At 42.9% G+C, this 60,948-nt stretch overlaps 2 protein-coding genes across 3 annotated transcripts; one reads left to right on the top strand and one right to left on the bottom strand.

Moving 5' to 3' along the window:
• Positions 1–11,085: 11,085 nt before the first annotated feature.
• Positions 11,086–21,879, bottom strand: AP5M1 (adaptor related protein complex 5 subunit mu 1). Of its 2 annotated transcripts, XM_071559350.1 has the most exons (8): positions 21,785–21,879; positions 17,194–17,839; positions 15,297–15,524; positions 14,732–14,871; positions 12,857–12,942; positions 12,641–12,756; positions 12,295–12,391; positions 11,086–11,260 (listed from the first exon to the last, which is right to left on the bottom strand). In XM_071559350.1, exons 1-8 carry the CDS (start codon positions 21,850–21,852, stop codon positions 11,178–11,180), a joined length of 1,464 nt encoding a protein of 487 aa, XP_071415451.1. In that variant the 5' UTR covers positions 21,853–21,879; the 3' UTR covers positions 11,086–11,177. The 2 variants fall into 2 exon arrangements, with proteins under 2 accessions (XP_071415451.1, XP_071415452.1); XM_071559351.1 differs by lacking the exon at positions 11,086–11,260 and having other exon boundaries at positions 12,303–12,391; positions 12,641–12,775.
• Positions 21,880–21,946: 67 nt separating this feature from the next.
• Positions 21,947–49,092, top strand: EXOC5 (exocyst complex component 5). Its single transcript, XM_071557273.1, has 18 exons — positions 21,947–22,135; positions 26,640–26,731; positions 29,107–29,254; positions 29,635–29,829; positions 34,880–34,944; positions 35,383–35,411; positions 35,551–35,660; positions 36,142–36,186; positions 36,286–36,426; positions 37,475–37,557; positions 38,011–38,220; positions 39,368–39,515; positions 41,557–41,665; positions 42,340–42,460; positions 42,858–42,944; positions 45,229–45,337; positions 46,458–46,673; positions 46,802–49,092. Exons 1-18 carry the CDS (start codon positions 22,109–22,111, stop codon positions 46,988–46,990), a joined length of 2,124 nt encoding a protein of 707 aa, XP_071413374.1. The 5' UTR covers positions 21,947–22,108; the 3' UTR covers positions 46,991–49,092.
• Positions 49,093–60,948: the final 11,856 nt, after the last annotated feature.

The following is a 60,948-nucleotide window of genomic DNA, read 5'->3' as shown; positions in this document are numbered from 1 at the left end:
CATGAACACGGACTCCACAACCACCACAAGGCAAGAACAGCCCCTTCATATTTTTCATTTCCCTTAAAACCTGAGGGATGCAGTCAAGGCATTTTTTATACATCATATAAATACAACTGAATCTTTCTAAATAATTTACTGTAGTCATTAGGCAAATCAAGTCATCAATTATCTCTCACTGATGAGGCAGTACAGAGACCAACATGGGCTTTGTGGGTCTTTGCTTGTACTCCTGTATTTATTATGCTACAAGATTAGGCAGACAACAACTCGGGCTTATTTTCAAATATAAATTTCTCCCCCTGTCTGGCTTTCATGTAGTCAATATAGTCAAGACAGAAAGTATTTTAAAGCCCTCCTGTTTTATTTTTACCAACTCCTAAGTACACGTAACATCACACTCACTAGAAAGACCCTGAAGCCTCCCAGACTATCACGTTACTCCAGATTTTGGCATTTCTTAAAAGGGATTTCTTTCTGAAAGCCACTACACTGTAATGGCTCTTGAGAAGCTGTTACAGTTTCGAGTGCAAATCCTTCTTAGTTTGTGTATTATTGACCTGATCAAGTGTGATGGGGCCTTCGATGAGCCTTTGGGGGGATTTGGCGGCTGTTCATTGGGAATTAAAATTTCCCTGCCTGTGGCACGGTGGGGTTGGAACTGGATGGAATTTAAGGACCCTTCCAACCCAAACTATTCTCTGATTCTCTAAAATGGGAGGAAAGAAGGAGGGGATGCAGTTGGATCGAGGGGACCCCAGTGCAGGCTCCAGTCCCTTCACATGGAACTACTCACCCTGCAGAGCATCTTCTTGAAAATTCAAATTATTTAAATGAGGGAATAAAACTCCCAATAACAACGAATCTGAAGGATGGTTTACAGTTTGCCTGTGGAACTCAGAAATGCCCAAACACAGGTCTGATTCTGCAAGGATTTAAATACACATTTATGCTTTGGAGAGGTTGATTTGAACAGATTCTATGGGCGAGGAATTTATCCAAGTGCCTGATATCTCAGCATGGGTAAAGTCCTCAAAGTGGAATAAAATAATAAAATAATATAATAAAAGTGCTATAAAATAATAAAATAATTTTCCTCCCTTCTCTCAGCCGTATTTACATATAAACAACCCTACTAAAATCAGTGAGTTCAGAGTGCAAATCCAGGCAGCCACTTCACCCAGGAGAAGAATCCTGCCAATGATATTGTTCCGCCTCTCCCCTGGCTGCAAGAAAATACAGCTTTATTGCCAATCCCCTAAGCAGCTTCTCAGGGGCTGCCCCAGCTAAGCCCTGGATCAGGACTGTGCTCCTGTCTGGGTCACCGCAGCCTCCCTGCACTTTGTGCCCCTCTAAAATGATGTCACAATTCAGCAGAAAGAAAACACGTCAGCAAAGAGAAAATTAGAATTATTTCAGCCCCGCAGCAGCTGCCTGAATATTTTTGTCTTAGGGAGGTTTTTTCTGTCATCTGTAGTGACGTGTTTTGCTTCATGGGTAGGTTTGGGCATAAAAATATCACACTGTGTCTGCTGGAGGTGGAAATACATATCCAGGAGTATAAACCTGCCCCAAGTGACCTCAAAGAGCCCCAGGTACAGCAGCAGGTGGGACCTGGTGCTCCTAAGACAAAGGTCAAATTAAAAATGGGTTAATAAACCCATTAATTAAATGGGTGTATTTTTGGTTTAAATTAAATTAAAAATGAATAAACAGCCCTCCAGTTTAAAGGGACTATTTTTTTTTTAAGGATTACATCTTAAATTCCAATAAATCAGATTTAGGGGTTACTGAAAGCGAAATCGATCCAACCCTTTTCTGACTTCATTTAAATAGCTGTGTTATCAGATGGAAAAAAATTATTATGTCTACAATATTATATGTATTTAGAGAATGTATAATATCTATAATATTAATATATATAAAATATAAAAATACATAATATATAAATATATATAAATAGAAAAATAATATATAAATATATATAAATAGAAAAATATATAAAATATATAACTATATTACATATAAATATACATAAATATTTAAAATATATAAAATATATAAATATATATAATATATAAATATATAAAAATATATGAATATATGAATATGTAAATATATAAAATATAAAAATATATATAAAATATATAAAAATATATAAATACGTAATATATAAAAATATATACATATAAAAATATATAAAAATATCTAAATATGTAATATATTAAAATAAATAAAATATATAAAGGTATACATATATATAAAATATATAAAAATATAGAGATTATAAAAATATATATGACTATATAAATAGATGACTATATAATATATAAAATATATACGATATGTAGATATATAATATATAAAACATATATAAATATTAGAAATATATAAAATATATAAATATATAATATATTAAAATATTTAAACTATATAAATATATATAAAATATAAATACATATATGAATATATATATAAAATATATAAATATATATATAGAAATATATATATAAAAATATATAGAAAAATATATATTTGTTGTCACTGGAAAAGGTAGAAAATGGATTTTTTAGCAAAAAGCAAGGTGAATCTCAAGGAATAATATTGAACAGCTTAACCCTGGAAAATGCAGCCCCTTATCTGCTCTTTCAAGAGCAGAGATCTTTTACACACACCACGTGCTAATTTGAAATAAAGAGGCAGCTTTGGGAGGGCGAGGGCAAACGTGGCTGGAAGGAGAGTCTGGGGAAAGGCCACAGCACAAATCCAGGGAGTGGGAATATCTCGGCTTCGGAGGCGCCGTTCCCTCAGCACCAAACACCATTTGGTATTCAATTGACTTTCTAACTCGGGAGACGGCACTTTCCATCTTCAAATAGCGCCACTAGATTGCATTCTTGGCCCTTCCCTTTGAACGGGTGGGGAGAATAAACGCACACCCTGGTCGTGTTCTAGTGATCTCCCTAATCTCGGTTGCACTTTGTCAGGACGAGGTAACTGGTAGTTAAGTGAAATACCTTAGATCAAAGGGGGATTAATCGCCAACTGAATCCTCGCTGAATAAACCTGTCATTCAAGAAAATTATTTCCACTGAACTTAGCAGAGGATTGAAGGTATTTGCATAACAGGGACCCAGCGTACTTCAGCCAGGTTAAAAGGTTCAGAATTCAGGCAGTGTTTAGCTTTTTGCCTCCTTTTCCTTTCAGCAGGCCTGTACAATGGTTTTTAATCTGATAATGCAGCTAACTATCTAAATGATGTCAGGACAGGAAAGTATTGCAAAGTTTGGCCGAGGGATGGATCAATTTCACTTTCAGTAACTCCTAAATCTGATTTGTTGGAATTTAAGATGTAATCCTTATTAAAAAAAAAAAAAAAAGAAAAAAAAGGTCCCTGGAAACTGGAGGGCTGTTTATTAACATCCCCTTTTTTTTATTTGAGCTTTGTCTTAGGAAAACCAGGTCTTGCCTGCTGTGCATACCCAGGGATCTTTGGGCTCAACTAGGACAGGTTTATATCATCATCCCACAGTGATGCCCATGGATCGCTGTGCCCACAGATCTGGACAAACACACACAGATTCGCAGGCTCTTTTTTCCCCTTTTTAAGCCCATCTTTCCGAGGTCACGCTGAATTCAAATGTGAGATGGAGATAATTAAATAACGGGACCCAACGGGCTTCAATCGTTTTCCAGGATCAGCCCTTGGAAGGATTTCTGTGCCAGACCCTCGCCCAGGGTTTGTCGTGTGGTTGTGGCAGTGATTTTAAGGCACACAAATTATCCCTGTTTTATGGCTGTGACTTTTCATGGAGAATTCACTCTTCCAAGAGTGAAGGAGGGCTCTTCCAGGCAGTGGCTTTTTAATCTCTGCTATAAAAACTGTGAAGAAGAGCTAAAAATATATCAATTTCCAGAGAGTGCTTTATGCCATTTCCCTCCCCAGCCTTCCCGGGGCTCATTTGCAAGCGCTCCCACCTCTCCTACCTTTTGGGCATGTGGAATGATGTCAAGCTACATGGAGGACGTCAGGTTTCATAATCAGATTTGGACAATAAATGGAATTTGGGCTCTCCTGCATCCAGACACCATTCATTCTTTGGGTGGGTGCAGTTCATATTCGTCGCCAACTCAAAGCGTCTTTCGAGTTAAAAAAATCGCAAAGAATGGTTATCAAAGAAAATGAATAAAATCCATATTGAGATAATTTTTTAGAAAATGATTGAAGTTTTAACCCAAGAAAGGACTCTTAGAGTTTCTTATAGCTTAGAATAAGAACGTGTCAATCACGATTAAGCTTCTGGAATTGGAATCCCTTTGAAATGCAGCTGTTTCTTCTTTAATTGTGGCAGCGGACTCAAAAGAAAAGAAAGGTCCAGCCTTAAAGATGAGTAAGGAATACAAAATAGCTCAGGATTAGTTGTGGAGTTCAAAGGTCGCTAATTACACTAAGGAGTTCCCAGACACAGGGAAAACATTAAACAGGTCACCTACCAAACGGGAAACAGACTTTGACTTCAAAAAAATAAAGCAAAAAGGAGGGGAAAAAAAAGATCTTGAAGAGAGAGGTTTCTAGAGAAAATCAAAAGCAACCAGCTGATCTCATTGGGAAGAAAATGGGTTGAGTTTAGTTCTTTGCTGTTACGTGTCGCCACAGAGGGCATCAGGCTTTCAAAAACTCATCTAGAGCTCAGCCAGGTTTGAAGGAGGCTTTGGGAAAGCAAGAAAGAGAAAAGGAGGCAGGTCTGTGCCTTAAAATACCTGAATTCCAGTTGAATTGTGGGTTGGGAGTCCTTGGGAAAAAGCATCCATGAGGGCTGAGACCTGCCCATAGAATTTGGCTTGATTTGTTGAGGAAGAGGCATCTTGGTGAACAGGTGCACCTTTCATGGGAAGCCTTTTGGGAGAGCCCTACAGCCCCTCTGTGGGCAGTGAGGTGAGGTTTGGGGCACAGTGGGCCATCCCACTCCCCTGGGAGAAGCACAGCTCCTGTTTTCCAGCTCCTCTCTGGCCCCATTAACTTGGGATGGACTGGTGGGGATGCTGTTCTTCCAGACATCCCACACATGCAGCAGTTCCTTATGGATCAGCACTCAAGTTCCAAGGATGTTGGTTTCCTCTCAAAGCCTCCTGAGAATACACTACTGGTTGTTCTCTCTCCTGGAGGGCTGCTGTAGTCTGTGAACTTCTTTGGATCTGGGTGTGGGTGGAGAGAGGCAGAGGTTTATTGCCAACCTGCTCCCAAGAGAGAGAATTCCCAATTTTTCTCTCAGATCCTGCTCCCCTGCATGAATTACCTCAGCAAAAAATCAGCAGATTGGTGCATCTTAAGGCAATGTGGGATTTGTGGAAATAAGGAAGAAAAATTTCAGAAAATCAAGGAGATGCAGCTGTCCAAGTGGTCTGTGCTGGGGCCATGCAGGGTCCTGCTTGTGCCCAAGGAATTTTCAGCATTGGGAGGCACTGAGAGTTAAAACTCTGTTCTCTGTTCCCTGCACCTGAATAACTCTGGGGTTTGTGTAGCCAGGGTTTGGTAGCAGGGGGAGCTACAGGGGTGCCTTCTCCAGAAGGTGCCAGAAGCTTTCCCTGTGTCCCATGGAGCCAATCCCAGCTGGCTCCAAGATGGACCTGCCACTGGCCAAGGCTGAGCCCAACAGCAGCAGTGGCAGCACCTCTGGGATAATGTATTTAAGAAGGGGAGGAATAAAACATGGGAAGCTCAGTGGGAGAGAGGAGTGAGAATGTGTGAGAGGAGCAGCTCTGCAGACCCCCAGGTCACTGCAGGAGGGGCAGGAGGTGCTCCAGGAGCTGAAGCTGAGGTTCCTCTGCAGCCCATGGTGCAGCCCATGGTGGGACAGCTGTGCCTCTGCAGCGCAGGGAGGTCCATGGAGGAGCAGAGATCCACCTGCAGCCACCAGAGGACTCCATGCCAGAGGGAATGTATTCACCCAAAGGATGCTGTGACCCCATGTGTTGGCTCCTGGTAAGACCTGCGACCCCACAAAGAGGAGCCCAGGCTGGAGCAGGTTTTCCAGCAGGACTCGTGACTCCTTGGGGGACCCACTCCAGAGCACTCTGCTCCTGAAGGACTGACCCTCGGGGACGGACCCACACTGTGAGAACTGCAACTCATGAGAAGGACCCATGTGGGAGAAGTTTGGGGAGGACTTCTGTGGGAAGGATCCCATGCTGGAGCAGGGGAAGACAGTGAGGAGAAGGGAGGACGTGTTGAACTGACTGCAGTCCCCATTCCTTGTCCCCCTGTGCCACTGTGGGCAGGATGTAGAGAAATTGGGACTGAAGGAAGAGTGGGGCAAAGATCTTTCAAGATTTGGTTTTATTTTCATATCCTACCCTGATTTGATTAATTAATTAAATTCATTTCTTCAGGTTGAGCCTGAGTGATCTCCCTGTCCTTATCCCTCTTGTCCTAATTTTGTCTCCCTGTCCTGCTGAGGAGATCAGGGAAGAATGGCTTTGGTGGGCACCTGGTGTCCAGCCAGGGCCGACTCACCACAGGTGACATGAAGGGAATGGAGTTCAGGAACAACCCCCAGGAGCCTCTGGATTCCTGCTGACAGTCATACAGGCCCATGGCAGCAATTCCAAGGAAGCTTACACTTCCCAGTCTGGAATCTACAAAACTCTCATCTAATGACTCCTTTAGGACCGAGTGGTGCAGGTTTTCCTGTCCTGGTGCTCTCAGGATGGACCCAGCTTTGTCTGGGCTTGGTTTCTCCACTCTAAAAGGTGCTGGAAAACACACCTGTATTTTGTCCATCCTCTAACAGATGAGAGAATGAGGTGGTGGTGGAAGAGCCAGCAAGAGCAGTAGGGACAGAGACTTACAAACTTTCATGGCTTATATCTCAGCAGGGCTTGTACAAATAGGACAAAGTGTGGCAAATTCCTAGGACAGTGTGAATAAACAGAGGACAACTCCAGCTGAATGTTTAATGCCTTGTTGTTCCAATGTTTACTGTTACCAAGTGGTCAGAGCAGTTAATGCTGGTAAAAACGGGGAAAATCCAGCAGAGGGAAGGGCTGAATGATGTAAAAAAAGTGGCTGCTTCCAAATTAGCTGAAGGAATGGGGTTTATGACAAAGTACTTGAGAACTGGCATATACCAACCATCTTGGGACTGTCACCAAATGCCTTGGGGGAGGAAGGGGCTTTCAGAACACTGAAAAAGCACCAAATTACTGGTTAGTGACCAGTAGCAGCTGGCACAGACTTGACAACATGGAGATGTGTTAGGTGGACTAATTCCCTCCTGTGGTGAGAGGAACAGGCCTGGGAATTTGGAGGGGAAATTTGTCTCACACATGAATGCTGGTGATGGTTTGACTCTGCCTCCCAACCTGACAAGCAAGCTCAGGAGATAAACTGAGGTGACAGCGGTGGGATGGTGGTCCCAGGGGCCTGGGAAGCTGCTCCCCAGCAGTAGTTCCCAGTCAAGGAAAGGTGGGTTTCCTGGTCCTGTCTTTTTTCTAGTACAATTAGGAATGGTAGGAGTGCACATAAGACACCTGAGGAGAATCTTCTCACTGTGGCACCTTGGTATGACCCTTTGGACTCAACACTTAGAGGGAGAGGCAGGTTATACCAGGAGCAGTGAGAGCATAGGGGTGGAGAACAAGGGAGATTTGGAGATTTTGGTGAGCTCAGGATTTCTCAGCAGCTTCAGACTTTGGCCATTTTCCTACAAATGGGGTATTTGGGTTGGGGAGGATCACACCAGTGCCAGGTGCTTCAGGAGTGACTGCACTGGTCCTTCTGGCCACAGCAGTGCCCACCTAAGCCACACACCAGGAATTTTGGACACTCCTCGGTCCCCTTCTCATCTTACCATGTATGGATGGCCTGTTCTCAGATCCACACCTTGGCCCCTGCTTCTGCTGGAACATTTATTACCCTCAAAAACCTCATTCAAACCCTGATGGTTTGAACAAGGGCTTCAACACTTCCAGTAATTGCTGCTTCTCAGCCACAGCACCCTCTGGGACTTCAGTGCAAATTCCCCATTTCCTTCCACAAAGTGTTAAGCAAAACAGTTGGACTCCAACACATGTTTGATGAGGGTTCCCCCTCACCACTGGACTTGGAAATCTCAGTCTTTTTTACTATGTTTAGTGAGTTGTACATGGATTTCTGCATTATTTTAATTTCTTAGGGGTCTGTTACATCAATTCTCATTGCCAACTAAATGTTCAGTCTTGTCTAAAAAGCTTGACAGTGTGTATTTGCTTTAAATTAATTTTAATTGCCATTTCTTACATTACTCCTAAATTTTAATGGAATGAAACAAATTCATTTTACTAATGAATTGAGTTCATTACTCATGAATTGAGTATAAATATTAACTTCTTAATATTTATATCCATTATTTGTTTGGGAAAATCTCAGGTTTGACAGCCCAATATTTATTTAAATCCTTCCATTTATTGTTTTCAATTATTTGCTTCTTAGTTTTCTTCTGGCTCTCTGAAATGCAACATGAATTTTGGAGAACTCTTTGGCCAGTTCTTTTTGAAAGCCTTTGTGCAGTTATCTGCATAGATCCCCTGCAGCCTAAACCTGTGAGGAAATTATAAATAGAAGCACTCCAAGCAGCAAACACTCTTGTAGAAGAAACAGCACTCTGTACAAAAAGAGAATTTTTTTCCCTCTTTAACACAGTTTTAAAGACACTGCTGTGTTAAAAACATGGGAGATTTTATTAAAGAGTTAAAGGAAGACCACCAACACTTGAAGACCTTCAGAGCCCACCAGAACTACTGTTAGATACCAGCTCTGCCATGCAGTCCCCAGGCTCATGTGAGCTCTCACTCATATGTTTCTAAGTTTTAAAGTTGGGGCTTTTTCCTCTCTTAAAACAGGAAAAGTGCTCAGACCATGTAGAGTAACAGTGAAATTATCTGGACAACTACCAGGGAACAGAGAGAGGGACACAGACAGGTTATAAATCCTTGAACTTTTCCAGTATTACCTACCCAGTGTCCCCACTTGTACCCAAGTTGTGACACACTCCAGCTGTGAGCCACATAATTCACTAAGCTTACCAAGCTGACTTTACTAGTTTTCTACCCTTCTGATATTTCTGAAGTATCCATGAGAATTGGCCCTTCCCAGAAGGCAAGGGCAGCCATCAGGACAGGAGAAAGGCTTCACCAGCTTCTGCCCCAGCGTGGGTGTCTCACACTTATTGCACAAGAGTGTTGGCTGAAGGTTTGGGCCTTTAACCTGGTTTGCTTTGCTGTCTGACCAATCCATGGTGCTTCCCAAAGAACAGGGTGTGCTGCACACTCACACCTGCCAGAGAGACCTCAGCCACTCTTCCAAAAAAAGGCAGACACAGCTGCTTTGCCCCTGTGTCTTCCACAGAGCTGTCCCTGAGCAAGGGCAGAGCACTGCAGGAAGGGGGTGCAGGATCACACGGAGCAAACCCTGAGAGCAAATCAAAACAGGTGATGACATGCATGAAGTTGTAAAAAACTGCTCCAGGCTAGGAGAGAAACATCACCCACTCCTTCTCTCCCTCCAACCCTGCGTTGATGGGTGTGTGCAAAGTAACCCAAAGCCACAGCCCTTCTTTCCTGAGCACTACAACAATCCCAACCATGAGTTAGACATGGGCAAGAGGGAAACAAAAAGGAACAGGATTTAGAAGAACCTCTTGCTCTTAAGTGCAAAGAGTCTCCTAACACACTAGGAATTTTGGCAGCCCCATTGAGTAAGGAAAGCCATTCCTCCACAGTGCTGTTGTGCAGAGCTCCCACCTTTCCCACGGGTAGGTGGTAACCCAACTCTGGTGGCCTGGTGGACAGCACATGATCTAAACCCTTTCAGCACAGACCTCTCTCCACTCACACTGTGGTGCTCAAACACATGGACAACTGTTACAGGTATTTGGGGCAAAATCACTAATTCACCTTTCACCTGCTGAGTAAAACAGACCCCTCACCTGTGTGGAACAGATCCCAGCTCTGTTTCCCAAGTCCTGTTTCCTAAGCTGGCACTGCAGTTTCAGCTGAACGGTGTTTCACATGAATTAATCCACCCTTTAGAAAATTCAACCAAGCAATTAGATTACTATCTCAATCTAAGTATTTTTAAATTATAGCTTAAAACTTTTCTCCTTACATAATCACTAATCTGATTTATCTCGCAGTGTACAGTGAGGCAGGAGGTAGGGCAGGAGCAGCCAGTGCAGGTCTTATTACTCAGCATTCCCTGCTTTTGTGCTGCTCTCCAGGCTCTGTCAGCTCTTCATCAGCCTTTCAGAAACTGCTCATTTCCTGATAACTCTCTTAAAGTCCATTTCCTGTGTTCCTGCAGATATTATTCTCAAAATCTGATGTCTGTCTCTGTAAACTGAGTCCTTTCCCACCTATTTTTCCATAGAAAACAGCTCAGGGCTGTTTTCTGGAGCCTTCAGCAAGCACAGCTGATTTTGCCTGCTCAGAACTAGTCTTGTGATTTGAAAAATCAGGTTCACATCTCTGTTTTCAGAGCAAGCAGTTCCCAGGCACGTGTGAAAGGGAACTCACTTCTGCTGACAGAGGCAACAAAGACTCTTGGGTCATCTCCATTTTTAGAAGTGCTGCTCAAGCCATACTACCCTTCTTAAAATGCTTGTAAATTATTGCTAATTTATTTACAATTTTTATTGTTATAAAAATTATATATGTATTCTGTAGGCATCTTGTGAGAACAGCAGAACTCCTGCCTTTAACTGTCCTCTTAGTCTGGAGTCTGATCAGATTCTTGTGACTTCAGGACAGAAATAAGACCCTGAAATCCTTCCCATCCTGTGAAGTCTCTGGTTTACAAACTAAGTGAAGTAATTGGGAGTCCTCCCAGAAGACATGCCCAGAGTCTGTAACTGTATCACCAGGTACTTATATTTTGTCCCAGTTACTGTTAGAAGGGAAAGTAAAAACAGCCACAGCAAGTACCTTTCAAATTGTCTTCTCCAGGCTGTTACTAAGGACTAAACAATATAAAAACAACTTATGTTTTTAAGAGAAGTGACCTCTTGAGCTTTTACTCAACAGAAAATTTTAAGGACACATACAAAGCCCTAGTGCTGGCAAATATTTATTTTCACTGTATCATGACATTAATCTCATTAACCACATGCTTTGTTTAAATATAAAAATGATTCACAAGCAAATTAGTCAAGTGAAGGTCTGTACACTGTGGGTGCTGGTGCTTTGGAATTCCAGAGGTAATAATCAGAAGAAATCAGTTCCCGGGCTAAAGGGGAAAAAAAGGCAAGAAAAATAAGCATTACAAGGTGCTTTACAATCAGACATTCCTTCATCCAAGTTAAGTGACTACTAATCCATCCTTACTAGTTTACAGAAAAGGTATAATGGCCTCTTTAAACTGTAAGACTCTTATTATTATTTGAAAATCGTTTCTGATAATGAGACATTTAAAGTCTCAGCTTCAATTACCTTTACTAATGTATCAGTCATGAGCTTAAAATTCAAACAGAGGTTAAGTCAAAAGCAGGTGAATGGCTTGGATTTTGTTCAATGAATATAAATTGCACACTCAATACAAAACATACAGTAAGAAAATGCTTTTACTGTGTTACTATTTAGGGCTGAATGTGCCCTGTCACAAAATTAACAGTGTAGACCTTGGTTTCCAAAAGGCACTTACAGATTTCTGCTGACATGACTGACACAAGTTGCAACAGACAGACAGCTACAAATAAAAATGCTTCCATTGCTCAGGTTTAATAAGTGCCTTCTATGTCCAAATTAGTGTATTTTTGGAGCAGGCTTGGAAGTGCTCATGTGTTAACTCAACAGTAATGCAGGTTTGGTTTCTGCTTTACATGTTCAACATACTGATGGCACTGCCAGCAGCAGCCTCACCTTGCATGCAGGAGCTGAGTTCTGTACCTGGGTACTGCCAATCCCATCATCATGTCTCTGACAAAGGTGTCCTAAACAAGGGGCCAAACTACAGAGGAACATTCTCTGACTCCCTAGAAAAAGTTCTGCCACTGTGCAGAGCAGGATAACCATCACAGGGCGAAGGGAGACAGCCCAAGAGAGAGACTGACTTTGTCACTGAGTATAGATCTGTAAATCAGCTCTCCTCTGAAAGGACAGGCCAGTCCCTCCTCCAGGGGTGCTTTAAACATCACTAAAAAACCCAACCACAGAGCAGAAAACAAAAGTCCAACATTAGTTACATAATTTTAGTCATTGTCACACACTTCATAACTTCAATACGTAGTTTCAGTTAAATAAATGACATTTTCAGCAACTCACAGGCAGTAATTTTGGGTTTCCCTGGTACAGAGATCTGAATAGAATGCTGGTCTACGTAACATCCAGTAAGTGTAAAGTCTGGGATCCTAAAATGCAGCTACAGAAAGAGAGGGAAAATATGATCAGATGCATATTGTCACCCTTGCTGTGCAAATACTGGCAATCTGTGTTACACACTTCTGGTGGGCAAGCAAACTCCAAAGGGACAGGAGGTCAAGTCCTCCAAGCAGGAGAACAAAACTCAGTGCTGAGAATAAAGATTTTAAATCAATGTGTCTTCATAGCCAGTTCAAAGCAATTAAAAAAGGGACTGCTAAGGCCTCTCTTCCCAGAGCCTGTGACTTACTTTGACATAGGCTGTGTTCCCAGTGCACACATAATCAGTGGGGTGCTCTTTGCCTGCAGTGCCAAAAGACACGGTTCCAGTCAGAGAAACTTCCAAAGACTTGGGAAACTTCTGTCCTAAAGCCAGAAACAGGATCTATTAGAAATGCTACAGCTGTGCCCACACTCTGGAGGAGTGAGAGGGGAGGAAGGAGAGTGCACTGCGTGTGTTTCTTACCAATGACCCAAACCAGAAGACTCTTCTCTCGGGACAAATCCAGTTGTCCATAACTAACTTTGTACTCTAACTGAGCAATTGGGCCCCTACATATGACAGAGGAGAAAGAAAACCATTGGAATTCCTATCATTTGGTATTTTTGATGCCTGATTTGTTAAAGGAAGCAAGAAAAGCTGAGAGCCATTATTTATGTGCACACAGACCAACCACACCCATGTGAGCATGCTGCTAATTTATGAGGAGCAATCACAGAGCAGGAGGGAATCACCATGGTCTCAACCCAGCAATCACAGTTCACTGAGAGTGTTTCACTGACAATATGATCAGCATCAGCAACTTTGCATCATTTCATCTTTCAGTTTTCATGATAATTATGTGACAAGTGTACCCTCTCCTGGATTAAGAGCTGGCTGGAGGGTCGGGCCCAGAGAGTGCTGGTGAACGGAGCTGCATCCAGCTGGTGGCCAGTCACAAGTGGTGTTCCCCAGGGGTCTGTATTGGGTCCAGTCCTGTTTAACATCTTTACTGATGATTTAGATGAGGGGATTGAGTCCATCATCAGCAAATTTGCTGATGACACCAAGCTGGGAGGGAGTGTCGACCTGCTGGAAGGCAGGAGGGCTCTGCAGAGGGATCTGGATGGACTTGAGAGATGGGCTGATTCCAATGGGATGAAGTTCAACAAGGCCAAGTGCAGGTCCTGCCCTTTGGCCACCCCAACCCCCTGCAGTGCTCCAGGCTGGGCACAGAGTGGCTGGAGAGCAGCCAGGCAGAAAGGGACCTGGGAGGACTGAGTGACAGGAAGCTCAACAGGAGTCAACAGTGTGCTCAGGTGGCCAAGAAGGCCAATGGGATCCTGTCCTGTATCAAAAATAGCATGGCCAGCAGGACCAGGTCAGTGATCCTTCCCCTGGACTCTGCCTTGGAGAGGCCACACCTTGAGTACTGTGTTCAGTTCTGGGCCCCTCAGTTCAGAAAGGATATTGAGGTGCTGGAGCCAGTCCAGAGAAGAGCAACAAGGCTGGTGAAGGGACTGGAGCACAAGCCCTATGGGGAGAGGCTGAGGGAGCTGGGGGTGTTTAGCCTGGAGAAGAGGAGGCTCAGAGGTGACCTCAGCACTGTCTAGAACTGCCTGAAGGGAAGTTCTGGCCAGGTGGGGGTTGGTCTCTTATCCCAGGCACTCAGCAATAGGACAAGGGGGCACGATGGGCTCAAGCTCTGCCAGGGGAAATTGAAGTTGGATATCAGAAAAAAATTCTTTGCAGAGAGAGTGCTCAGGCATTGGAATGGGCTGCCCAGAGAGGTGGTGGATTCACCATCCCTAGAGATTTTTAAACGCAGATTGGACGTGGCACTGAGTGCCCTGATCTGGTAAAGGGAGTGGAGTTGGCCCAAGGGTTGGACTTGATGATCTTGGAGGTCTTTTCCAACCCAATCGATTCTATGATTCTATGATTCTATGACAGTGCAGCCACGGCAGCTGTCGGGGAGGCTGAAGGGAAAACTATCGTTTTAATTTGAAATACCTCTATTTTTGATAAGCTGATCTGCAGGCAGGATTAGCAGTCTTAAGGAACAGGTAACCCTGGGCTGGAAGTGATCTCGAGGCTTAATCCACCTGGAGGATTGTGGCACGTGAAAAAATACCCCAGGGAAACAGGATGAGCAACAGAAGGATTTGGAATGTTACCAAATATCTTGGTACAATTCTGTGTTCTGGAAATTACAGGAATTCCAAGGGGGCTTCCCAACATTTGCAAGGTCAGTGTCCACTGGTGACAGAGTATAACTTGTTATATTGACTCCTGACAGGTTCATTTCAGGAGGATCTCAAAGAAATGGAAGGAATTTATGCAGGATTTCTTAATTCTTACCTGTTGAAAAAAGGTATACGAGCTTCACAGTACTCAAAAGAATTCTTTATGCTTTCATGGAGCTTTAAATTAACTGTTATTTTTATCTGAGATCCCTCTTCAACGAGTTGGTAACATCCCAAAATTGGTGGAACAGGAACCTGGAAAAAACTGTATTCATTCTCAAGATATATTAACAGCATCATCATGAGATCAGTTATACACTGTTTACATTGCTGAAGTACTTTAAAAAACAACAAACATATTAATTACTGACTGTGCCAAACTCTTCAGTGCACAGATTTGTGGTACCTGCACTTGACACCTCAGCCTGGATGTATTTTCTCTCATTCATTTAAGTGGTCCATTTAAAGGAAAAGCAGAATTACCAGTAACTCCTGAATGTGATTCAGACAACTCAAGTCCTGAAGTGCCTTCCAAGCAGTTAATTATATAAAAAGCATTTAATTATATAAAAAAGATTTTACTGCCTGTATTGGACTCAAACTCATCCCGACATCTTCAACCACACAGATGTTTTTATTCCCACAACTTGGATAAGAAGGAGGGTTGGGAATATCGTTACCTGGGAGGTGTAGTAGCACAAGTTGAAGGAATCTGAAGGAGGAATGAAAGGAAATTTGTAAGGTCCAGTGAACACAGAATCATCCAGGGGCTGGGCACTAAAGGACATCAGCATGGCAGGGTCCACGGAGGTCACACAGTGATGGATCACAACATCCTGGAGTGGAGGCCCATTGGTTGGGAGATTCAAGGTGAGGGTTACTTTGGGGGCAGATCCCTCTATGTCACACTTGAAAGAAATGAAGTCAAGAAGTTATTCTAAAATACCTCCATGAAGCCATAATGAGATGCTCAAAAATACAGTACATTTTTAGCATTTAAGAAAAAACACCCCCAAAATTTTTGCCTGTTGTCAATCCTTTGTGCTGACAGTCAGTACTGAGACATTAATATGACACACTTGGTGACAGGCTAATTAATTCAGTCACTCATAACATCCCCTTAATGGATTCCAGCACGCTATTAATGGCCACTGTGCTGTCACAGCAGCCACGGGCAGCGTGTCCCTTGTCCTGTCCCTGTGTGTGCCACCTCAGCAGGGCACAATGACAACAGGCCTTGCTTCTTATGTAAGGCCATCCAGGGGACCTACAGACTTGTCCCTCTCAGAGCAGGAGGCTGTTCACCCACATAATCCACATAAACCACCATGGCTGGTGGGAAATAACCCAGCCCTTGGAACTGCAACACTGAGGTTGGCTTCCTCTGGAGATGAGCATCCACCCTGTGCAAATAATTAAACTACCAGGATCCACTTTTATTACAAGGTCTTTCTCCTCTTATAACACTTGTAGTTACAAATAAAGAATATTGTGATAATATTGTTTGCTTCCTAAGCATAATTTAGAAGGACATGAAATACATCTATTATAGAAAGCTCAAATGTTAATGTATTTCATAACTATTACTGATCTATTTAGTCAATATCCCCAATTTTTAATATTAAACAATGAGATATTTTAATATTAAACAATGCCCAGAGAAGCTGTGGCTGCCCCATCCCTGGAAGTGTCCAAGCCCAGGCTGGATGGGCCTTGGAGCAACCTGGGATAGTGGAAGGTGGCCCTGAACACAGCAGGGAGTGGGAACTAGATGAGCTTTAAGGTCTCTTCCAATCCAAACCATTTTGTGATTCTACACTAAAACCCATTGCTACATACAAATCATTCAAAATAATTATACAACCAATTTCTTTCACCAGATTCTTTCCCAACTGTTCTTATGTCAGCCAAACAATCAACGTCTGTGCATTCAAAATGTTGCTGTAATAGAATAAAGTAGGATAGAAAATTAAACTTTTGTTTAGTAGGAAAATTAATTAAAAATGTTCATGTAAAGACACTTGTAGAAGACATTTATTTCTAATAATTATTTAACACATTGCTTATCAAACAGCTGGAAATACATTTGGTGTTAGCATTGCCATTTCTTAATCTTTATATGCAAATACTATATGAAATGATTTCTCCCTATTTCCTTTAAAATAGGAAAAATTTTGGAAAATACATTCAATGTAGTTACTGCTGGACTTAAGCCCTGTAAGTAGTTACTGAAAAAACTGCCTGAATTATAGAATCATGGAGTGATTTGGATTGGAAGGCACCTTAAAGACCATCTAGTTCAACTCCCACTGCCATGGGGAAAAATACCCCAGTAAAAATGAAAATAAAAAACACTAATGCATCAAACCAATATGTAGTATTAGTTATACTTTGAAATATTACAGTATTAGAAACTTGCTGATCAGTTTCTAAACTTTACTATTGAGTAAACAGTCACTTCATTTTACTTTCATATGTAAAATGACAGGAGTATTTACTTTCCCAGTGTCCCATGGAAACTACTTCAGGCAGTGTCCCGTGAAAACTATTTTGGTCTCGCACATCAAGTGCTCTCACCTTGCAGTTTACAGCTCCATAAACCTGCCACGTGTCCACCACGTCTCTCTGGTCATACTGCATACACTTGACTTTCTCAGTGATGCAGACATTAACCTGAGGTTTGCCTTTATAGGTGCTGGATCTCCAAGCTGGCTGATCCTTATCCACGGGCGTCTCCTGGATGTCCTCGAAGGAGCTGTTCAAGCTGCGGATGTTGGTGTTTAAGGGGGTGCCCAGGGGACAGGCCTGGATGAGCAGGTAGCGGAGCTGGCCTATCTTTGTGTTCATCTCAGCTTCATTTTTCCGACTGGGAGAGATGTATTCCACAATTCCCAAGAGAAGGGCCAGTCCCTGGGAGAGCCCACTGACGGTGAGGAGGGGAGGCCGTGGCTCCAAGGGCCCCTCAACAAGCGGGAGGCACGCGTAGATCAGCCCACTCTTCTGGAAAGCCAGCACAGGCCAGAGATCCCCAGCCTCGGTGGCCACTGAATGCACTGAGGAACGATTGATCCGAGTGCAGGTGTCCCGGTGCTCCACAAAAACCTGGTCACCCACAAGCCTCAGCTCAAAGAGCAGGGCCTTGAGGAAAGCGCTGTCCGAGGGCACTGGCACGTGGGTGGCCCCGTTGAAGGTCTCAGCGCGCAGCTCGACCGTGGGGTAACGCCTGGGACAAGGAAAGCAGAACCTCTTACTCATCTGTTTATTTAGTTATTCACCCAAAACATCACAGCAACAGAGTTCCTACGAGCAGAACCACCCAACCCCTTTTCTGGCTGCCACGGAACACAAAAATATTGTAAAAATCTTTGGGTTATTGACATGATCAAGGATGGGTTTCTATTCTCTTCCCCAAAACCCTCTGGTTCTAAAAATAACTGTGTGTACACGGCAGCCAGTAGCACTGTGATAGAAACAGTGATGGGATCAGAATGTAAACCAATAAAACTATTTAATGAGTAATTATGATTCATTCTAGCAGCTGGATGTTTGCTGGAAACTTTGAGCAGTCACATTCATTCATTTTTTTTAATAAAATGTGAATCTTTGTGCCCTGCCTGGTGCACAAAGGTACAGGATGCTTAATAAACACTAATGAATTATTTCCACCAGAGCAGCAAAACTTCATTATTTCTAGGAGGTGAGAGCACACTGAAGACAAGTTCTCAGACATTTAAGAAAATGGAGTTTACTTATATACAGGTTTGCCATTGCTACTTTGAGCTTACACAGTTGATCTGCAGCAGTTGCTTGAATTGATCAACAAGATTAACTAAAAATGTCTACACAATTATAAATCCAAAAGGATTTCACTGTACACAAGTCCAAGTTTTCCCGTGTAATGTATAATTTGGGGGGACAGGGTACAAAATAGACTCCATGCTACACATGCAATGTATGTGACAAAGCTTTTATGACTACTTCATTTTTCCAAGTATTTAAGATGTAATCATGCCACAGACACAAGGGACTGCATATTTTAAACCTGTTATGTTGCACCACGTTGCCTTCATTTATCCTCCTCTTCACACCATCTTTTTAAGGTCACACTGACAGGCTGTTTCTTAAATTGCCACAGACCCTGCAATCCAAGCAATGTGGAACTTTGTTATATCTATGACCTCCATCTGTAGCACTTCCCTCCTGCTCCTGAAGACTTCCAAGGATCTCACCCTGTTGCCTCTTTAGTCCCACCTACACTTAACTGAGTAGCAAAGTCTCTGGCTGGAGGCAACGACACTTCCTCAGGCTTATTTTCAGTGCCTGTGCTTTTTTCTTTGATTCCTAATCGGGCATTTAGGGGTTTTGGGTTATTTTTTCAGTAAGGAAAAAGCAAACACAGGCAGGGCGAAGCCAGAGCTACGAAATCTGTAAACAGGATACAGATGACAGTAAAACACCTCCCTGCAGCCTCACAGATATTCTGAAGGGCAAAAAAACAAAGTGGTTTTGCAGCGTGAAAATTTATGAGGCCTCCCAGAGCAAAGTTGCTGATAAGAGGCTACATGTAACCTTGGGGAGCAGCTATTTTTGGTCATTTCCAAAACAAGGGAAGAGGAGATATTGTGGCCCAGTTTTGTCTTACTGAAGTCCCAGTCTCTCTGCTCTCTTTGCTGTGCAACTTCTCCTCCTCCCAGTAAATTTTCCCAGCTGTAGCTGAGCCACTGGATGAATTAGCCCTACAGATCCCCGTTATTCAGGATTCACTTCTAGAGTGATGCAGACTTTAAAAGATGAAAGTTTCCAGGGTCGAACGAGCTTTGGCAATTCAGGAGAGAAACCACACTGGTTGCCTGAATTAAGTTATGATCACCTCAGAAAAAAAAGGGGAATGCTTTGATGTGCCCGATGTGTTCTCCGAGGTTAAAGATCAGGGCTCACGTATCTCCAGCTGAGTGGGTAAGTCCCGAAACCAACAGTTTCCATGTGATCCCACATTCTTTATATTGTCTGTGTGCTTTGTTGAATTTAAGGTCAGTTAGGAGGATAAACTTGGGGCTTCCACAGCCCTATTATTGCCTCTGGGAACTTGAAAGATCTAAGTCTGGAAATCACTTGAAGCATCAAGTATAGTTTGCCCTTTCAAAGGGCAAGGACTCCTTGTCTCTGCCGCTCACTGTGTGACAAGTTACTCCACATATCCCTGTCACCAGCCCCCCCTTGCTCCGTGGCGATTACACTCTCTGCTTTTTTGGGACAAGCCTTTCTCTTTATCTGTGTTTGTAGAGGGGAGGCCTCATCTCTAGTCCTGTAGGTAATACAAGCACCATAATACTAATCCTAAAACAATCAGAGGAATGTCCAATGTAGAGATCTGTCTGCACCTGAAGATGGAAGATGGTCTACTTGCTCTTTTTATTGTTGATTTTTTTTTTTAGTCCTACGTTCTCTCTCTGGTTTTACTGAATTCAGACTAGGACTGTAGCTCTCTTCATCCAGATCTTTTTTTTTTAAACTTTCCCTAGCCTTAGTTATTTTTCCTCTCATTGTTTGGAACTGATTTTTCTGAAGTCAGGGGTAAAAAGGGCAGCAAATTTTGCCAGCCCAACAAAAGCAGCTTGTCTGGCCCAAAGTCTTACTTAAAACTCTGCAAAAGTTCTGAATAAAAACTTGTCCTCTGAAGGACTCCTTAGTGAATTCCTCCAGTAACTCAAAAAACCTGTATTTGTATTAAAAAATCGACATCAAATGAAAAGATAAATTTCTGCCTGAAAATAGTCCACTTTTTGTAAAGCTACAGAACATGATGAGAATATAAGTAAAATATAAGCAAAAATAGATACTTTCTACTTGCTCATTTGGTTAATCTGATAGAACTTTATAATCATTGCCTCATTGTTTTTCTATGTTAGGACAGAGAAGAGCTGGTTAAAATCTTTACAGTAACGAAAAGAAAGAGGAACAGAGCAAGAAAACTGACGTGCAAAATGCAGAAGTTGTTAAAAAAACCCCCAAAACCAAAACCAACCCAGATTTAGTTAAAAAGCACACGATGCAAAGCCAGAAATTCTTGAAACCGGGGTCAGAAATTAACAATATGCAGCGGCGTTGGGATGAGCCAAGGGATCTATTAATTCATCATCACGACGTGTTGGTGTTTTTGCCTCTGCTCGGTGGGCCCGAGGCTGCTCTGAGACCACCGCGGGGCCTCCGAGGCGACCCGGGGGTTTGCTCTGCGTTCCCCCCGCACCGACGGGAGCAGCGGCCGAGCCCCGGGTCCCCAAAGCACCGGGATGCCCCCGAGCACACAGAGCCCCCGAGCAACACCCCGGTGGGTCCCACAAGAACATCCAGACCCCCCCAAGAATATTGAGATTCCCAGAGCACCCGCACTCCCCAAAGCACCCGCTCCCCGCTGAGGGCACCCGATCCCTCTGAGGGGCATCCAGACCGTCCTGATGGAACCCAGACCCCTCTGAGGGCACCCGGACCCCCCTGAGGGCACCGGGACCCCCCTGAGGGCACCGGGACCCCCACCCCCCACCCCCCCGAGGGGCATCCAGACCTTCTGAGGGGCATCCAGACTTCCATGAGGGGACCCGGACCCCCCCTGAGGGGCATTCGGTCCCCCCTGAGGGGCATCGGGATCCCCCTGAGGGCACTCGGACCCCCTGAGGGCATCCAGACCCCCCTGAGGGCACCCGGACCTCACTGAGGGGCATTCAGACTCCCCTGAGGGTACCGGGACACCCTGAGGGCATCCAGACCCCCTTGAGGGCACCCGGAGCCCCTTGAGGGGCACCCGGACCTCCCTGAGGGCACCGGCACTCCTCTGAGGGGTATCCAGACCACCCTGAGGGGCATCCAGACCCTCCAGAGGGCACCCGATCGCTCTGAGGGCACCGGGACGCCTCTGAGGGGCATCCAGACCCCCTTGAGAGCATCCCCATCTCCCCCCAGAGCACTGTGACCTTCCAAAAACACCTGCTCTCCCTAAGAGCACCCGCTCCCCGAGAGGATCGTGTCCCGCAGGGCGTCCAGACTCCCATAAGAACACTCAGACCCCCCTGAGGGCACCCCTTCCTCCCACATCGCCCCTCCAGCGCACCCACACGCCCTCAGGGCGCCCACCCCGCCGTGCCCGCGCCCCCCTCGCCGGTGCCGCCTCTACCTGGAGAAGAGCACGGCTCCACCGGCCTCGGGGTCCTGCTTGAGGAGCCACAGCGCCCGCAGGGCCATGGCGATGGCAGCGAACCCTCCGGAGCCGATGGCGGCCGGGGAGGAGCCGCGCTCGCCGAGCCCGCCCGGCGCAGCCCCATTTCCGGCGGGCGGAGGCGGCGCCGCGGCCGCCGCTGCTGCTGCCGGGCCGGGGCACACAATGGGCGGCAGCGGCGGGGCGGCGGCGCCGGCGGTGGAGGAGGAACGGGAACAGCAGCAGCAGCGCTGAGGGGCCGCCGCCCTCCCTCCCTCCCCGCGTCCCTCTCTCGCCGCTGCCATGGCCACCACGGCCGAGCTGTTCGAGGTGGGTGCGGGCCCCCCGCGGCCGCAGACGGGGGCCGGGCCGGCTCGCTGCGGGGATGCGGCGGCCTCTGCGCGGGGGAACGGGAGGGAACCGGGCGTGGGTGTGTGGGGCTGAGGGAGCGGGGCCAGCCTGGGCACTGCTGGGGGCTGCGGGTCCCGCTTGCCTCCCTCGCTCCCCGGCCGGGCTGCCCGGGTGGGTGACAGGCCATGCCAGGCCCGGTCCTGGCCCCCGGCATGGGCTGTGCCAGCGCCGCTCCTGCCGCAGTGAAATGAGGAAAACGACTTTGCCCTCTCCCTGTTACCCGCTGTGGAAAGGCGAATTGCTCACCCAAGGCCGCGCTGGAGCAGGGCAGGAATGGCAGGAGTGTGTCAGATTCTTCTCTGGGAATCACAGGATGTCCTGAGCGGGAATGGACCTACAAGGAGCATTTCCCTCCTGGAGGGAGTCTGCAGGAAATGTGGAGAGGGACCTTTTGCAAGAGCATGGAGTGGCAGGACGAGGGGGAATGGCTTCAAACTGACAGGCAGCAGGGTTAGATGGGATATTGGGGAAAAAATCCTTCCCTGTGAGGGTGGTGAGGCCCTGGCACAGGTTGGGCAGAGAAGCTGTGGCTGCCCCATCCCTGGGAGTGTTCAAGGCCAGGTTGGATGGAGCTCTGAGCAACCTGGGATAGTGGGAAGTGTCCCTGCTAATGGTGGCAGGGGGCTGGAACAAGATGATCTTTAAGATTCCTTCCAACCCAAACCATTCTGCGATTCTGTGACTCCAACTCCTGGCTTGGACCACAAGTTCCATGTGTTACAAACACAAAGTGTGTCCCCACCTTTGCACAGGGACTTTGTGTCATCTCATCACCAGGTGTCCTGTGTTTGCTCTCCGAGTCTCCCAGGAGCCAGTTGTTCATTTGGTGGGTTATCCCTGGGACACGCTTTGCCCAGCCTGCAGGAAAGGTCTTCCTGTTTCTCTGGAAGATCCTTTTATCTGTGGTTTATGTAAATGCATTGTGTGCACTCGAATTTATGAATCACAGTTATGACACACGAGCGTTGTGACTCACATCACTTGGCTTGCATGGTTTAAAAAAACAGCAGGACTCAAATACTGTGTTCCAAGTAGCTCCACGCCAGGCTTTGTACCCTCTCCAGAACTCTCTAGGAGCCCGTTGATTTCTCAACACGATGACAATGCAATTCTGCTCCTTGTGGGATGTTGAATGTGAGGTAACTGCATATGGAAAGAAAACTGTATGTTTTGGCTGCTTTGGGTCATGCAACAGTTTGTTGCATTTTACAACAGCAATAACGATGAAATTGGAAATTGGGTGAGAATTTTGCCTAGACACTGGGCTTGAAATTATATTTTTCAACATGGAATCCAGTATTTCTCTCTCTCCTGCTTTCACTACTCTTTCACTTCGAAGGCAGGAGAGGTTTTTTTGGCATTCACTAATTTAATGTTGCCGACTAAGTTTGAAGTTGCTGCCTTATAGGTCAGAACATGAAAATGTGCTTTTTATGGGAGTAACCCTTATCTGTGTACTGAGGGTGGAATTTGATTACCATGTTTTCATGACTGTGTGAGTTCTAAAGTCATTTTCAGCCTTGATATGGGACATTGTATAGAACCATCTGTGATGAAAACGGACACAACATGAACTCACTTCTCCCTCACCTAACTTAGAGCATAATTTAACAGTGATTACTTCTGAACTGGTTTTTAATTTGGCTGGGTCCAGTATAGTTTCATTTATGAAGACCGGATCAAACCAGGTTATCATCCATTTGAGGCCTATCTCTTATTAAATCAGGAGTATTGGCTGAATGGAGGGGATCACGTTAATTCATCTGGAGCCAGAGGGAAGTTCAAAGCTGTGAAGAAATTGACTGTTGGGGCTCATCTGATAACAGGCAAAGGACTTGCAAATGACATTTGTAATAGCTGATTTTCAGCAATTTCTGCAGAACAGGATAGGAGACTTAAAATAGGAATTAGGCTGTCAGCTCTGGGTAACCCTGTTATCAAGATAACATTTAAAAAAGCAAATGTATGTGGGAGATACAATATACAAACTAAACTAAAAGTTTTGGATTTGCAGTGGAACCTGGGAAATCATGTCTAACAAAGACACTGTTGAACTGCATTTATTTCTTATAAATCAAGATTATTTTGACCACACCCTTTGTGGAAATTTGGAAGAAAAAGCCCATTTTGTTTCTCTTTTGATGAATAATATCCACTGCAGTTAATGTTTCTTCAATAACACATACCAGGATTTATATGATATAAATATGATATATGATTAAAAAAACAACTGGAGAGCAGGTCTGCTGTGTAAGTGTCCTTGAAAAATATGTATTTTCCTGGTTATGCCCCTTTAAAATATTACACCTGCATATGGAGTGAGCCACAGCATTCCTTGCCATGTGCCTGGCTGGTTTCTGGGATGCAAGGGAGGGAGCTGTGGGAAAGATGGTGATTTTCATCTAAAGGAGAAGTGCTCAAAGAGCCATATTGGGAAGCTGGAGGATTCCCCTGAAGGGAATGTTGCCTCAAATGGCTCATTTCACCTATAATTAACATCACAATTGTGCCCAAACTTATAGATGTAGAGATGGCATAAGGAGAGAATTAACACTTGGTATGAAAACAGGCCATTATGAGTTTTGCTGGAAAGGATTCATGTAAAGGAAACTTAATGTTGTGTGTCAGGAGGAACTTGGTGAAAGAGATGAGTGACTTGGAAGGAAATTGTTTTTATGTGCTGTCAACCGGTTTTGCAGTTTAACCAGCAAAACACAATTAGTTGAGTCAGTCTGTGAAGGAGTTGATGGGTGATCTGTTGAATGGGTGAAATTTCTGCCCTGTCCAGCAGGATTCAGAGTGTTGCAAAGTGTATTGTAAAAACTTTTTAGTGGCTGGGCCTGACTGGATAGGACATAACTTGTTTCTGAGGAAACAGCCCTTGAACTGGCAATATGTGTTTTTCAGCTCTTGGTTTTAGTTATTAAACTGTCTCTATAATGCTGCTTTTCCCTTCTCTATTACTTGTGACAAAGTTGCAGACACATTGATACAATAACCAATGTGATATCTGTGGAGGTCTGTTTATTTTTTCTTATTTTCATTTTTGAAGACAAGGCTTTACCAAGAGCAGGGTCACATGTTTCGTCATCAGAAAATACCGCTATTAACCAGAGCTACTACCAGCTCAGTTTTGAGTTGTTTCACACTTTTGAAACTGTTGCTGTGTGTAATTTAAAAGGCTTCTATGAATCCTGATTGTTGTGAGAATCCTTTGCTTGCTGATTTTATGTGTGCTGGTTTTAGTGCCTGATCAATGCTGCTAAATCACCAATGAAGCTGAAGTGATAAATACATTTTTTTTTAAGGATAGATGTTGGACTGTGTTTAGAGTAATTTAGTATTAACCATGTGATGAAATTGAGCTGGTGGAAGTATTAGGTCAGCTGAAATAGGAAGTCTTGGTTTTATAAATGAGGTCTCTATTAAGTAGAGAAATAATCTTAACTCTTTGGCCTTGAGCAGTATTTTTATGGAAGGCCCAGCAAATACTAGGGAAGAAACTTGCATAACCTTGAGCTTTTAGCATCACTCCTGCCCTGTTTTTTTCTTCTTGAGAAAGCCAAGTCCGTCATCTGTTTGTATGATTTGTTTTTTCCCTTTTTGTCAGCCTTGTTTCTGCAGCTGCAGTTTGATGTTGCACAGTGTCCGGTGGCATCTCGGGTTGTTTTTGCCACAGGGCAGTGCTTTGGTCACTTCTGGGTGTGATGCCATGTTATGACCTGCACCAGAGGGTTAAACAACTGTAACAAAAAAGACTGACTTTGCCACATAATTGCTTTAGACAGATGAATTCCCCTGTGTGTTTGCTGTGCAGCTGATGGCTGGTGATGTAACATCTCAAATGAGCGGAGCTGCTGCAGGGTCAGACACTGCCAGGACAAGCCACAAGCTCAGCTGGAAATAACGTCATAGAATCCTAGAATGGATTGGGTTGGAAAAGACCTCCCAGATCATCAAGTCCAGCCCTTGGTCCAACTCCAGTCCCTTTACCAGATCATGGCACTCAGTGCCACGGCCAATCTCAGTTGAAAAACCTCCAGGGATGGGGAATCCACCCCCTCTCTGGGCAGCCCATTCCAATGCCTGAGCACTCTCTCTGCAAAGAATTTCTTTCTGATCTCCAACTTCAATTTGCCCTGGCAGAGCTTGAGCCCGTGCCCCCTGTAGGTCATTTAGAGGCATCTCTTCCCAGACTTCCACCAAATTTTAACACCTAGACTAGATGCTCAAACTCATCATAGTAAGAACAGTGTTCTTTAAATTAAATATGTAAACCCAAGAGGTGATGGGGTAATTGTCAGCACTGTACTTGCTCTTTGTTGTAGTAAAGCTTCTAAACACTTTCAAAATGATGTGTGAGCAGCTGCTTAAGGAACAACCTGCTGTGGCACTTTGTAAGGAGTTTTTGTTCTGTGGCCAGGAGCCTTTTGTGGCAGATGAATACATTGAACGCCTGGCATGGAGAACACCTGGAGGAGGTTCCAGAGGTGGAGAAGCTTTTGATCCGAAAAGGTAAAACCAAATTGCGTAATGGTTGAAGTGAATGAATCTCTAATTGTACTGTTTTATTCCACATATAACAAAAAGCCTGTGTGTAGAGTTGCTGTGTGTCCAAGAAGGTTTTCACTTGGGAGAACTGCAGAAAGTTGTGACCATGAGCCAATTATTCAGAACTAATTGTTCAGTAACAAGATAGGGAAAGTTGCTTTCTGATTTAGACATTTTGCATGAAGGAGATGTTTGTCCTTGTCAGATGAATGTTCCAAAGGAGTAGAGATGCTGGATTATTTCAAATAGTGCTATTCTTTAGCTTTTGTACCAGCATTGGGCATCTTTCTAGAGATATTTAACCTAAGTGTTTTCATTTTCCACATGGTTACAGCTTAGGAGATGAACAAGTGCAAGAGCTGTTCCTTAGGGACTTCTCATCCACATGATCCTGTTCCAGACTGAGATGGTTTGTAGTAATTTAGGAATAACTTTATAGACGAGCTGCTGTTACTCAAAAGGAAATACCAAACACTTTATCAGCACTGTCAGAGGCCATTCCTTCTGGAGCAATCTGGCTCTTTGGAGGCACTCAAGAAGAGGAAAGATGTTGTTGGGTTTCTAGCAAGATGCTGAACCCCTGGCATTCAGTCTGGGGCCTGTATCCTCTGCAGAGCTTTCCATGTGATTTAAGCAGGAAGAAGCCTGGAAATACACAACATTGTTTCCTGGAGATGTTTCTCCACTTTTGCTCCTGGTATAGACTTTAGGGTGGTTCATGATTTGCACCAATACCAACTCAGTTTAACAGATCTTCTGTATTTCTGCTGGTTTGTCTGTGTTAACTTTAATGATGCACTTCCATGTATTTCAGGACAAGTGGGATAATCCTGCAACAGTAAATACTTTTCTTGTGGCATCTTGTAGTAGTGGGGAGGGAGCCAACATTAATATCAAAAAGAAAAAACCTTTTGCTGTATGTTTTCTGTTCTGTTTTTAGAAGATGCTGCTTTTGTTTAGTTGAAAGAGTGTTGGAATCTTTATTTATATTTTGAGAAACGTGACCAGAGCTGCCTCTTCTGCTTGAGATTCCTTCCCCTCTCACTATATTGGGTACTGTTGCTGAATAAGTGCTAAGTTGGCATAATATCTCTTTTAAAAAACAAACCCCAGGCTGAATCAGTTTGTTAAATTGATTAGAAACTGTCTGCACTTCTCTAGGCTTTTCTTTGAAAGTGTGCTTTGTGTCACCATCGTTTAGATTTTATTTTAAATACATTTCTATAACATTAAATCTGTTCCTTGGGGCTTTCTGAGGAATCTAATGCAACATTCTTACTCTTGGGCTTCTGGCAAGCAGGGAAGGAATCCGTGAGGGTGGAATGAGACATTCTGCTTTTCCCTTGTGGTTGCTGGGAGTCTGTAGCCTGTAGTTGGGAAGCCAGGAGAGGGGCAATGGGCTCATTCTGCCTTCCAGCAGCTCTGCAGGTTGGAGGCCTTCACATCCACAGTGCACCTTCTGAACAGTGTTTGTGCAAATGCAGATTCCTGAGTAATCCAGAAATAGCTCCCCGGAAGGACTTCCCATTTCCTCCTCTCTTCTGCTTTGACATTCAACCTGGACAGCAGAGTTCTCAAATGGTTCAGATGTTTGCATTTATTAGCATGAGTTTTATGGCTGTGGGGGATCTGTGAGCATCAGTGATTGAGGTGTTTGGAAAAGTAGAAGCTGCAAAAAATGACTGAAATGGGACAGAATGGACAAAAACAGGAATGAGAAGGGCAGAGACACTGAGAATGAAAAGAACAGAGGACATTTGAGAATGCATTGACATGTACTGTGGTTGGGGAGAGTAAAATGTGAGTCTGGAAGAAAATCGAAGTGATGGGAAAGGTAGAAAAAAGTCTTAACATGAGTATAGGAAGGCAAGAAGTGAAATCAGTCAAAAGAACATTATGAAACTGTGTATTAATTGCCTATTTAATAGGATGCTGATTTACAACTTTACAGTAACATATACAGTGGAAAATATTTTCCTATTGTGGCCCTTCCATTGCAGAGATTTAGTGGCCTAAGCTCTTTTTGTCCTTATGAGACTAATTTAGGGAAGATGGGGACATAGGGATTTTTGTGCCTGTGGCAGAGCCACGTTCTTGAGTGATTGGTATTTGGATATTCCCCTACATTGTCTTGGATTGCCATACACCTAATTCTTATGTAGGTATGGAGTGCTGCCCTGCTAGGGGGATGGAGTTTAAATCAAAATAGCCTTTTTAAGTTAGATGTGGTTATATCAGCCTTGTAGGCAATCTCTTTTCTTTGAGGTATTTTAAGCTTTCTGCAGAAGGCAATGTCTTTGAAACTAAAGTGTGTTTTCCTGTATTTTATTCTAAATCAGATTATTGGAAGAGTTTGTAAATCATATCCAAGAGCTACAGGTAATGGATGAAAGGATTCAGAGAAAGGTGGAGAAACTAGAACAGCAATGCCAGAAGGAAGCAAAGGAATTTGCCAAGAAAGTGCAAGAGCTGCAGAAAAGCAACCAGGTAAAGTCTAAAGAGGAGAGTCAGTGCAAAGCTTTGTAAGTTTTAAAAGCTTCTTTAGTGTTTCCTGGTACATTGGCCTGGTCTTTGAGAGAAGAATAAAAAGAGTTTGGTGGAAAACAATTTCTCCTGTCAAAGGGGGCTTATGTGCATGTTCCATTAATGAGTGTCTCCAATGCTGAAAGTAGAGTCTTCACAATAGTTTAAAGGAAGACACTGAACTTTAATGGGTTGTGTGTAATTAATTAGTGGCTCTGAGCAGGCTTTTGGTTCTGAGATGCACCACCTGCATTCACTGTGCCTCTTATTTAAGTAAATCTAGTGTTTCCTGGAGTACATTAAAGGGACTCAGGAGCTCAGTGTCTGTGTCTCTGTTGTCCCAGGTTGCCTTCCAACATTTCCAAGAACTAGATGAGCACATCAGCTATGTAGCAACCAAGGTCTGTCACCTTGGCGACCAACTGGAGGGGGTAAACACGCCTCGGCAACGGGCTGTGGAGGCTCAGAAGCTGATGAAATACTTTAATGAGTTTCTGGATGGAGAGCTGAAGTCTGATGTTTTTACAAACTCTGAAAAGGTAAGAGCTGTCAGCGGGATGAAAGCAGTTCAAAGCAATGAGCGGGGCTGCCCTAATTACAAGCTGCTACCATGACTTACCATGGTCAGACTTCAAACCACTGAGTGACTGACTTGTTAAAGTTGCATTGTTCTGAAATGTAAATTAACAAGACTGGGCTGCAGATTGCTGATAAAGCATTTGTATTCAGTGATGCTTAATGTGGCAATGTTGGCATTTTTTCATTTTATGAAATTATCGGAGATTTGAGAAGCGCTGGGAGGGCAACTTTGGAGTGCACACAATATCTGCCTCTTCCCTTTGAACCCCTTGCCTCAGATCCATCCTGTAATGCAGAACGGTTCTGAATGCAACTTCTTTGTGAAACTTTGCTCTGTTGGGTCAGTCCACTGGCCTTGGATACCTTTTTGTCACAGCATGCCTTGGGGCTTTGTGTAGTCCTGTGGTTATGTCTCCACCCTTGGAATTCAGGGGGACTGGGCAGGAAAACTTCAAAGAAATGTTAAAGCATTTTGTTTTTCTTATGCTTCAAGAGTATGTTCATTAAGCAAATAGAAGCTGAATGGTGTGGCAAACAGAAATAAACTGCAGGAAAAGAGTCCAGCTGTAAGCAAAAGGGCACATATTTCATCTCCCTATACAGATTAAGTAGTTGATTTGGTGGAGGTTTTTTTAGTGTTGTTGGTTTGGTGGGGTTTTGTTTGTTTTTCAGGTGTATTCTGAAGAATCTTCTCTCTCCTTAAATCCTGTGCAGTGGTAGGATTGAAGTCAGGAAAAAATTATAATAATGTGGGAACAGCAAAAACTTGGTTTGCACATTCAGCAAAAAAATATGTGCTTGAAATGCAGCTCATGGAAGACCTGAGAACAGGTTAATAGTCACCCCCTCTACAGAGCTGGAGGTATCTCAGGGAAATGCAAAACTAATAATTTCTTATAGTTGTATTCCCAGTGCACAGTGACTTTCAGTTCATGGTCTGTGGATATTTGGTAATTACCAGTTGATAGTTTGCCCTAATTCAAGAGGGAGCACAGGAAAAACTTCCTTGACTTCCAAAGGAAACAGAAAAGTTTCAAAATAATGAAAGTTCTTCTCTGACCAGCCTTTTCCAGATCTCCATACATTTTTCCCTTTTATTTTCTATTTTGTAACAAAACATGCATTTTAAAAAGATTTAATGACAGGATGGTAAATAACAAAGCATAAGTTAGAGTTGTGTTGTCTGCTCAAGAGTCTCATAGAATTCAGTTTTCATTTTATTTGTAAATTGAACTTTCATAATCCACCCTGTTGGAGGATCAGAAAAATCTGGTATATGAAGAGGCTAAACCGGGAAATTTGTAAACAAATGAATCTTTATAACCCCCCAAGAATAACAGGACCCTCAGCAGAACTGGCAGAATACAAACACAGCAAAGACTTGTGCCAATCTGTAGGGGAAGTGTGTGGGAGCACAAACAGGAGTTTCTGGATACAAGTTATCTTGCTGAGACTGGTTTAGTTTCAGTCAGGTGGATTCTGTACCTCTTTGCCTCCTGGTTTAAACAGGAGGAAGTGGTGTTTGTAAAAGAACCTGCCTAGACATGTGCTGTTACACCTTACTGGGTCTTTGAACTAAAAATAGCTCTAAACTATAAGTGGCAGATATTCTTAAATGTAAAACCTTGGCTTTTAGATGGTGTTTTGGAGGGTGTTAAGATATTTTTTGTGCTATGCCAGCCCTCCCAAATGTGGACTTTTCTTTGAGACCTTGAGGGGAGAGGATACCATGAAAGGAGAGGCAGGAAAAGATTTGCAAGGCAGTTACTTCCTAATTGATATTTTTTTCATTAGTGTCAGTTCTTAAAGTCCACTGGATTCCCTTTTTTCCCTCTACACTCAATTTGTTGCTTTCCATATTCCTTTCTCTTGCTCCAATTTCTACCTTGTCACCTCCGTGAAGGTTTTCCCTCCAGTATTTTGCCATCCTGCGCTTTGTGCATCTTCATCCTCGGAATCCTTGTGATTTCTCTTTTCCTGCCACCAAACCAGTCCTTCTCCTGTGCTGAAGAGCCTTCAAGTGAGCAAATCACTCCACTTAACACAATTGAACTATCAAAATGATCTGGCAGCTCACTTGTTCATCGTGGAATAACATTGTACTGCTTAATGTGTTTACTGTTATTCTTATGTCCTTTTCTCTGTCCTGTACTCAACATTATTCCATTATGCCTTTTAAGTAGTGCATAAAGGTCTCCTGTTAAACTTTTCTCTTGCCATTATTTCTCCCTGATTTTTCAGTTGTTTTTTTTCAAATATATTAGAGAATCTATATTTATTTTTATTTTAATAGTGTACAGAAGCCTGATTCAATTAAAAATGAAATATGTTTGTGCTTAAGCAGAAACCCCAGAGAACTGATTTGTCATGGCCACTGTTGTGCATTATTAAAACCCTGAATTCAATAAAATCTAAGTTAGTTAACAGCTAGAGAGGACAAAGAAAATGTGTTTGTGGCACTTTTTTATTTGTGTGGGTTTTTTTGGTTTGATTTGATAGCGTTGGTGAATAAGTGCTGATACATGGCCTGTTCTCCTGACTTCAGTATTGATCACAATTGTTGGTGTTAGGGTTGCTGTAAGCCAATGGAAATACCTGCTCTTTCACTGGATTTATTTGAGGAGTGTAGCTGCTTTTGACTTAAGAGGCTATTGTGAGCTGACAGTTCAAAACATAAGCTGCTCTTAATAATCAGAGTGGATATACTTTGAGTGCCCCTATTTTTGCTGAACAACCAGCCTTGTGTGATGCCTGTGCTCTCTATTCTTACCTGTGTGCCTGCTTCTATTCTTGAAAAGTTTTAATCCAGCCTGCTCTGAGTGCTGGGAGAATAGGATTTCATTCCTTCCTTTCCTCTCACTTCAGTTCCCGGGATCATCACTAACAGGAAGAACAAGATAAACTGCATATTCTCCATGTTCTCCATTGTGTCAGCTTATAAAGGTTTTAATCACAGAATAATTCAGACTGCAAAAGCCCTCTAAGATCATTGAGTCCAACCGTTCCCCCAGCACTGCCAAGCCCACCACTGTCCCATGTCCCCAAGTGCCACCTAGACAAGGCTTTCAAATCCCTCCAGGAATGAGGATTCCACCACTGCCCTGGGAACCTCGTTCCAGTGCTTGACAACCCTTCCTGTGAAGAATTTTTCCCTAATATCCAACCTAAATCTCCCCTGCCACAATTTGAGGCCAGTTCCTCTTGTCCTATTCCTTGTTTCCTGGGAGCAGAGCCCGACCTGCCCCAGCTTCCCCCTCCTGGCAGGGAGTTGTAGAGAGTGAGAAGATCCCCCAGAGCCTCCTTTTCTCCAGGCTGAGCCCCCCCCAGCTCCCTCAGCTGCTCCTTGTGCTCCAGACTCCTCTCCAGCTCCATTGCCCTTCTCTGGACTCACTCCAGCCCCTCAATGTCTGTCTTGTTGTGAGGGACCCAAAACTGATCCCAGGATTTGAGGTGTGGCCTCACCAGTGCCCAGCATGGGGGCACAGTCACTGCCCTGGTCCTGCTGCCACACCATTTCAGATCCAGGTGCCACTGACCTTCTTGGCCCCCTGGGCACACCCTGGCTCATGTTCAGCTGCTGTCAGTCAGTGCCCCCAGTACCTGGAGCATCTTTCACCATCCTCATTAAGGTGCCTTTCAATCCCCAAGACATCCCGGAGCTGTGTCTGGTTTGGTCCTGTCAACACTGCTTAGATCCACTGAACTTCTGTTGGATCCAGCTCTGTTCCTGCACTTTCACATTGGTGTTTCCTGTTGTTTTATCCAGCCCAGTGAAGCTGGAGTCACTAAGCAGTACTTAGATGCACTTCCCATGCTGATCCATGGTGGGAGAATAAATGGGAAAAGGTTTTGCTGCCCAGGACAGAGCACAAATAATGCATGCTGTGTTATCTTTATTTATTAACTTTTGTATTCATGCAGCTATTCTTAGTTTGTGGCTATGTAAATAACTGACTTTCATCTTGGTTTTTGCTTTAGACCTCAGAGTTTATAATTTCTAATACAGCTGCCATTTCTCCTTTGCTTTGATTCCCTTTTTCCCCTTCCTCCCCTCTCCATGTTGAGCAAGGTCATGGCTCTTTTGGATGCAGCTATCCAGCCAATTCCATCAATTGTAAAGAATTTTGTAGTGCTTTCCTTGGCAGGGTTAACAAGCCACATCCCTTCTGAGTTCAACAGATGTCTCTTCTGGCTGGGTCTGAGTCAGTAAGAGTCCCAATCACTGCTGAAGTTTGATGTTGCAGTTCAGCCAGCTCTGTGTTATATGTTTTATTCCCAAATGGAATGGTATAGATTTCCATGAGACTGTTCTATCCATAGTGTGATCTAATCAGCCCTGAGGAATCTTTGTCCTTCAAGCTCTGTTGGCCTAGTGAAGTGAAAGGCTGTTTGTCCAGGGAGCTCACACACCTCCACAGACCTGCCAATCACAGAATCAGAGAATCAATTGGTTGGAAAAGACCACCAAGATCATCAAGTCCAACCCTTGGGCCAACTCCAGTCCCTTTACCAGATCATGGCACTCAGGGCCACGGCCAAGCTCACCTTAAAAACCTCCAGGGATGGGGAATCCACCCCCTCTCTGGGCAGCCCATTCCAATGCCTGAGCACTCTCTCTGAAAAGAATTGTTTTCTGATCTCCAACTTCAGTTTCCCCTGGCAGAGCTTGAGCCCATCATGCCCCCTTGTCCTATTGCTGAGTGCCTGGGAGAAGAGACCAACCCCCACCTGGCCAGAACTTCCCTTCAGGGAAGTTCCCAGTGGGAACATGTAACAAAGAGTCTTCCCCGTGTTTTGGCCTATATAACTTTATGTTAAAGAAAAATACCTTAAGCATCTTAAAAGTACATAGAGGAAGAACTTGAAGGGGTTGATCTCTTCCATGGGTATGTCAACTCAACCAGCTTTAGAAGTAGGAACTGTGTGCATGAAAATTGGGCAGTGGGGGGGAGGAAAGGAATAGCCCATAATCAGACCTTTAATAATTCTGTCATGTTTTCCTCTCAACAGATTAAAGAGGCAGCTGATATTATTCAGAAACTACATTTGATTGCACAGGAACTGCCTTTTGACAGGTAAAAATCTATCTGAACATCTTTTTAAGAAAATAAATCTTCACATAGCTGTAATTTTGTGCTGCTTCCCTTGCCTCCCCTTTGGTGCTGTGCTCAGTGATTTGTGCAGCTGCTGAGCTGGATTGTGTGCTTATTTCTCTCTCCTCTATTCTCAAATTTGTGTTCACGCGCTCGTGTTGTAGGATCATCTTTACATACACATCCTAAACTGCTTAAGAGACTTTTAATGGGATAATTTTGCTTTGCTGACTTAATGCTAGATTTGAATTAGATGCTTGTAGGTTTTTAGGGATATAAAGCGGGTAACTTTTCTGTCGTCTTTGTGTTACATGTTTTCATTTTTAAGTCGAGTGCCTCTAATTCATGCTCTGGGATGCCTATGATTCCCCTTGTGATGTGGATTTGAATTTAATCATGCTATTTTTTTGTTGTTAACAGGTTTTCTGAAGTAAAATCAAAGATAGCAAGTAAGTTATCTCTGCAGTTCAATCCATATTGCTATATTTGCATTGTTAAAGATGATTAGAGCAGTGAGCAATACTGTCAGTATTACAGTTTTTGTCGGTGCCTGATGGATTTTTGTTGTTATCCCCTTTTCCTCTCCAGGTAAGTACCATGATTTAGAGTGCCAGTTAATTCAAGAGTTTACCAGTGCACAGCGGAGAGGAGAAATCTCCAGGATGAGAGAAGTAGCAGCAGTTTTGCTTCATTTTAAGGTAAAAACTGAGGGGTTTAATTTAAATACATGACTTAAACAACCCATAGTACAACAAGTGCCTGTTTTAAGTGAACACCTTGCATGGACACAACCACCATGTGAGATAATGTGTGTCACTTCAATAATAGCCAGATGTTCCCTCTGGAATCAGATGCAGGGGAATAAAGGGGGCAGATGATGGGGATTTGAAGGCAGTATCAGTGCAGAACATTCTAAGATAATCTTTTCTTGCATGTGTGTAAACTGACTTTTGTGTTTGAGAAATAATGTTGAAACTTGTGTTGTATAACCATGTAGAGTGGTCATAAATGAAGTGATGTTGGATCTGTAGCAAAAATGGGTTTGGAAAAGTCTACACTTCCAATAAATCTCTGGTGTTTTGCAATAGCTTTCTCAGGTGTTTAATTTCCTTGATTTCATTCTAAACTGAAGGCATGAACAATCTGGTTTAACACTGAGTTGTTTTGCTCCTTCTACAGGGCTATTCCCACTGTGTTGATGTGTACATAAAACAGTGTCAAGAGGTAATGCAGGTTATTTTACATGTATTTCTTTAAGTGTTGATTTATTTAGTCATACAGGTGGTTGTAAATCTGTTCTGAAATGTGTTTCTGAATCCCTAGGGTGCATTCCTGAGGAATGATGTCTTTGAAGATGCAGCCATTCTGTGCCAGCGAGTGAACAAGCAAGTTGGAGAAATCTTCAGCAATCCAGAAACTGTGCTAGCCAAACTCATTCAAAATATCTTTGAAGTTAAACTTCAGGTATTTCAGAGTTTAACATGTTGAAGTTCATTGGGGAAACTTTTAATAAAAACATATTTTATCTAGTAACAGCATTTAATCATAACTCATTACTCTGTAGCAATTCAGACAGATAATCAAGCCTGCATCAAATAAAGCTGCTTGTGCTCTGGATACAGGAAAATGCTCAAATTCAATATGTAAAATTATTAGGGAATTGGTATATTCATTGGTTAATTCATGAGATGTCACATGTGTATTTGATTTCTTCTCTATGCCCCCTACCAAGAATGTGTCAGGAAAAGAAGTTTCACATTTAATAAGTATCTTTAACTTGTTCATTCTTGGGATTGGGTATCATGTATGAGGTTGGCATTGAATAAATGAAAATAACTTATGTTGTGAATACTGTCTTGCAGCTAATGCAATATTTATATGAAAATCTAGAATAATTGAAACTATTAAATTTTCCATCCTGCAAATACACTCAAGTTCTTAAAGTCAACAACATGACGTTCCTTGCAAAAAGCAGTTTCCCTGTAGGTGTCATTCTTACAGTGTAGAGATTGAGCTTGTGTCTCAGCCCCAGTTTTCTGTGTCAGTTTTGACTTAGTATGTTATGGTAAATAATATTTTTATCCAAATATTCAATGACAAGAGAGCTCTAAGCTTGTATCTGCTTTGTGTATGTATTATGATAAGCAAATATGTAACCATCTCCTTTGCTTACTGTCAACTGCAGAGATGCCCCGAGGCCTCTGGTGCTTTTGATTCTTAAAAGGAGAGGATTTTGTGTTAGTTGGTCAAGCAAATTTCCAAAGCCATCTGTCTTTTGTCTTTGCTTCACACATTACTGCCTTTATTATTAAATACTTTTCTTCTAAAAGATGCATTTAACTCTCTCTGTAGATAATGCAGGATGTGTAAATTACAGATTTAAAAACAAAGGGTGGATGAATTACCTAAAGTAAGACATACACTTTGCAGGAAATTATATATAATGTAGGAAGTGGTGAGTGTGTCCTGTGGTTGTCAATTGATCTTCTAACAGATGTACCAAATTTTACAGGGTTATGTAAAGGACCAGCTGGAAGAGCACAGGAAATCAGATGCAGAACAGTATCTCAAGAATCTCTATGATCTATATACAAGGTATTTATATATCCATGATGAAATTATTGTTGCAGATACTAACTTGGAATAGGTGGATTGGTTATCAAGATGTAGAAAGAGAAGCCAGAAATGTAAACTTCTCATAAAAATGAAGAAAGTTACATGGCCCTTGACTTTTGCAATGATGGCTTTCCCAAAGAAAATTTTAAATTGCCAGTATTATTTTTAATTGGAAATACTTAGTGTGGTGATCTTTGAGAGTCATTTTAAAACTGTGCAGCAGCCAGTCCTCCCCATCTCACTGGCAACTTGACTGCAGTTGTGCTGTGTGTAATTAAACATGAATTAGGGGAGATTCTTGCCTTAAATGCAGATCTGCTCCAAGCCTTGCAGGGTTCTGTTGTGCTGTGTACTTTACAAACATGCAGTTCTGTAATTCATCCAAACTCAACCTTTCCCTCCCCTTCCTTTCTTTGTTTCCTTTGCGTAAAGAACCACTAATCTGTCAAGCAAATTGATGGAGTTTAACCTGGGTACTGATAAGCAGACTTTCTTGTCTAAGCTTATCAAATCCATTTTCATTTCCTACTTGGAGAATTACATTGAGGTGGAAATTGGTTATCTGAAAAGCAGGAGTGCTACGATTCTGCAGCGCTATTATGATTCCAAAAACCACCAAAAGAGGTCCATTGGCACTGGAGGGTAAGTTCCTTCTGGAAAGTTTCATGGTTATAAGATGGAAGGGAGGTGGCAAAAGGGGACAAACATCATATTTTCCATGTCAAATGTACAGTGATGAACCACAAAAGACCCACAACTTTTGATAATTTGCTTTCACTTCATGTTCTGCTAAAAAGTCTGTTACATGTGAAAGGTGATGGATGGTGTTTATACATATGGGAAATGAAAAATACCAGTTAAACCTATGTTTCAACTTAGGATCCAGATCCACAAAAGGACTGAAGCAAAACTAAGGTACCTAAAGCATGTATATGTGTGTATCTAAAAGCATACATTTTTTTTCACCTGCCCAGGTCTTGTGGTCCCCTCCCAAGACCTAGGAAGGGGAAAAGATCATAGCAATGTCAGTGAGAAAGCTCTTAGTGAGCCCAGAAGATTCAATGGACTTAGAGAAAGGTAAAACAAGACTTCATTATCCTCAGGGTAGAGAAACTAATAGAAATCTAATGAGAAGTGGGATAGGAAGAATCAAAACTTGTGTGAGGCAGAGGTGGAAAGGCCACTGCACCTTTCCAAGAGCTCAGTGTGTCAGGAGTGAGAAGTGATATGGAAAAAGCAGCAGCAAAGTAATTAAAAAAAAACCCCTAAATAAGAAAATTTAATTTTCTTGGGGAAAATTAAATTTATTGTAGTGAGTAAGTGTATGGGTTGTTTTATGCATGAAAATGTGTCAGAGCATGCTTGACTGAGTAAAGGGCTGCTGAGATCCCAGGAGGATGAGAGGATTCCTGGGTGTGGATGAGAGGGAAGGCTCTCAGTAGTGTTTTGGAAGCGCAGAGTGACAGTGTATGGAGTCTAAGCTTTGTCCATGGAGCACAAGTGCCACAGGATTCCATTGAAATGACTCTTATCCCACAAAGGGGAGTAGCTGGTCCCATGTGTGAATGTGCCATGGTAGGACACAGTTGGCCTTGGAGTCAGAGGTGGTAGTTCTGCATTTACTGGCAATGTTTTTTGAAGCTTGCAAGGCTTGTCTTAATGCTTGCATATCCTAAACTGTGTCTTGGGTCCTGTTTTGTTAACAACTAAAATATCCTAAATTGTTGCTGAATTTGAGTGTCAAAATTTCCATCCAGTGAAATCTTCTTTGGGCATATCTTTGTTTCAGTATTCAAGACCTCAAAGAGAGACTAAGGCAACGTACAAACCTCCCCTTGGGGCCAAGTATTGACACACATGGGGAAACTTTTCTGTCACAAGAAGTGGTGGTTAACCTTTTGCAAGAAACCAAACAAGCTTTTGAAAGATGTCACAGGGTAAGTTTTCTTCCTGTGATCTTTGTTTTGTGTGTGAAATTAAATCTCTTGAGGTTGAATTTTTGGTTGAGGTGAGATAGGAATAAGAAAGGACGTTGTTAAACAAATTCTGGTTTGTGTTTTTCACTGGAACAGGGTCATAGTGGAGGCTGAGGGTTTGCTTTTACATGTGGATCTGGTTGTATTTTGTGGGTTTCAGTGCTGCCTATTTTTGGAACTTTGGGTGATTAAACATACTGCCTACATTGCTTTTCCTCCTAAATTACACCCACAACCTGAGAAGCCTTTAGTGTGGTTTTCCTTTCGTGCTTCAAAAATGCAGGGAAGAGTTCAACAGTTGTTTCCTGTGTTGAGTGTCATTTCTTCTTACATTAGTGACTGATCACCAATAAAATGCTGAGAGGAACAGTCTTATCGTTGTTTGCCTTGGTAACCCTCTCCTCTTCTGGAAATGCTTTAGTCTAACAACAAAAACCATTTTATCTCTGATTAAATTGTTGCTTTTACTGCCTGTCAGTCATGTTTGTCTGGTACTCAGGGTACATGAAAACCTTGAAATGCTAAATGCTGATGATTTTTTTTATTAGCTAAACACACTGATTTCTAACAAATTTTAATTCCTCTAATATTTCACAGGAGCTGAGGGCAGAAAAACTGAACATTTCAGATATTTAGAAATTTTAATGTTTTATAAAGCTTAGCAGGGCCAGAGATAGAATACAGACAGAGCTCTGTCACCTGCACACCTGGGATCACTTCCCTCCCAGTGCTGAAAACCAGTGGCTGTAAGACAAGCAAACAGATCATTAATTTTGTCAGTATTGTAGTTCATAGAAGTGATTGTTAAATTCATAATATAAACTAACTTTTTCCAAATGTGCACAACCTTTTTTTCCTGCCTTCCTGTTGGGGTCAGATTAACCCAGACTTGGTCTAAAAATATTTATATTGGGGTAGAAACCCTGATGGAACTTGGCACATAAGGAGATTTTTAGAATTAGGGGTATAGAGTTTAGAGTTGAGGGTTTAGAATTAGGGGTTTAGAGTTGAGGGTTTTATGATCAAGGCAACTCAATGCAAAAGAGAAGTTACACATTGCCCTGGCTAATTAATTGTGACATTTATGTCACTTAACAAGTGTCTACCAACTGTGACAGCTTCAGGAAAGATAAGTTAGTAATTCTGGATGTAGCCATATATTGAAATATTTCAGTGTTTGAAAGTCTCTGTTGTTGGGTTTTTTGGAGAAAACGCAACAGAAATACCTGGAGTGTTGTTGTGTAAATTAACTGGAGTTGCAATATTAATCTTTCCTACTCCCAGCTTCTTAAAAGCCTTCACTTAATTCCTTAAAAACCAAAGCTGTATCTCTTAGGTACAAAAGCCCTTCCCATTTTCCTTTAGAAAGGGGATTTTCAGGCAGGTTGCTGTCCCCACTCCCACGTTGCTCACACTCCTCAAGTACAGGTGTTGTGTAAATGTGGGCATTGCTTCCCCTCCTGGAAAAGTTCATGCTCCATTGGCCCCCCCTGAACTGGGCTAAATGTAGCTGAGGTTCAGCTGCAGTATCTTTTCTGCATTATTTTGGAGGTCCAGCTTAACCCAGTGTCCTGCTGCACACTGTGGCCTTTATTCTTTATTAAAAGAATAAAAATACAGGGTGTGGATAAAGTCATTCCTTCTGTATACATTTTCCAAGCACCCAGTGGTGTGTACTTTGGGTAATTCCTCAGGTTACATCTGAAAATTTGTGTTTTAAGTACTATTGATTTTTTCCTTTATTATTATGAGAAACTGTTTATACATTTGCTTCTTGTAGCATCTTGTGGCAGCTTCAGTTTGCTTGGAAATGCTGAAGGGTTTATTGGTACTAAAGGCCTTTCCTATAATTCTCTATACAGATACTTTTCATTTAGAATAAAATTCCAGTTATTCAGGAGTACTTGTTACATTTTAAGCTTATCTCCCACGCAGTATCAAATAAATTTTCAAATCTGTGTAGAACTGACCTTTAGGATAATTTTTTCCTTTTTCTTTGAAGCTCTCTGATCCCTCTGACTTACCCAAGAATGCTTTCAGAATTTTTTCTATGCTTGTAGAGTTCTTATGCACTGAGCACATCGATTATGCATTAGAAACAGGCCTTGCTGGTGAGTACAGAATTCTCTGAGCATTTCATCTCCTTGGCCTTTTTGTGCAGATGATCTTTGCAGGTCCTGGCTGGGTCCTATTGATTGGCTTTTTTCACAACGTGTTGGTTAAATGAAATTTTCTGTGTTTTTGGAATCAACATTTAATGTCTTCCAAAGTGTAACTTTTATTTGGGGAATTGATGCACTTCTGTCCTCAAAAACATGTTTGTCACAGAAACTGGGACATCAGCACTACTGCCACTTCTAATTGTTCTCTGTGCCATAACAAGAGAATATTTTTATGCCAAGGCTTAGTGCCTTACTTTTTATAAGAATTCTGTGCTTGTTTGTACATTTCAGAGAGACAGTAAATAAGAAAACTGGCTGTTTAAAGAAGTTAAAATCTTGACAGTGAGAACCTGTCATTCTGACATGGCATAAAACTCACATCTGGAGGAGGTTTTAAATTGGCTGTTCTGTTCTCCTTTTAGCAGTCAGATATTTCTGTGCTTATGCCTGTTACCCAATATAGCCATGAGAAGTATCCCATATATGGCACCAGGGTAAATCTTTGACACTCTAAGCCTGTGATTTAAGCATTCATGGAAAAATTCTGCATATTTAAAAAGTCATCATGCTAATTATAAGAGCTGCATATCACCACAATCCTAATGAAACCTCCTTTGCTTTAGGCATTCCCTCTTCTGATTCAAAGAATGCAAATCTTTACTTCTTGGATGTTGTCCACCAGGCCAATACTATTTTCCATTTATTTGACAAGCAGTTCAATGATCATCTGATGCCATTAATCAGGTACCTTTATTTGGATCAGCACTTCCTTTGTGAGTGGTCTTTCTTTTGGTGAAGAAAACAAATTTTTTTTATTCCTCATCTCTTTTAAGAGGAGTTCATGCTTGGAGTAGTTGAGCTTGATATTGTGGAAGATAAAATACTATAATGGGAGGGGAAAGAAAGGAAGTTAAATTGGTTCCTTTGAAAACTAATGGAAGAGAGTGAGCTCCAAGAGGATTGATAGGTAGGAGAGGCTCCTTGGAGACATCACTGCTGCATTCCAGGTGGGACTAAAGGGGTTTGTGGCTGTTCCTTGGGATGGGAAATCTTCACTACATCCTGTTGGAAGCAGCAAATCCAGCAGACAAATTGGTTCTGGTATTTTAAGTCACACATTCAACTTTCTGTATTGTTGCAGTTCCTCTCCTAAATTATCTGAATGCCTTCAGAAGAAAAAGGATATCATAGAACAGATGGAAGTGAAGCTGGATATGGGCATTGATAGGCAAGTAGAGATTGAAACTTTGTTAATTATTAATTCATATAAAACTCCTTTGTGATGCATGTGAACTGCCCTTTTAAGCATGAATTATTCCTGAACACAAAACTGATACTTGAATATTTTTTAGAAATTGATAAATGTACATTGTTTAGCATAGGAAATTTAGATTTTGTGTGGTTAGAGGGTCACATGTTCCATGGCACATTTCTGACTCATAAAGAATTCTGGAAGGATGTTAAAGGATTTTGGTTGTGTTGTAAGAGTTCAATAATTCAGTTTTACCTTATTGTCTCAAACTCTTTTTTTTCTACTTTAAAAGAGGGAGAAAGGATGATTGAAATAGGTTAAACCCTTGCAGGATTTCCATTAGGAGCAAAGTTTGACAAAAATAGGTTAGATGATTTGCTGGAATCTGTGCAGTGCTGTGGATTAGACCCAGTCGTGGAAGTCTGTAGACCTGGAATAATTTTGATTCTGACATTGATTTGCTTTGAGGTTGTGACTCACTTAATCTTTTTTCTATGTCTCAGAATAAAAATGATGGAGTAGCTATAAAAATTGTAAATTAAAATCACAGCTGTTTTGCAGCAGAGGCAAATAATAAACTAACAAGCTTAATGTTAGGAAATGGAGCTGTTGTGTGGTGCCCTACTTTTGATTTGGTGCATTGTTTTCTCTAAGTGCAAAAAGAAAGGTGGAAATAGGGGATGTGTAAGTGGCAATTGAGATTTGAGCTGCTCCTGCTGCAAGTGACCTTAGAGATTTAAACACAGAGTTTGAAATACTTGAAGCATTGAGGCCACTGGCTTAGATCTGACAGATACAGGTTGGTCATCAGCATTAAACAGTTTGTGTGAAGTGATTAATCTCTTAAAAGTGATAGTAAGATTTAGAACAAGTCCCTGTTGGAAAACAGTACTTTCAAAGGTTTGTGGATGAGGAATTCAAAAAAATTAGTGTTTCAACAGTATAAAGGAGAGGTTAATTTTGAGATGAACATTACATGTAAATTGTGTTTGTGTGCCTGTTTCATGCAGCTTTGTGGTGCCACTGGTGCTGTTGAGAATGGATTGTCTTGCTTAAAGGAATGATAGAGTTTAAAATATAAAGCCATTTTCCTAAGCATTGTTGGGTTTTCAGCATTATCCAGTCTGGAAAAGTCCAAGTGTAGCTTCTTGAATGTCTTTCACAGCAATTGTCTACCTCTGTAAAAGTGATTTATTAGCCAAACAAAATTAGTTCAGCTGGTTTTCTTTCAGCATGTATTTTGTGTGAACAGCCTTCTGGGAGCCTTTATTGCAAATGGAAATCGAGGAGAATGAAAGATATGTCTTTAAATTTCTATTTCTTGTTGAATGAAGTGCACCTGAAATGCAAGTCTGTGCACAGGAAAAAAGGGAGTTTGTTCCCTCTTTGGATACATAAATTCTTCTTCCCTGCACCCCACCCAGCTGGAATCCTTCAAGGCCTCCAATGGCCTTGAGTGTTTTCAGGGAGGTTGGAGGGATGAGGGAGGTGAAGGAAAGGGGAGAGGGGAAAAAAGAGGGATGTGCCTGGCCAAGGTGGGCACTGGGAGAGGTTTGCAGCCTCTCTCAGCTGCTTTGCTGTTTGACCTTTGCTTTGGACTTAAAGGAAAGCAGGGCCTTGACCTTAGATAATGCTCTGAACAGGTAAATCCTCTAAGGGAGAAATAAACGACACTATAAAACTCCGTTAGATTTCTGACAACAAAAGTACCAAGCTGTGGCAAAGGGAGAGGTTTTTCCTTCCCCCTCACCCCTCCTTCATTTCCCTGTGTGTTCTGGTGCTTGTTCTGACTAATGTGCAACGTGATCTAATTGTGCTAAACTCTTTGGAATGCCTCCTTTGGGTTTCTGATTCCCTCTGCACTGAAGGATGGTCCCCAGTTTCTCTGAGGAGCTGCATTTGAATGGGTTACCTTGCAATTAATGTGTCCCCTTGAAGAGCAGGGATTTTTGGGCTGGTGCTCCTCTTTCCAACTGCTTACATAAAATCCTCTCTATGGAACTACATTGCAGCTCCAGAATGTCTGTGAAATGAAATAATTCCTTTGACATGTTCTAGCACTCCTTGCTTTTTATAAGAAATGTTTGCTTTTAGTCTATCTTAAATCTGTAAACTACTCAAATATTTGGTAATGGTGTTTTTTTCTCATGGCTTTATGCTGCTCACTTTGGTACAGAATCGTGTTAGTTTATGTAAATACAAAAATCAGGCAAATGGAAATGTTCCCTTCCCAACCCAGTCTGTATTTGTAACTTTAAAGGACACTGAATTGTATGATTGGACAGATGAAGCACATCTTGGCTGCAGAGCAAAAGAAGACAGATTTTAAACCCGAAGATGAGAACAATGTTTTGATTCAATATACCAATGTAAGTAACCCAAGTCTCAGCTCAGGAGTGCTATCAGGTACAAGGTGTTGTTCCTTGCCAAACATACATTAGACAACATGTGCATGTGCTGAATTTACTTCCATTTTGCACCAAGCACGTCCAAACTATTGTGGGCTATTTTCTCAAGCTGGGAAGGAACATGAGCAGTTTTGTGTCTGGTGTCAGACACCAATCAGAGGGTGCTGGAGGAACTGGCACATTCTTTCCCCTCCCAAGAGGCCCAGATTTGGAACAAGGCTTTTAGCTGATAATTAGCTTTAAGCTATCAGTTTCAGAAAATCAATTAGCAGGTACTCTCTAGTTGCTGGGTGTTTTTTCCCCTCAGAATGGCAGGAGCATGGCAGAGCATCACAGGTACAGCATGAACATTCTTTGCTGCACAGTGTTGTCTGGACCAGCAGATCTGGCTGCATCCCAGCCCAGGGACTGCTGGGGAGCTGCAGGTCTGGCTCACCTCCGGCTCCTGTGAGGGAACAGTGCAGGGAAGAGCAGAGAACAACCAATGGGAAGAAGTGAGAGCATTCCCTGAGTGCCTGCACCCAGGTGGGAATGGGAGAAGGGGAGCAGTAGGATGTGGAGTCTGGTACTATGTAGGAAGGGGGAAGATGCCTGTATGGCTGTTAATTTGGGTTCATAACTGCACCTGACAAGGCTTTTAATCACTTTCCCCTCCCCTGTATGGCTGTTAATTTGGGTTCATAACTGCACCTGACAAGGCTTTTAATCACTTTCCCCTCCCCTGTTTGGCTGTTAATTTGGGTTCATAACTGCAGCTGACAAAGTTTTTAATCACTTCCCCCTCCCCACCCACCCCTTGGTTGAGTTAAAAGTCAAAATTAAACTGTTCTATTCTGAATTGCTGTGAACTGTAACTTGAGTATTGTCCTGCATCCATCTTCCTGTTCATGTTTTTGCATCTTTATATGGCAAATAAAAAACTGTTGGAAAATTATTAGTTGGAGAGTGACAAATTTCAATGCTGTGTTGTGAAAGTTAAAAGATCAGTGGCTGACATGTGACTTATGATGTGGAAGCCACTTTGAGATTTCTAGAAAGTTTGTTACCAATTCATTCTTATTTTATTTTTTTTTAAATTTAGGCTTGTGTTAAGGTCTGTGGCTATGTTAGGAAGCAGGTGGAAAAGATCAGAAATTCCATGGATGGCAAGAATGTGGACACAGTTTTGATGGAGTTTGGAGTTCGTTTCCATCGACTCATCTACGAACACCTCCAGCAATACTCCTACAGCTGCATGGGAGGCATGTTGGCCATCTGTGACGTGGCTGAATACAGGAAGTGTGCCAAAGACTTCAAGGTAAGACATGAGGAGAGGATGCTCCTGTCAGGAGGGAGTATTTTGAAGCCCCACATGGACATTCTGTTCCAAAACTTGAAGCGACTCTAATGGTTTATATCTGATTCTTTCCTTTCTCTTGCCCACAGATTGCGCTGGTGTTACAGCTCTTTGATACCTTGCATGCACTTTGCAATCTTCTGGTTGTAGCCCCAGATAACTTGAAGCAAGTTTGCTCAGGAGAACAACTTGCTAATCTGGACAAGAACATCCTTCACTCCTTTGTTCAGCTGCGTGTGGATTATCGGTCTGCTCGTCTCGCTCGTCACTTCAGCTGAGAGCACAGCAAGAGCTCCTGTACCCTTGGGCAGGCCTCAGTTGTCAGAAAGCACAGGGAATGATCCTTACCAACCATGGGTGTAACTTTTGTGGGACAAGGACTGTTCAGAATAAAGCAGCAGCCATATTGAAACATGACAATGTAGAAGGCGAGCAGGTAAAAATCAGAGTGGTGTTTCATGTAAGGTAAAGTTCTCCCACTGAAGAATTTCACAACTCTACTTGCTACTGATTTTTTTTGTTGCTTTTTAATGGGAAACGTGTTGGTGTAGGAAAGCAAGTGGTGCATTGGAAGTATTTTAGTCCTCATATTGAATGATGAGATACCGTTTGTTAGACTTGAAGTACAGAGCATAGTGTAGGTAATGGATTACATAGAATAGACCAGTGTAAAAACATCCTCCATCAGTTTTAATGACTTAGACTTCAGCACAGCTAATCATAATCAAATTATCTTTGATTGGTGTTTCTAAGTCATTTCTTTCATTTAAAACCTTATCCTGCTCAATGTAATTTCTTGCTCTAATTAATTAGCTCGGAATTTCTTTGAGATGTAGGAGTAAAAGCAACACTATCCCAAAAGATGTAATTTATTCATTGTGTAGCATTCTAAACAGAACTGAAGTGGTGAAAAGTTTTGGATTATTTTTTTTCTTCAGCTCTTTGGCTTTGTTTTTTTTACCTAATAGTCAAAGGCCCACTGGAATGTACTGGCATTGTATGATCTGACATTATTGTTTCAGTTTGATACCAGCACACTGAATTTTATACATGCTCCTGGAGTAAATGCAGCTGCCTTGCCTGAGGCATCCTTATTACAAAGTGAAGGTGCCCATTGTTGGGTTAATAAAAGAGAACTTTCTCCTGCCTCTTGTTCTGTATGTAAATAAATTCAAATCCTAATTAATTGAAAGGATAAAATGTAGCCCAGTTTTTCCTATGTGGCTCTGGCCAAAGCCTTGAGTAGAAAATTCCTGTGCTGAGCAATATAAAATGTTGAAGTGTGTAAAAGCTGCTCTGCCACTGATCATAATTTTAATACTAGACACAGGCTACTCTGTGTCCCTTGTGCTCCAGTGATGTTTGAAACATCTGGGGTGGTTTTTCCACAAGCAGTTGAAAACTGTTGTAAATAAACCTTTTTTTCAGAGTGGGCTCTTGTGGAAGCCAAGGTGGAAGTGCAGTGGTTTATCTTCAATCTGACCTGCATCAGCCCTGGGCAAATCCGCCCCAACATGCTGTTTGTACTGTGGGCTCAGCTGTTATGGAAACTTCTTTCTCTCCCACCTTCAGAGCAGCATTTCTATGAATTTACATTATGGGTTGGTCAAAGAATTCTCTTTTCTTCTCTTATTGATGAATTCCCAGGTGCAGTCAATATTGCCAAGAGTTGTGTGGAGCTTCTCTTGGTTGGCTGAGGTTCTCCTGCTTCATTTTATATTTAGCAGAGCGTTGTATCAGTGAGCAGGGGAATGGATGCCAGAGTGTCTCCAGGTATTCCAGGGGACTGGCTGCTCTATTCCTTGGCCAGGGCAAGGCCACAAAGAGTTTGGGACACTGGAGGGGGCACTTGCTTGTACTGCTGCCATTTGTTTTCAAAAGCTCTGATGTGAATTCAGATGATACCTCTCTGTTACCTCTGTAACTGAAAGCCAACAATTTTAAGGCTGTGGTTTTATTAACCAAAATCTTTCTACAAAAATAAATAAACAAAGTGTCAATTTGTAAAGACTTCAGAACAGCGAACATCATCTTGAGATTGCAGATCACAGAAGTGCTTCAAGAACTTGTTGTATGATTCTTTGACTTTTTTTAAGGTTGTATGAAATGTATCACCATATTCCTTGCTTTATTAGCTGTGTTTCCCATGCATATGCTCAGTGCAATATTTCCATTATGCCTGTTAACAGGAGGCAACAAAAAGTAGGTGAATACTTAAATTTAGATCTGTAAACTCTTCCTCAATAAAAAGAATTCCTTCCAGATACTTTTTTCATTTCATTTCCATGGTCTTCAAAGATATTTATACTCAATTGTAAAAGCCCTTCTATTTAAAAAAAAAAAGAAAAAAGAATAAAAGTAATTTTACTGACCAAATTTATCACTGGTGTGAGCTTTCCCCTTCCTTTTAAAAACCTTCTCAAGCACATACTGAAGGATTTTATTTCTGGAGAAGACTGCATTGTCAGTAAGTTTATTTTATAATACAAGTTGGATTGGGATGGGGTGGGAAACTATAATTTTCACACATTTTCAAGTTTGTAGCTCTTATAGCAGGTAATTTAGAGAAATATTTCCAATGGCTTCTGAATGCAATAAAACAGTATCTAATATAAAAATATGCCTTTTAATGTTCATGTAATGAGTTAAAGTATTGCCTGTCTAATGTTCCCTCCTACAACATGGGCATTTACTTATCAGGCTGGCAGCCAAACAACTGCCTGAGAGAGGGAGTGTGTGTGTGTGTGTAATTATGTTGTCTACAATTGGGGAAAATGGCTTTGCAGTAAACTGTTGTTGGCTGGCAAATAAGCTGGTTTTTTACAAGTCCTGTAATTTATTAAGTTCATTTGGTTTTGTGTTCTGTTTGCGTGTGCACAGAGGGCAGTTGGTGTTCTGTAAGAATACTTCACAAGGAAAGCAAAAACTTGGGCCTGGAAAAACAAGATCTTGATGTAGGAATAGAGGGTAAGAAGTGAAGAAGACATGAACTAAAAGGATGTGGAGAAGGAGCAGTTTTAAAAGAAGCAGCACATGAAGGAGGGAGGTTAAAATAGGATTGATGGAAATGTGACACATCAGCCTGGGAGAATGAGCAGAACTGGCATCAAATCTCTCACCCTGAAATCAAGTGAGTCTCTAAAGGAGAGACATTGCCTGAAATACTTGGCTGTGGAGCTCTTCAGTCTTCTTGAGACTTGGATTCACTGGGAAGAGGCTCCAACACGAGTGTGCATCTCCTCTGCAGAACAGGTGGGGATGCTGAGCCTGAGCTCTGTGAGCAGCACAGTGGCCTCAGCACTGAGCAGCCTGAGGGGAGGGAAGGAGGACTTGCCAGAGCTGAGCTTATTACTTTAATTTGGAGACTACTGTGACCTGGAGGATGGTAAGTCATTGATTTGAGGATGGCACAGCGTTGACAAGAGACGGGTCAGGTTGTCTTGCAGTCAGTAAAAGAACTTTGGGGTTGGTTTTGTTTTAATTTTCTCTTCACAAAGTCATTTTAAATCACTGGTGGTGTGACTGAGTGTACCCTGAACTATTTGCTCCATTTCTAGAGGAAATGTTTTGTCTTATAGCATCTTGAGGAGTTGAGGCCCATTGGGTCCCTCCATGGGTTGGGTGCCCACAGTTTCAGGTTTCTCAGCCTGGTGTGTGCATGGCAATCAATGTAATGTACTCAGTTTTAGATGCCATGAAAAACTCCAGGAGTATTCTTTGGATCAAGTTCTAATGGCAGTAACTATCTTAATTCAGATTAGCACTTGAACTGCTCATGGATAGGGAAACCAGTCTGAGGTGATGATTTTTTCCTATTCAAAGGAAGACATTATCTGAATAATTGCTTGTCTAATTTTAAATGCAGGTGGCAGCTCTTCTCCTTTGCCCTTCTTGTCCCAAGAACAGCAGGGAGGATAAGCAGCCCTCAGCACCCTTCCAGAGGACTACAGAAAGGTAGGAGCACCTTTCCTGTCCTGATGGTCTGCTGGTTATTGGCTTCTAGGCATTATTTCCGCCTCCTCTGAGGTAGCTGTAAATGAGGACAGATTTCTGTTTTGGTGTCTGCACTGAAATATTTTCTCTCTGGACATTGAGGCTGGCATGTTGATTTTTTTTTTCTACACCTGTTTTAGGGAGGGGAGGGAGCCAGACCTTGCTCAGCTACATTCATTTGCTTGTGTTTTCCCCCCTCCATTCTAATTTCTTTTGGTGGTGGTAGATTTCTATACCACATCTTCTGCTTATCTTGGAGTGGGGAAGCAGCTGTGTTTGTCTTTTCTCTTGTGTGGGGCACTGCTTGCTCTGTGTCAATACAGCCCTCAGTGTGTGTGGAAACCTTGGTTTCTACCTTTATTCTATTAGCTTTATGTCCCTGTGGCCTGTTTTCCTTTCAGATCTCAGGATTTCACTATTCCTTTCCCTCTGTTGCCACACTGCCAGAGAGAAAAAAAAACCTTTAACTTTGCACTGGCTTCTGGGAGACCTTTGTATGTTGTCTGGTGGTTCTTCATCCACATGTACCTCAGCAGGAGGAGTTTGGCTCCATTCCTCTGTACTCCTCAACCTTCCCCATATTCTCTCATCTCTGCAGGGCTCTGTTTCCATATCCTCTCCCCTGACCTGGCTGTACATTATGTTGAAACTTCATGGGGGGAAAAGTGTCAGATATCTCAGTTTCAGTGTCCTTTAGTTACTGTGCCAGGAAAGCAACATGAATGCAAAGTTGAGACATCTCTGAACAGTATCTTTGAGAACAGCTTAATAAACCAAAATTAATTGTTTTGATACTTGAGGGTCAAGACACCCTTAAGTAATTTATTTATTTGTAACTTAACTCCACCCTGATAAGGGATGAAACTAAATCTGAGGCTTCCTTGTAGCCATCCCAAATCCTGCTCATCTGCACTGCTGCTCCCCATTTTAGATTTTTGAGCTTGTGTGAGAGCCATGGCTGTCAGTGTTGGCTTCTTCAGCTGATCTTCCAATAGACAACATTCCTTCAAAGTTGATCTTTTAAAATTTTTCTTCTTTGAGGTGTTAAACCTTCTCTCGCTTCTTTCACTGAACCCCAAAATTGTCTGTAAGGCTGCTGGAGCCAGAGAATAAAGAAAGAAATAGAGACAGGCATCACAGCAGCAGTGGCTGTTTTGAAACCTTCCTCTCACTGTGTTTTGTTGTTCTTAAACCTGGATTTAGCAAGGAGAGAAGAGAGAATGGACTAAGAGGTGTTGGTCTTGTAAATTCATCCCTTTTCTGTGCATGGTGGTTCTTTAAGTATTTTTTGTACTTTTTTTATTTTTAAGACCTATTTTGTCTTCTGCTGTGTTGCTTGTTGTTCTCGCTTCTTAATGTATTTTTGGAAGCCCTTGAGGGTAAAATTATTGTGTTTAACCAGTGAATGTATCTCCTTTTATAAAAGAAGGATCAAAAGGAGACACTCCTCTCTGAGCCTGTCTCCTCCCCAGAGGAGGTTGTTTGCACTTCCCTTGGAAATTTATTCCCCTTAGCCCACCCTCACCTGTTCTCAGGGCTGCCCTTGTCCTTGTCAGCCTTATCCCAACCCCACTGCCAGCCAAAGGCATATCCTGGCACAGAGGAGCCCTGGCAGCATCCTGGATGTCCATCTGCTTTTTCATGTTGGTCACATCAGCCTGTTGGGGACAGGAGCTGTTGTTCTACAGATGTTTGGCCTCATCAGGGGTCCCTCTTTGCTTGAAAAGGAGGACACTGTGGAAGTGACCCTTCCCCTGGACTCTGCCTTGGGGAGGCCACACCTTGAGTGTTGTGTTCAGTTCTGGACCCCTCAGTTGAGGAAAGAGATTGAGGGGCTGGAGCGGGGCCAGAGAAGAGCAACGAGGCTGGAGAAGGGACTGGAGCACAAGTGCTGTGGGGAGAGGCTGAGGGAGCTGGGGGTGTTTAGCCTGGAGAAGAGGAGGCTCAGAGGTGACCTCAGCACTGTCTGGAACTGCCTGAAGGGAAGTTCTGGCCAGGTGGGGGTTGGTCTCTTCTCCCAGGCACTCAGCAATAGGACAAGGGGGCACGATGGGCTCAAGCTCTGCCAGGGTAAATTGAAGTTGGAGATGAGAAAAAAATTCTTTCCAGAGAGAGTGCTCAGGGATTGGAATGGGCTGCCCAGAGAGGGGGTGGATTCCCCATCCCTGGAGGTTTTTGAACTGAGATTGGCTGTGGTTCTGAGTGCCATGGTCTGGTAAAGGGACTGGAGTTGGCCCAAGGGTTGGACTTGATGATCTCGGAGGTCTTTTCCAACCCAATCCATTCTATGATTCTATGAATTGTGAGATGTCCCAGCACCAAATCACAGGTCAATAAGCTCTGTTGTGTCAGGATGAGCTGCTCCTGCTGAGAGACACAGTTAAGGTGCCCTTCAGCTGATGCTGCCACTTGAGGGTGGTCATTGTGAGCTCCCCACTGCTTTGATTTGGTATTTGAGGGTTCTGGGGAAGCCAGAGAACATGAGATTCCACTGGAAGCATTTTTATAACATTTATTTTGCTATAAACAATTCATGAAAATTACTTTCTAAGTCTTAGGCAAGTGGATTTTTGAAGGTTGCTCATTTTACTTATCCACCCAAAGTCAATTTGAGTATGAATATATAACATTTTACTCGTAATAGCAAACAACTTCAGAGAAGAGACATTTATTCTGGAGGCAGAGATTCAAACTAGACAGCAATGATGCATTACAAATATATAATTATTTGCACTAATATTTGAGCAGGTGGAATGGATTAGTACATGGTCAACATTGCACTGCTGATAACATGTATTTTTCTATATTAATATGTACTGTGCAACATGTATTAAAATTGTCAATAATTCATTTTAACAGAGATAGCAATATTTATATTGCTGTGTTCTACAGACAGCAGAGTGAATTGTTAAAATGTGCAAAGCTGGGATAGATTTAACTTAACTTTGTTTCCCAATGTGTGTATTTTTAATTTCTCATTAATAAAAAAACCAACAAAACACCTTTCAACCCAGAAAGATTCTTGCTATTCTGTGGAATTTCTGATCCAAATCCATTCCTGACCTGTTAGGAATTAGCTTGAATTGAGACCCCCAAGACCCAGCCCAGGCCCTTGCAATAATCCTGGGTTACAGCCTCAGGTTAGGTGCTTAAGAGGTGCATTCCTTCTGTGGATTTTCCTGACTTAACTGGAGATAATTTTGATGTATTTTTTATTTTTAAGACCTATTTTGTCTTCTGTTATGTTGCTTGTTTTCCCTTCTTAATGCATTTTTGGAAGTCTCTGAGGGTAAAATTACTCTGTTTAACCAGTGATTGTATCTTTTTATAAAGAGGGATTGAGGGAATACCCTCAGCTCTGATCCCTGTCCCTGGAAAATCCCGGGACAAGGAGAAAGTGCAACACAGGGTGAGCCACAAAGTTTTAGAGGGGTATCTTAAACTGCCAGAGGGCAGGATTAGATGGGATATTGGGAAGGAATTCTTGGCTGTGAGGGTGGGCAGGCCCTGGCACAGGTTGCCCAGAGAAGCCGTGGCTGCCCCATCCCTGGAAGTGCCCAAGGCCAGGCTGGACAGGGCTTGGAGCAACCTGGGATAGTGGAAAGTGTCCCTGCCCATGGCAGGGCGTTGGAATGAGATGGGCTTTGAGGTCCTTCCAACCCAAACCAGTCTATGATCATAGAATCATAGAATCAATTGGGTTGGAAAAGACCTCCAAGATCATCGAGTCCAACCCTTGGTCCAACTCCAGTCCCTTTACCAGATCATGGCACTCAGTGCCACGGCCAAGCTCAGGTTAAAAACCTCCAGGGATGGGGAATCCACCCCCTCTCTGGGCAGCCCATTCCAATGCCTGAGCACTCTCTCTGCAAAGAAGTTTTTTCTGCTCTCCAACTTCAATTTCCCCTGGCAGAGCTTGAGCCCATCGTGCCCCCTTGTCCTGTTGCTGAGTGCCTGGGAGAAGAGACCAACCCCCACCTGGCCAGAACTTCCCTTCAGGCAGTTCCAGACAGTGCTGTGGTCACCTCTGAGCCTCCTCTTCTCCAGGCTAAACACCCCCAGCTCCCTCAGCCTCTCCCCACAGCACTTGTGCTCCAGTCCCTTCTCCAGCCTCGTTGCTCTTCTCTGGCCCCGCTCCAGCCCCTCAATCTCTTTCCTCAACTGAGGGGCCCAGAACTGAACACAGTACTCAAGGTGTGGCCTCCCCAAGGCAGAGTCCAGGGGAAGGGTCACTGCCCTGGGCCTGCTGGCCACGCTAGTTTGGATCCAGGCCAGGATCCCATTGGCCTTATTGGCCACCTGGGCACACTGTTGGCTCCTGTTGAGCTTCCTGTCCCTCAGTCCCCCCAGGTCCCTCTGCCTGGCTGCTCTCCAGCCACTCTGTGCCCAGCCTGGAGCACTGCAGGGGGTTGTTGTGGCCAAAGGGCAGGACCTGACACTTGGCCTTGTTGAACTTCATCCCGTTGGAATCAGCCCATCTCTCAAGTCTCTCCAGATCCCTCTGCAGAGCCCTTCTGCCTTCCAGCAGGATCTGAATCATGTTGTCTGTAAGTGTTTCTTGACAATTGTTTAGTTCTGAGATGCAGATCTGAGATTGTATTCAGGGGAAAATAATGGATTTTGTTGCTTTTCCCTCCTGTCTGCAGGGAGGCAACTGTATTGCTTGCAGCCGCAGTTCCAAGCAGCCAGAATCCAAGAATCCCTCTGAAGGCTTTCAAATAATGTTCCTGACCAGCCAGCCACAAGTTAAACTGGGCTAGTGAACCTATCCATTTATTTGTCCTTTTTTTTAATACATGCTGATATATATTAATCTCAGAAGTGGCTGTGGGGGTGGATTGCTCCTTCCTCTTGTCTGGGCAACTCCTTTATTCTGAAATAGCAATGTTAGATTTGAAAAGCCTCTTTAAAAGTGTGAGGACATCCTTCTGAGGTGTCAGAGCATCTGTGGTCAATGTCTGTGTGAGCTGAGCCCCCAGTTGAGACTAAAGAAAAGCAAGTCTTGCTTAGCTGTTGAGAATCATCTTGCTGGTTTTTAATTTACTTTTTTTTTCCTTCCTGCAACAGGGAGAGCCTTAAATAGTAATTTTGAGGCAGAGCTTGAAGTCCAGGTCTTCTGAAGGAGACCAGAAATAGCTGGCTTATGTTGGCTCAATATATAGGGCACTGTGCCAAAGTCACTGCTGGTGTGAGCAGCTGTAACTTTGCCAGCTTCAATGGAAATATGAATTTTTAAAAGTCCATAAGCACGTTAGACACATACCTTTGTCTTGCCACAATTAGTTTTGTTGCTTACATAGCATGAGGCTTTCTGTAGTACATAATCCAGTGCCTAAATATAGTAATTCCAATGCACTTGAGATCAATTAGATTTGTACTTTTAAACTCAGTTTTGTCTATAAAGATAATGTTATATTGCTGAAGGGATTTGGTATTTAAAGTGTCTGAACAAGTCTAAGTGGCTCTTGGGCATTATAATTTTTATTTAGCTGCTTTTAGCCCAATCACTAATCAAATTAAACCCTACCATGACTGGTGTGTAACTCAGTGCAGACGGTGGAGCGTGTTTAGCTGATGGCACTTCATTTTTTTTTGATGAGTGGAGTGCTAAGGTGGTGCTTTTGTTAGCAACAAAAGACTCCTCTGACAATGGAAAAATAGTTAAAGTGGCTTTGGGGGAACAAAAAACCAAGGACAGGTTCAAAGTTGTGGGTGACCTTACAAAGACGGGCAAAGATCTCTTTGAAATCTTCACACTACGAAGGGGCTTTGCTTTAAAGGAAGTTACTTTATTTGGTCCTTACAAATAACAACCCTGTAAGAATAAGAAGGTACTTTATTTGGTCCTTACAAATAACAGCCCCGTAAGAATAAGAAGTTACTTTATTTGGTCCTTATATATAACAACCCTGTAAGAATAAGAAGTTACTTTATTTGGTCCTTACCAATAACAGCCCTGTAAGAATAAGAAGTTACTTTATTTGGTCCTTGTAAATAACAGCCCCGTAAGAATAAGAAGGTACTTTATTTGGTCCTTACAAATAACAACCCTGTAAGAATAATGGTGCTGGCTGTGTGTAGGGAGGAGGGGGAGGGTGTCAGAGAGCTGTCAGCTTCCCTTTAGGAAATGATTTCCGAATGTCCCCTGGGATCAGACCAGCAGAGGGGACAGTGCCTCGTGCTGCAGTGACAGGATCCAACCCGTGTTTGCTTCCCATTTAGGAACGTCGAGAAAGCCCAAACTGTTCTTTGTGCAACACGTAATTCTCTCCACGTTGGTGTTTTCCTTTCAGCCCCCACTGTCTGAGGCAGTGAGCAGGAGGGTGGGCAGGTTTCTCTTTAGTTTCACGTGAAAATGGTACATTTAGCAACATGGCTTAAAAAGAGAAGGCAGGAAATAATGATTCAATGGGAGTGCTTAGTGCTCAGTCACGTTGGGAGGGCAGAAATCAGCAGCAGTGTCGGCTCAAGAACAGAGTTCATCCTGATTCTTTATTCCCAGGGCTGAATAAGGTCCTAATCAGGCTCAGGAAATATCTGCTCTTTGAAACTTGTGAGAGTCTGTCAGCTTGGTTTAAAATAAAATTGCATGAGTTATATATTGTGCTGTCAGACACACTTACACTTGTCTGCAACTTTGAATTGAAGAGCACTTGCTTTTAATTATAAGTGCCAGAATTGCTTCATACCAAAAAAGACAAGGAATGGCTCCTTCTTCTTGAGCATTCTCTGTATAAACAGACAGAAAGAAGGAGATGTGCTGAGGAAGCTCAGAGAGACTGACACAATCCTTTTACATTTTTGGTTTAATTCAGTGGGATGTTCTTTTTTTGGCCGTTGATCCGTGTGGATTCCAAGGGGAAACGGAGCAGAGCCAGTTCTGTGATGAAACAAGATTGTAGAAGACAACACAGCTACTCTGCACTGCCACACAAGACATAACTGGAGCCAAAAGAAGCAAAAGTGGAGCAGTTCTCCAGGCATGGAAACATCATGGGGGACTGATAGCACCAAATTCCCATCCTGTGAGTTTCAATGTGCTAGTTGAGCAGGCTCCCTGTGTCATGGACCGAGAGACAAGGGAGCTATTCCAAGGCCTGATTCATCCTGGCATGGAACTAAAGTAGGACAGATGATTTGCTTCCTAGAAGAGTCTCGGTTGCTTCATCAGTTCTGAAGGGACACAAGCCACTTGTTTAGACCAGCTAACAGGCCTGATGAGTGAGACAGCCTCACCTACTTGAAAAAGCCAAGAAAACCAGGGATGCTTGTTATTTTGACCCCTTAAAAGTGTCTGTAATGAATTCAGCTCTTTCAGCTTGCGCAGCTCATTGGGATTGATTTTCCCTGTTGAATGGACGAATCTAGAGCTGATTTTGTGTCATGGGTGGTAGACCAGAGAGCAGAGACTTTGAGAGGAGGCAAAGGCTTCCTTTCTGTGTTCAGGAGCTGCCTTTGGGAAGGCTGCACAGCCCCTCTGGCTGCTGTGGCACAGCACTGCTGTTGGGTTTATCTCCCGTGGCAGTGCTGTGAGAGGAGGCACGTTCAGTGTACATGGGGATGCAGCCATGAAAACTCTGCCTCCTCAATTGCTTTGATCTTGGTCTCTTTGGGGATCTCAAAGCCAAGGGATGAGCCTCTTCTGGAGGAGCCATTCTGTTGTGACTGATGAAGGAAACAAGCAAATGGAGGAGCAAGAGAAAAGAGGTTAAACTGGACAAAAGGCTTGGACTGAAATCTGAAAACTGCTTCCTTTATTTCTCTTTGCTTTTCTCTAAACAAGTCTTTGATTTCTTTAATCTGACACTGGCTAACTTCAAACAAAATGAGTTTTCTTCTAGCCTGGTTCCCTTCTGCTTGGCATCTCTCTCCTTCCACACCTGCTGGTCCTTGGCAGAGCAGAACAGGCCCCCTCTCATGTCCCTCCCCCTCGGATCCCACTCTGCCTGCCTGAGTGGCAGCTGCTGTCTGACCCTTGGCTCCACTCATGGCTGTGCACTTGTCTGAGGCTGCCTGGTGAGGTGCAGTGCGAGTTAGACAATCTGCAGATGCCATCCATCTGTTCCAGCCCTGCCTTCTTGGACAAATGGACTTTCTTCTGTTGCCCTTGAAAGTTTCTTTTTTGGATCTCTTTTCCCACACTGAATGCAGTGAATTTCCCATTCATAGCTGGAGTTCTGCAATGCTGGGCCTGGTCTGAGGGACTTCTCAGGCTTTTTGGTGTTTCAGAGCTGCTCTGGCAGTCTGGGGTGCACCTCATGTCTATCTCCTTCCTGCAGGGCTCTGTTTATGACCTGCCCTCAAATGTCCTCACTGCTTTCACCCTCTTCTTTTCCAGGATCCATCTTCTAGCTGAGGCTTATCAGGTCATAACAGAAATCATGTCTGCTGCCCTTCCCAGAGCAGCTGAAGAATTAAGAGATGTTTTTTCCCCTGTGCAGCAATGAAGGACATTTCCAGCCATCATATTTACCCTTGTCTGTGTTGCAGACCATGAACATCTTTTTGTCCCTTCAAAGGATCACTTGGGCATCCTGATTGATTAATTTTTTTTAAACCAGTTCCCTCAGGTTAGGAGTTTGAGAGTCTCTAAAGCTGAAGGCTACCACCAACATCAAGGAGGAATTATTTATCTCCAGAAAATCCTGGGTTTGGCTGGACATCCTCTTGGATGCCCAGTCTTTCCCAGGGTGCTTCCATCTGACCTGCAGTTCTCTTTCAACTCTGCCTCGGGTCTACCTTACCTGGAGGCAGTTTCATCCTCAGCACTCCCTCCCCTTTCCTCATCCCTCCTCCCAAGCCACCACACACTCCTCAGCCAAGACATTTTTGGCAGGATAGACAGGAACTATTCCAAGAATAGGATCTTTATCACTCAGGCAGTTGCTTGTCATCTTGTCCCCTCCTGATTCACAAGTGGCTTTGAGCTTCCCTGTCTGGCAGCAGCTAACAGAGCCTCGTTGGTGGAAGTCAATAAAACAGCAGAATTTGGAATGACAGGATGGAAGATCACCCTTTTGCACTCTGGTATCCTGAGGACAAGGCTTTTTATTCTGCAGAATCCTGGGAATTGTGCTTGACATCAGCCTTGATGGAATGACACAGGGTCATGTCCAGCCCGAGGTTGCCTTGCTGTGTCCAGGGTTGGATTAGTTGGTTTGTGGCATCCCTGTCTGTGTCCTCTACCTGTTGAGGGTATGGCAGAGACTCTCTGTGAGTTTAATCTTTCCTGACTTACATTTTCCTTTAGTCTACCCTTTGCAATTGGAATACCCAACTATGGCTCTACTTGCCTGGTTTTGCTGCTTGTGTTCCCAGATGTATGGTGGGCATGGGATAATTTAGATTGAAAAGGACCTCAGAAAGTCACCCATTTCCCCCCCCCCCCCCCCAGCTACTCTGAAACAGGATCAACAGTGAATTCAGGCCACAAGGAACACTGAATTTAGCAGCACTTAAAAGAAAGTGCAGAAGCTGATTTACTAATTGCTGTTTTGTCATGGGGGTGTTAATTGCTTTTATTGTGTCGTTCTTTGAATACTGGATAAACCAAGTTTGGGGAATGATGTCCAATAGGTTCCTCCCTCTGCTTGATGATCTTAGAGATCTTTTCCAATCTAAATAGTTCTATGATTCTGAACTCATTTAAATCACTCTGGGCACCCTCTGTGCTGTGCTGTGTCCCCCAAATTTCGTGTGGCTGAGTGGCCACCTGTATTGTGGATCCTTCTGAGATAAACACATCTCCTGTCTCCTGTGTATTAATGTATGTCCTAACTGGCCACTGGTTCACACATTTCAACTGGCCAACAGATGGGAGAAACACCAAGCTACTGCTGAGCTCACTCTGTAGCCTTTGTTTAGTGATGCACTAAATTTTATTTCTCAACTTTGCAATGAACTTTTTGCACAAAGCAAATTATTTTTTGCACAAAGCATATTATTTTTTATAATCTATACCTTTGCCACTTTGGTTAAAATGGACTCATGGGCTAAAAAACCCAACTTCTAGAAATTCATAGAATTACAGAATGGTTTAGTTTGGAAGGGACCTGAAAGACCATCTGGTTTCACCCCCTGCCACGGGCAGAGGCACCTTCCACTAGCCCAGGTTGCTCCAAGCCCTGTCCAAGCTGGCCTTGAGCTCTTCCAGGGATGGGGAAATTCAGAGGGAAGAGTCAGTTTGGATATATCAATGGCAAGACCTTGGGCTTAGATGCTGGTTTGAGTTTAGGAAAAAGCT

This window comes from Pithys albifrons, chromosome 6 (genome assembly GCF_047495875.1).
Source record: "Pithys albifrons albifrons isolate INPA30051 chromosome 6, PitAlb_v1, whole genome shotgun sequence".
Taxonomy (NCBI): domain Eukaryota; kingdom Metazoa; phylum Chordata; class Aves; order Passeriformes; family Thamnophilidae; genus Pithys; species Pithys albifrons.
Note: the sequence above shows the minus strand (reverse complement) of the source record. Positions and strands in the feature narration are given on the sequence as shown.

What these genes read in the sequence shown, in the direction of transcription:
- AP5M1 (XM_071559350.1), bottom strand. Translation starts at nt 21,852, where the DNA reads ATGGCCCTGCGGGCGCTGTGGCTCCTCAAGCAGGACCCCGAGGCCGGT. An exon ending in ATGGAGCTGTAAACTGCAAG is followed by an intron (nt 15,525 to 17,193) that starts GTGAGAGCACTT and finishes ATTTCTTTCAAG; the next exon opens with TGTGACATAGAGGGATCTGC. An exon ending in GGAACACAGCCTATGTCAAA is followed by an intron (nt 12,392 to 12,640) that starts GTAAGTCACAGG and finishes CTCTTTCTGTAG; the next exon opens with CTGCATTTTAGGATCCCAGA.
- EXOC5 (XM_071557273.1), top strand. Translation starts at nt 22,109, where the DNA reads ATGGCCACCACGGCCGAGCTGTTCGAG. An exon ending in GAAGCTTTTGATCCGAAAAG is followed by an intron (nt 26,732 to 29,106) that starts GTAAAACCAAAT and finishes ATTCTAAATCAG; the next exon opens with ATTATTGGAAGAGTTTGTAA. An exon ending in CATCTGATGCCATTAATCAG is followed by an intron (nt 42,461 to 42,857) that starts GTACCTTTATTT and finishes GTATTGTTGCAG; the next exon opens with TTCCTCTCCTAAATTATCTG.